Consider the following 62,087-nt stretch of genomic DNA (forward strand, 5'->3'; position numbering starts at 1 on the left):
CGTTCACTAATTCAAGACCTACTTGTCTTTTTGGCCTGTCCGCCAATTCAAGGCCTATCTATTTTTAGTAAGTATTTATTCATGTTTTAATCACAAAAGGACACAATTAATAAAAATACATTTTTTCTTAAAACCCGTGTTTCCTATCCTATGCCTTGAATTAGTGGACGGAGAGAGTAATAAATAACGATTTTTTTTAAAAAAAGTAATGAATAAGACATATATACTGATGAACAAGTCAGTATATACCGATGAACAATGCAGTATATACCGATGAACAATGCAGTATATACTGATGAATAACGAAATTTAAAATATTTCGCTCCTTCCAGAATTCGAACCCTGAGACAAAAAATTATCCCTCTAGATACAATATTAGCCATAGAATTGATGAAACAAACGCACGAGATCGTGTCTTAGGTCTCACTAAAAATAGGGGATCTCATTGGAGCGCTCCCCTATATATATAAAAAAAATAAATCGAAACATAAGGAATAAATCGAAATCAACATGAATCAATTATATGCTCAATTAGGTCTCACGGATATTTAATCAGTACTTCATTATTCTCGTCGAATTAAAGATTTAGCTACTCATAATTAAATTAGAAAATTAAAAGCAATTGCATTTTCAAAGTAGATAAAATCATATTTGGAAAGCACTCGACCTGAATGCTGACTCATAGCCAACGTGTAGGGCTTCGGAAGAGAAAAGATTTTCGTTTATTCCATAATAACTAGCTACTTCATCGATACTAATTCTTCTTTAATTTCGATCCGATCAAACACGCGCGCGCGGATGGTCTCCTGTGATCCATCGGATTTAGAAAAGGCGCAGCCGAGTCCTCCTGTCGCCGGCGGCGAGATGCATCCGGTGAACAGGTTCATACAGGATATGGAGCTGGGGAAGTTTTTACTGGGCTCGGCTATCGCGATACTGGCGATCGTGGTCGCCGGAATCGACAGGCTGGTTCGATTGGAGATCGGCTTGGCTCTAACTCTGGTGTGCCTCGGCTTCATCGCTATCATCTACGGAATGACGCTCAGAAACGTGCTCCCTAGATTCGCCCAAATTGTTGAGCCGCTGGGAATCGCTCTGGTCGCCGTTGCCTTCTTCGCAGTGGCGTGTTTCTTCATGCCGGTGGAGTTTCTATGGGTACCGGCCCTCTGCATCGTCTTACTATTTCTACTGCCCCTCATCGTCCGACTCTGCCCTCCCGCTTAACTTCTTTATCATTTTATATATGGGACTTCCTCATTTCCACCTACAGGTACTATAATTCGCCATCTATGTTTTTTCACAACTTGAATTATTTTGGGATATCAACATTTTCAAACTGATAAGACTTTGCTCGTTGTTTCGAATATTAATTTTGCACGGTCTTCAAGATTTTTATATGTGATATTAATATCAAGTATGAACTAGTATAACTTAATTAGTACTATCTTCTTGTGTTCATAGATTAGTTTTGTATGATAAAAAAAATAATTAGTAGACCAAGTTTTGTAGACTTATTATTTGATGTTGCATGCTCCCCGATCAATAAATTGAGGATTCAATTCACTTAAAATGGGCACGTTCATGTGAGCCTAAAAAAACTTAATTATATCTATTCTTTTTACGTATATTCCGTATCACTCATTTTTTACCGTTATGTATGAACGCATCATAAACAACACCACTATATGTGACGATTTTTTGGGTAAACTCCGTTATCTATGTGCATTTTTCTTGTAGTGTATATAGTACTTCTTCATCATAAACTTTATTTTAATATATATATAATTCAAGAAAGATATCAAATAAATTTCTCTCTTCAGTAAATCACAAGATACAAAGGTTAATTAATTCAGTATATATTCTATTAGTTCAGTTTACAAATTGTCTTCAACGAGAAATTTATGAATGATTCAATAGCAATCTTGTAGAGGCTCAACAAGAGGGATAATATTAATAATGATTCAGAGAGGGTTTTGACTCATGAGACCTATCAAAGTGAGTTATATATAGCATATAAACCCATTCAGTTTGTAAACTGTTTTTTATCGTAATTTCTTCAGGAGATAAATTTGGGATTTGGCTCCATTCCATAGATGATGATCGAATTTGCCACTCCCCACCATTGAACCATTCTTCAAGGGTTATATCCACAGGGTACTTCTCTGTAACTATGTATAGGATACAATGTATATATGCTTGTATCTAGAGTCATGATCCAGTGTATCCCAAGTTATATACATACAATGCTAGTGCAGGCCGGTACATGTTGTATAATATTATGTATTTATGTTTATAATTAATGGAAAACTTAAGTTTCTATTTAAAGCAATCCGGTGTTGTTATTTTATATATATATATATATATATATATATATATATATATATATATAGGAGGGCTAAAATAAGTACACTCCTTAAGATATAAAATAAGAACCATTTTAAGCCTTTAGATCATCAAGATCTACTGTTGATTCATCATCCTATTGGATGAATTCATGGTCCTGAGTTCGAACCTCAAATACAATTTAGAAATAAACTTTCAATTTTATTATAATCACAAAATTGTCATTCAATTTTAAAATTGATTTCAAATTGAAATATATACTTATATATATTGTTTTACAGCCCCAAAGTATCGACAGACTAGTTTGATGCAAGAATAAGGAAAACGTACGGAGCAATATGAGATGAGATCCAGTGTCTCACAATTTTATGTGTGCCACTGTGTTCCATACTTATATCTATTATTTTAAAAATATTTTTTATAAAAATAAAATTTATTATAATACTATGAATTATATTTAATTTTTATTTTAAAAAATTAAAATTTTTAAAAAGTATATACCATGACTTTGAATTTATCAACCTATTATTAGCTAATAAAAGTGAAATTAAATGATAAAAAATAAATATATACCCTAGATTGATGGAATAAACCCTAGTTAATAATCACAAAATTAACTAAGTTGAAATTGAAGAAAAAATATATAAGAAAATAAACAAAATTGAAAGTGAGACACAAAGTGGGACATAAAGTGTGGTGCATTGAATCTCATTCCGGAGTAAATAGTATATGATTAGGATTACTAGTGAGACATTTATTTCTCACAAACATTAGTATATGCATTTTTATTTCTCACCAACAGTTATCAGTTGTAAACATATGAACATAATATTCAAAATTACGTTTAGAAATTAAACTTAAACTTTTTTATGATGTCGATTAGCATTATGAAAGATTTAATTAGTACTATTAAGTACTTCATTCATTTTCGTTAGATATGCCTACCATCGAATATTTATTTTACTTCATTTTCTGATAATTTCTTATCTAATTAATTCATTTAAACATGTGTATGTAAATAAAGAAGCAAAACAATCGTGCTTGACAATTAATTATTACAAGACGTGGTAATATATAAAATCACCCCAAATCTGTAAACACACACAAACGGCATTGGAAGAAATGAACAAAGCTCCGAGATTCGTCGAGGATTAAGAAGGCAGCAAGGCTGAGTATGACAAAATTCCGGCGGCAGCGAAAAGACAGGCGACGGCTGATCTCCGGCAGAATTGCGCAAGCATGGGGCTGTTGTCGCGCAGAGACATGGTGAGGACGGCGGCGGTGAAGCCAAAGTTGAGAGCTATGAGAAACGAGTGAAAGAGAGAGGGGTTGTTGATGAAGATGAGGACCGGTACGGGGTTGCCGTCTATGTACTCGTAGCGCGACCGTACGAGCGCGACGGCGGTTACGATTCCGACCACGAAGATTAGCTCCTCCACGTAAGATACCTGCAGAAACCACTTTTTTAGCATTTTCTCATTTCTGCCAAATGTTCTTCGATTGCTTCTTATCTATATATCTATCTATCTTCTTCATTAAATAATTACCTAGTCGTCTCTTTTGTTTTTAAACAATTAGCTAGTCGTTTTCAAAGCAATTTCCACGAAGTTTCTGATCTGACTTGTGTGTATATATATATTTTCGTGTTTCCCCAACCCATAATTAAATAAATACCCTACATTTTTGTCTTCTACTTCTAATTCTTTTCTTCTTTCTAAATTTTATACTCCTAGCTAGCTATTTTTTCTGTTAAATTTGTATATTGTAATTCTTTTATCTACAATTAGTATTCGAATCGGTTTATGTGTCGGAAATATTTAATTTCTTATTGCTACTTAACGCTGTTAATGTACAAGGAAAGAAGCTTAACCTTTTTAATTAAATTTTTGTAGAGAATGGAAATTAATGTTCCAGAGCGTATCAAAACGTCGACGTTTGCAGAAGTCGTGTGTAGAGCCGTTTCAGGCTCGAGAAAGGATGAAGAAACAACGCCATGGGAGATTATGTTTAAACTGATATTTCTGGCGGCGGTGTGCGCTCTTCTCCGGTGAGAAATTTGTGCCCTAGATTCGCACATATCATAGAGAATTGAAGCTGCTCTTAATTTTGTCTGTCAATGCGCTCATATGGCTCTTCTGCCGGCGGAGTTGTTTTGGGTGCCTGCGCTTTGCTTTGCTTCTTCTCTCCTCACTTTCATCATTGCGCCTTGGCTGCCTTGACTTGAAGCCTTTCTTTCATTCCTCCAAATTCATACGTTTTTTTTCCTCCATGAATTTAGATTAGTTACCACTTACCACATATTGATTTCCATTTTGTATTTGTTGATGTAGTCCCTTATTTTTATATAAGGTCAAATATATAATACAATTTCCTTTTCTTTGCAGTTACAGCATATTCGATGCTTCAAATACTATTCACTGATGAGATATCCAATCATGAGAATCTATGAGCATTGTATACATGAGTGCTTTATCATCTGGGAGCAAAGATCAAAATAATCATAAATTGAATGTCAGAAAGTAACAAAAAATGAAGAAGAAGCACATAATTAAGTAACATAAGTAATATCGAGAAATGTCTTGATTTTGACAATGTACTCCACGGCATAGATAAGAGTGAATGTTGTAGATGCAAAAATTATAATGATAATGGCAGCTGGTTTGTGTTTGATCGATGGCGAGTCAAGACGGCAGCAAGGCGGAGTAAAAGAGCAGTCCGGCGGCGACAGCAGCACAAGCGAGGGCGGATGTCCGGAAAAGTCGAGCCAGCATGGGGGTGTTCGGTGTTGTCTCGTAGAGACATGGCGACGAGATTTGATGTGTATTGGATATATGACAATTTCAAAGTTGACTGGAGATAAAACAAATAAAATTCATGTGACTAAATCTTCGTCTATCTCCTAAAAAACGAATTTTTGTCATTTAAGTTTTATAGGCCTTCTATTTCCTAGCAGACCTATACATTCAGCTCTTTGATTTTAATTTTCTCAACAATTCATGAGCTTCAAATTATGTTATATATTAATTAATTTAATTGCTCAGCTGTAAGGTATGCATAATATTGATAATAAAAAATTTGCTCAGCTGTGTAAGGTAAGGTCCAAATATGAAAGTATATAATACTGCTAATAATGCGTTCACTTTGATGAATAAGTTTATTATTAGAAAAGGAATGATGACAAAAATTATACCTTTAAATGTCTCATTTCTTTTCTAACATTTGACACAATTTAAAAGAAAAGTTCACCATTTTTCAATAAGGAAAGAAAAATGGTAAACTTCTATTTTGTGTCAAATGTAGGAAAAAAAAGAAGACATTTAAAGGCATAATTAAATTTTTGTTATCCTTTTTTTTTCAATGATAAATTTATCCATCAAAGTAAACGTAACCTAATTAAAATGAACAGACAAGTAAGAAGAGGTTTCTTCAAATAGAATGCTCTATAAACAAAGAGATGAAGTTTGAGGCGAACAAGAGCAAATAATGAAAAGCAGTAAACAAATAAACAAACATATATATATCAAGCGCTATTCATGATAAGCTATCATCATTGTTGGATGCTCTCCGATGCCGAATCATCAGTTACTATCCCATGCTGCGGAAGCTGCATGGCATGCCAAAAATTCACAACATCAGTCATGTATAATGTATTAATTAAGGTACGTAGTTCAATTCTTCTATTTACAAATCAACTAAATTTCCTAAAAATTTTATCAAACATGTAATCACATGCAAATTACTTTGATACAGATTTATTCCAGGAGACTGCTATAAAGAAGAGCTCAAGATTAGGGCTTTAAACGAGCTTCTGTCTTGTAGATCGAGCTCAACCCGTCATTCATTTATCGAGCTCAAGCTTGGTTCGTATGATACTCGCAAATGTCGAATTTGAACTTGAGCTCGACCTCAACTCGTCAGATATTCGTATAAAATAATGTTCGACCTCTTAAAAACGTATGAAATGCTTGAAAAATTAGTTGAAATATATATATATATATATATATATACCTGCTCTGGCAAGATCCCAGTCGCTGTCAAAGCCAAGGGCCCAGAAAAAGTAACCCCCAAGCCCCTGCTCCTTAGCAAATTTGATCTTGTATTCAACCGTAGTAACGTCGTCGTATCCTATCCAATCCGTTCCGGCGTACGAGTACGCCGACACGGTGGTGTTGTCGAAAACCACCGTGGCGTTACTCTCCCGGTTGAATTCCACTATAGCTGAATAATTCATCACTCCTAGAGTCGCCTGCTGCCAGATTCCGGCAGCGGGGAGCTCCGATCCCGTGCAGGTTCGGATCCTTGAGCTGCCACGCCCTCCCATACGCCGGCATCCCCATCACTATCTTCCCGACCGGAACGCCGTCTCCCTTCCACGTCGGATATCCCGTAGCTCGTGCTGACGTTGCTGCTTGCTGTCAGTAGAGCAAGGCGTGAGCTCCGGTGAGGTTCGGCTGCCACGCGCCGTCGTAGTCGTAGCACATCGGGCTCACGAAGTCCACGTGCTGTCTGATCGCCTCGCCGGGATAGCTCCGCTGGACGTTCCCGGGGATGAAGAAGTTGGAGGCGAAGTATACGGCGGCGGAGAGGAGCAGCGGCGGTTTGGATGAGGCTAGTGATTCCTGGTTGAGGGCGGCGCGCCACTCCTCATAGAGAGAGGCGAGGTTGGCCATCTCCTGTGGATCGGCGGGGAACTCCCAGTCGAGGTCGAGCCCGTCGAAGCCGTAAGCTCTTGCTGTGCGGATGGACGACTGGATGAATGCGGCCCGGTTGTCGGAGTCGCTCGACATGTTGGACAAGATTCGAGGATCCGTCGCTGCTCCGCCGATGGAGAGGAGGGCCTTGGCGGGGAGGACGGCGGAGGTGAAGGCCGGCATGAGCTCCTCGTCGAGCGGCGTGATCAGGAGCTGGAAACTGGTGGCGTCGACTTGAACGAAGGCGTAGAATAAGTGGGTGAAGTAGGAAGTAGGTATGGCTGATGGTGCAAGTGTTGAAGATGAAAGCCAGTACGCCCCTTTTACGCCGGCACGCGGCGCTGCCATTTGCGACGAGGCTGTGATGTGTTGAGCAGCGAAAGAGATGATGAGAAGTGACAACATTTTCTCGACAGCCATTGTTTGGTGGCTGTTGAAGGATCGTGGAGCAGGCGAAGCCTAAATATGTTAACGAGGAACCTAACATTCATCGAAGATTCTGTCATAGTTCAGATCGATGTTTCTTGGCTTTATTAGAGTATTGATTTCTCTTCGTTTTGCCGGCTTCGTTATTTTCTGTCCTTTTTCTTGGAACCCTAAGGTTCAAATATGCTCTTAATTTGCTTCATACATGCAAAGTCTGGAATTACATCATTCATTCATTCATAAAAATGCAGAAAACAGTACTGGTAAAAGCCAAATGGCCATTCTAAACTCATCATTATAAGTAAAATATGATCCCCCTATCTTTCACTAAAAATGGCCATTGATTTAAAAAAAGAAAATACAAAACCAGGAAGCCAAGCACAAAAGATACACAAGTAAAGTTTGGGAAAGAATGGCGTATTATAGATGTGTCCAAGAAAAATTATACAGCCGGCATGTCAAGTATACTCTTCCATAGTTGTTCGTTCCGCATTTAGGAATCTGGAAAACCTGCAATCTACGACATGTAAGATATTCCTCCTCACTATATTCATTTTTATCCTAGCATCAACGCAAACCTTTTGGATTACCTTGACCCAAACTCATGCACTAACCACATTTTCTTGTCGTTTCGTCCAATCAACAAAATTATCCAGAATTAATGGCCAAGCTTCATCCGTGTCGTAATTGTTAAGGTCTGGAAAGCTTATCTGCCCAAGTAAATATGATATTTACCTAACATTATTAGATGATGCACAAAAAGAAAAAAGAAGAGAAAAACAATGTTTAGAAACGGCAAAGCAAGATCATATCATAGGATGCCTTGGCAAAGAAACACTGATATTTAACCAATTCGTGTTATCTCCAGGCAAAATGAATATTTCAACCCTCCAAGCAACAGATTTAAAATATGAACTAAGAAGTACCTCTTGGCAAAATCGAAAGAAATTTGTCCATTGATCCATGTTTATTACCTTGTAGTCGCTTTGACTCTGAAGTTGAAACAAAGCTTACCATATCATTAAAAATGTACAGATTCATTAAATATGGAATTCATAAAAGTCAGAGAAACTTTAAAAGGTCATCATCAAAAGTGAGCATTTCAGACTAAGAGAATTATGTTACAAAGGCTTATGGGGGCTTTTCGTATAGTAATCATTACTCACCTTAAGAAATTTAATGAATGAATCTACCTGGTCCTGATATTGGACCCCTAAAACGAGTTGTAATAATACACAGGCGGTCTCAATGTCTAGACACTTCTTGTTATCCTCTGAAAGTAGACAGGCCAGAGAAGCATTAGAAAGAGAATACACATATATCCACACAGAGAATGCAGCTGTACATCATTGCTTACCCGTTAAGCAGTAACGGAAGGCATATCTATAGAAATCATCAAAATTCTCTGACTTCAAGGCCTTCTCATCAACAAACTTGAATCAGTTAGTGCTATGTTCTCAAAATGGCCAAAACATCAATAAGGGAATATTTGCAACAGGAGCTACCTCTTTCTCAAGTTCTGGCAATGACTTCTTCAATTTAGTTATTGTATCAGCCTTAAGAGTTTTCAACCCTCTTCGCCACTCATCCTGATGAATCAAGGAGAGCATGGAAATTTTATTGAAGGAAACAATGCGATGTATGCAAAAATGTCAACAGATAAACGGCACTATTGTGTCACAAAATGAGCATACAACATTAAATCTGGATATCTAAAATCAAAGATAAAACCTTTAAATATCCAAAGATTACGAGCAAAGTTAGCTGGTGTGTAGAATTGAAAATTGAAGCACCATGAAGCAATCAAATTGTGATTAATGTTCTGATGTCTCATGGTAAGATATATTTGTTACATACTTCTTCTCAGCAAAATGTACAACGCTAAAATTTGTCATTGTAACTCTCAAGCTTAAACATCGGGCCTATATAAAAAGAGAAAGATGTTCAGTAGCACAATTTTTTGCCACATAATCACCATATTTTTTCCCGAAAAATTCACAGGCTTGATATAGGGAATATGACTGAGAAAACACCAATTAGTGAACCATGTATATTGGGATCCAACTCAAGCCAGGAAGTCAAATCAACAAAGAAGGCCAAACTAATGGCCAAAGGATAGGGAAATGGGGATAAACCACACGTCGACTAGCCCCCAGACTGGCTATTTGATGAAGAAACTATAAATTAATCACAATGGATAAACCATGGAAAGGGAAAAAGAAATAAACCTCAAACAAAATAGTTTTGTGAATGTTAAAAAAGAAAGAACTGATAAAACTCAAAAGCAATAGAGCTCACCTGGGTAAAATATCCCTGCTTCTGAGCATTCATTTTCCTTATAACAAGTGAAATATATCCAGGTTCAGTGAATAAAACATGTTACATGCTTGAGAAAATAAATTAATCTAGTGAGAATATTTCTTCAACAAATAACTTACCAAGCTAGCACCAATATCCTAACATCAGTACAGTCCACCTTTAAATCAGAGCATAATGCTTCAACCCCTTCTGGACTGTGCAACAAATTGTTATAAGGTTTTATTATTTTTTGAGTGGCATCAGTAATTCAAAGAGGTATGTAGCATCCAGCTTTATTTGAAAGTAATATGTTAAACACTAAATAAAGAGATTAGCAGTGTAAAAGCTTCATTAGTCAAGGATAACAATCATGACTGTAACTACAAATAGTAAGGGCCCTCAATCTTTCCAGCTACGGTTTCTCTCTTTTGCTGATGATGCTACTATTTGAAGAGTACTAATACAAAAATCAATTTCAATTACAGAGGTGACACAAGTCTCATAATTTCTCACCACTATTTGTGGAAGTTGAAATTCGTATAGAAGGTTCAAGGATCCCTCTACCGATGCCCCAACGCCGAAATCTCAACATCCCAGAAACAGGACACAGATTACTTTCAAGCTTGGTCGGAAGGAAAAACAAGGAAAACTAAAATATGACAATCATTAACAATTTACATAAAATAATTCACTAAAAAGTTATTCAGTAATAATTTTCAATCTCAACATCCCAGAACCCGGACACAGATTCTTTTGATTATGATTTGATCTTATTATTGAGTAACAAAACAATATTATGAACACTTTGTCTTTAATTTGATGTTTTTGAGACTTCTAAACAATTAAATTTAATGTTTGGTTTGTTATCTATGTTGAATAATTATTTTATAATTTTTATGAACATTTTTTCTTTAATCCGAGACAAACTGCCTCAAATACGCCTTAAGACTTTTACAACATTGGTCTGCAGAAACAAAAGGCAACAACCATCTTATGCAAGAACAAGAATGCTCACTCAATCACACATGACGACTGATTAGCATATTTTGTGTAAAGTTCATCAATACGTTCCTCCACTTTCTTTGCAGCTTTGCTGGATGCTGAAAAGAAAAAAGAAATCTATCAGAAAACTAGAAAACTCATAGATACTTAGAATATGCCCTATATAAATTACTTCCAATAAAGATAGGTCTCACTACTGAGATAAACCAAAACTACTATGAGTCAATGCAATATCGTAAGGTCCCACGATATACTTCACTAATTCAAAGTTCTTTAGAGCATGGCAACTACATAGATTCATTAATACTATCAATTCTTAAAAAGTCTATACAGTAAACGGTATGCATCATGCACACAAGAGACAAAAACTGATTCGTTCTTTAAAAAGGATTCATATCCACTGAAAGTTAAAAAATGGACCCATCACAAAACCAAACAACATAATCCACTTAACTAACTTAAATTTCCAAACCATCAAACTCCCAACGCCAAAGGAATTTACACCTAACCTATTTCAAAACAAAACGGAAATAAACGCCTGCGGTCAATTGAATCCGTTGACTGGTCTCAAAATCAATATACCTATGGAGTTACTAAAAGGACCAATCAATTCATCTCGAAATTTCATACTCTCACAAATCAAATAAATTATCCAATCAATTCATTGCTCATCATCCCTTATACAAGAACACAACAATAGCCCCAGTCAAGAATCCAAACACATAATGACTATAGCGCATAACGAACAAAATTTAATCTAATGCCACAGAAAACTATATGCAAATACAGGCAAGAAAGGAAAAATCATTGATTAGAAATCATCACATAATAAATTAATAAATAAAAATGTGCAGCCGACAATATACCGGAACGAACAGAGTCGACGCGGGCAGTTTTGACAGGCGCAGAGGTTTGATTATCCGATTTTCTCTTGGAGGCGCGAGTCATGATAATTTGGTAATTTAATTTAATTCGGTTAAAAAGGATAAAATGAGCTTGGTTTTAGGGGAGGTTTCTTTGGGTGTAGATGGGGATTTTATAGTTTTTCCCAGGAGCGGAAGGGAGGTGAATGTACGAGCCTCGGGTTTTCGAGGGGTCGGAGGGGAAAGAAGCTTCGTTTGTGCTCATTGCTACTGCCAGACCAACTTTCCTAATGCCAGACCAACTTATTTCTATTTGCCCACCTCTACCCTAATTCAATGATTTATCTTTACATAGTGTTATTTAATTAATCTTTTTCAGGAATCTTTTAATTTTATACTCTCCCCTCCCAAAAAAAATTATCACTCACATTTTATACATATCAAATTTTCTGTGGATTAAGATAGTACATGCGATATTTATGTTTATATCAATATATCATACATAGGTAACATAGTACATAAGTACATCCTTTGGTTCCTATACAATATTTATCCTTTTAGTTATTTATCCTTACTTCTTTATATAACACAATGATTAACAAAATAACAATATTTATCCTTTTAGTTATTTGTTTACTTAAATAACAATAATCTCAATTCTTGTTAAAAGAAAAAGTCCAGCCATGTAAACATTGTAGAGTTGCAAACGATACATATTAGGGTACTTTTAATACCAGTGGGCCATAGAAAGAACTGGGCCGCGATTTGAAACAGCCCAATCATTAAACGCTAGAAACAGACTTCATCTTTTACCTAGGGTTTCATTTAACTTCCTACAGCAGCTCTTCTTCTCTGAAAGTGAAGCTGAGCTCCGTTCGTCAAAATGGTAACAGTTCTCTCTTAATCTCTTTCTCCGGCGCCTGTGGCCGTTGGTTTATGTTTTAGATTTTATATTTTTATTATTTTTGGTTTCTGAAAAGATTGATTTTCTCACAAAAATTGTTGACAGCCGTCTCACAAGACGTTTATGATTAAGAAGAAGCTGGCGAAGAAACAGAGGCAGAACCGACCGATTCCTTACTGGATCCGGATGCGCACCGACAATACCATCAGGTATCATCATCGACAACACTCCTATTTCTACTACTGTTGATAGCTGCTGTTTTATAACGACGTCGTTTTCTGATTGCAGGTACAATGCCAAGCGCAGGCACTGGCGCCGGACTAAGCTAGGGTTTTAAGATCTATCTGGATTTCAACGTCTCAGCTTCGAATTGCAGTTTTTTGCTCCTTTTCAGTTCAGTTGTAAACTTTGAAGAGTAATTGAATTATGGGTATGTTTCTTTGAGAATCTAGTTGTTTAGGATTTTACATTTTGCTGGATATTGATTACTGCCAAGTTCTTGTTAATCTGCTTTTGTTCAAGTCAAAAAAATTTCAACACAAAATTATGCTGCCTTTTAAAAATTTGATTTGGATGAATGACTTGCTAGTGTAGACAATTAAATTTGTCGTCGAATTAAATCATGCCACTTGTAAATTCATGAATTAAATATTCAATTATATTTTCTATTTTATTAAATGGGATTTTATTCCTAAATTAAATAGATATATAATTAATATTTAACATAAATGAATTAATGGGCTTATGGACACCTAAGGCCCTAAAGCCCATACATGGAAGCCCAAAGCCCATAAAGCCCATGAAGCCCATCTCTAAAATCTATAAATAGAGGTGTTGGGAGCTCATAAATGACAACGTGAAGGAACGGAAGATTGAAGCGCATAAGAATTCTCTCTAGTATCACAAGTAGAAGAGGCGAAGAATTGGAGAGTTCAAGTATTCTTCCAAGTATTCAAGTATCTTGAAGAATTCTATCTAACGTTCAAGTCTCCTTCAAATCTTCAATCGTTTGAGTATTCAAATCTTCAAGTATCCTTCGAATCTTCAAGTATTTGAGCATTCAAATCTTCAAGTATCCTTCAAAATCTTCAAGTATTCAAGTATCTTCAAATCTTCGAGTATTTCTTCAAATGTTCAAGCATTCCTGCGAATCTTTGAAGTGATCTTCAAGTATCCAAAGAAATCAAGTTCAAAAGCTTCAAGGCGTTCTTACAAAATTCTAAGGACGTTCTTCTCAAATCAAATCAAGTTCAACGTTCAATCCAAAATCACGACTTAAGTCCTTTGGATTGGCGTCATCAAATCAAGTATTTCAATAACCTTCGAGCTTGTTCAAGAATCAAATGGAAGAGAAGAATCAGAGGATTAACTAGAGATTGCAACCCGCATAAACTCTATCTTCAAATTCTATCAAATTATCTTTGTAACGCGTTTTGTATTTTATCAAATTGAAATACAAAAATTTGTGTTTACAAATTTTGGCACGCCCGGTGGGACATCTCTACCTCTCATCTCTACTCTTCACCAAAAATCTTGAACAATGTCCATTCAACCAAATGCAACTGCTCCAGCTTCATCTAAAGGTTCTTCGGAAAGCATCGGTGTGATCACGCGAAGCAAAGCAAAATTGATGCAAGAGGTGTCCAAGACGACCTCCCGTCTTCCATCTATCCATGAAGAAGATGACAACTTTGAGAGAAGCTTCACATTCCCCACTGAAAATTATCAACTCCATGCAAGTGTCATGATGACAAACACTTCCACCATGGAGGAACAACTCTTGAACTTGACAAAGATGGTTGAATCTCTAACCAAGCACATCCAAGAGCAAGATGCCCAGATTGCAAAGCTTAAAGGAGAAAAAGGAGATTCAAGCCACGCCAACAACGATAGGGAAGGCGAAGAAAGCGAAGAAGATGGAGAGAATAACGATGAAGAAATCTCCAAAGACAAATCAAAGAGTGATGGAAAAAGGCCTTCAGGAAAAGACATTCTCTTCTCATCTGGTGGCCTCATTCCCATTGACCAACTCAAAGAGTTCATCGAAGCAACAATGAAGAATAACTCCGATGGAAGCTCCAAGTCATCGTTAACTTACTCCAAGCCATATACTCGGCGAATTGACAGTATGAGGATGCCTCTTGGCTATCAACCACCAAAATTTCAACAGTTTGATGGCAAAGGAAATCCAAGACAACATGTGGCTCATTTCATTGAAACATGCAACAACGCTGGTACTTATGGAGATCATTTGGTCAAACAGTTTGTTCGCTCATTGAAAGGTAATGCCTTTGATTGGTACACCGACTTAGAATCAAACTCAATTGATAGTTGGGAACAACTGGAGCATGAGTTCCTCAACCGCTTCTATAGCACTAGAAGAACTGTCAGCATGGTGGAGCTCACAAGTTCGCGTCAATTCAAAGAAGAGCCAGTCATTGACTACATCAACCGATGGAGAAACCTTTGTCTCAACTGCAAGGACCGATTGTCTGAATCATCTGCCATCGAAATGTGTATTCAAGGGATGCATTGGGGCTTGCAATACATCTTGCGAGGAATCCAGCCAAGAACATTCGAGGAACTAGCCACAAGAGCTCATGATATGGAGTTGAGCATGATGGCAAGCGGGATCGAAGAACCACCCATCCGAGAACCTCGCAAATTCAAGCCAGAATTCAAGAAATGAAGCAAACCATCCGATGAAACACCAAAGAGAGAATCCATGGCGATTAAGGCAACTTCGGTGAAATTCTTAAAGAGAGAAGCTGGACAAGAAGGCAACCAGAACACTTCACGAGACAATCAGAACTCTTCCCGAGACGTGGGGCAAAGAAGATCTACCTTGAAAGAAATGCAACAAAAACAATACCCTTTCTTAGACTCTGATGTTTCAGGAATTTTTGATGACCTGCTCAAAGAAAAGCTTATCGAGTTGCCAGAAATGAAGCGACCAAATGAAGCAGGGAGGACAGACGATCCAAGTTACTGCAAATACCATCGTCTGGTTGGGCACCCCATACATGATTGCTTCATCTTCAAAGACAGGGTCATGCGGTTAGCTCGAGAAGGGAAAATATCTCTTGAAGAAGATGATACTGCTGTAAATATGGTCTCCACCGACTTGAATGACATAATAGAAGGTATTGGAGCTCTGTATGATACATCCAATCAAGTAGATGAAGAACCTGAGCTAAATATGGATGAAGACGATGATGCATTGGCAATCACATTCTCCAATGAAGACTTGCAGCTTGGATCTGAACCTCATAACAGGCCATTGTTCGTGAGTTGTTATACACAGGAGCAGAAGGTCAATCGAATTCTCATCGATGGAGGCTCGGCGGTCAATATTTTGCCACTAAGGACTTTGAAGCAATTGGGAATCCAAGCAGAAGAGCTGTCAAACAGTCGATTGATGATTCAAGGTTTCAACCATGAAGGGCAAAGAGCTCTTGGAACTATAAGGCTGCGATTGCAGATGCAGGACATGGAGTCCACAGCGTTGCTTCATGTGATTGATGCAAGAACATCCTACAACATGCTTCTGGGTCGACCATGGCTTCATGAAAATGGTGTTATTCCTTCTACATTGCACCAATGCTTCAAATACTATCAAAATGGCACCATAAGAAAAGTGGTTGGTGATCACAAACCTTTCACAGAAACAGAGTCACATTTCGCCGATGCTCAATTCTATTTGGGAAGAACTAAAGCAACAATGGTGGAAAGGGATGTACCACAGGAGGAGTCAGGATCCCAACAAGAGAAAGAATCTCGCCCAGAGATGGAAGGTTTCACCATCCCTTTGACTAAGATTGATGCCAAAAAGCTCATTCCCCAGCCACTCAAAGATTTTGTCCGACCAAAGCAAAGTGGCGCCACAGAACATGGAGATCTCTTAGACAAAGAACTCTCAAAGCACTTTGGTCCGAAGGCATATAAACTCCTCGTGAATGCTGGATACAATCCTCAAGAAAGCTCTATGTCAAGGTCTCATTTGGAAAAGACTGGTAACGTAGGCCAAAACTCCAAAGCAGGTTTGGGATATACAGTGCAAAGCCCCATTCGAATTGCCATCAAGAGAGCCACTGCTAACTATGCTAGCACCAAGCAAATCCTGGAATCTTCAAGCAATCGGAAAACCCAAAGGGTTTCTATTTTCAATAGTATGGGTAGAAGAGAAGCTCAACAAGTATCTGTCTTTAAAAGACTTGGCAAAGGCAAAACATGGAAACGAAGCAAGACAAAAGGGAGTGATGAACTGCACATAACAGAGAAATGGAGAAGTTTGATCCCTCCTCGAATGAAAAGATACACCACTTTGATTATGTCATGTGGGAAAAAAATGAAAGCTCAAATGAAGACCACCATCTTCACACGAGATGCCATAGATCAAGAAGATAGAGAAAGTGTGGCTTCCTCTTACTACACTACTAATAGTGCTAGTAATCCAGTTCCTCTTCCTCATACTACTCAAAGTCAAGTGCGTCGTGAAATTGCAAGTCTCGATAGAAGTGGCGTTATCACAACAAGCGTTGCAGAGAATATAGCCTTCATACGCCAGAGAAATGAAAGCATAAAGAAGTGTTTTGATTGCAAAGATCATCGCCGAAAAGATGAAGACATTGTCACAGCAAACCATATCACCTCCTGCGAGAAAATGGTCGTTGGAGAAGAGAATTCGCACTTGAGCCCCAAAGAACTGGAAACTCTGGATGAAGAGAGACTAGAAGTCCAGCAAAAATTGGAATACTATCAAGCTCTTCCTTCAAGATCCTTCAACAAAGCAGTGCGAGCGCCCTCTTTTCAAATTGGAGACATGGCCCTCGCTGCAAGGAGGCCAATTGTTATCACTCTCAACGGAAAGTTCTTGAAGTACTACTATCCTTGAAGGGTGGTAGAAGTTGAAGCATGTATATATGTGTATAGTTATTTTAAAAAAAAAAAAAAAGCCAAAAAATAGAAAAACAGAAAAAAAAAATAGAAAAGCAGAAAAGCAAAAAAAAAAAAAAAAAATGAAAAGCAGAAAAGCCGAAAAGATGAGTCAGATGAGAAACCAGAAATGAAGAAAAACAACAAAATGAAGCGTATGAAGACAGCTCCTTGACGCATGAGCCTAAACTGCATGTTACTCCTGGCCCGCATGAGTATAAACTGTGCACGGCACCCAATTTCAAACACTTGTTGATCCTATGAACTACGTTTTGACTTGATCCCTTTCAAAAAGGGTACGTAGGCAGCTTAGATAATTTCTAAGTTCAGTCATGAATTGTGTTTGGCTCTTTTCAATTTATATCATCAAAGTTATGATTTAAGTTGATTATGTGAAGCCGAATATGTCTCAATTGGGAAGAAAATCAAGCCATCAAAAGAAGCACAAGCATTTGGAGAAGATGTCAAAATATCCATCACAAACCAAATAAGAATCATCAAGAGAGAAATGATAGAAACTGCGGTTTGCACCAATACTAAGCAAATGGGTCTTGATCCTCCAAAGTTCTCTGAGCAGAGATCAAAAGTGACTCTGAAGTCTTCAAAATTCCGCAGCATTTCCTCATCAACATGTGCAACTTTATGCTTGTCAAACTCTCTTTTGAATTATGGGATTGCACCTCAGACGGTATGAAAGGAGGCACTATCTTGCTTGAAGGACGACGACATCTCCGTCTCTCACATCTCTATCATAGCAAGCTCTTCCTTGATCAAAGCAATTCAGACCATGGCTTCATTCTCCTTGGCTCAAGCATCAAGAAGAGAAAACCCAATCTTCTTGGCCGCTGTGCAAAATTCTCCCAACTTCGTGAGATGCCAAACATAACAGAACAACCTCACTCAAACCAGACTCGAACAATCCCAGGTCTGAGCGCACCCAAGACCTGTCAAAGAATTGGGTCATCTGGCATTGAGGTCGGCTATGCATCGACAACTTCACTTCTCTCCAAGCTAAAGTTGAATCCGCTCGTGAAGTTGAAACACATGTTCGCCAAACATAATAGAACACCATTGAGTCATCTAGCCTGCTCGAATGCGCGCAAAGAGAAAATGTAACCAGCAATCTTCAAAGGTTGGACTCATAATGGCCCAGATCCGAGCGCACCCGAAATCTGATTAAAAGCCAATTGAGCCACCTGAAGTGCAAAGTAAACATCACTCAAATAAGATCTTAGATGGGCTGCTGCCAATTTTTTTTTTTTGGATGAACTCTCTGAGGATAGTCTTTAGTCGGGCTGATGGAGATGTCAAGACTGAAAGAAATAATGACAATAGACTCCGAACTTTGCAAATACTCAAAGCATCTCGTTTGGGGCAAAATCTTCCATGAAGTTGATTAATTCGCCAATCTTGTACATAATACTCCGAACTTTGCAAATACTCAAAACATCTCGTTTGGGGCAAAATCCACCATGAACTTGGTTGATAAGACTACGCCAATCTTGAAGGTCGCTATCACCAAGCTTTCTCTATTGCCAACTGCAAGAAAAAAATTCATATTTGAAATTTACTTGCAAAAAAAAAAAAAATAAAAAAAAAAATAAAAAAAAAATTGTGTTTACAATATTAAAAAAAAAAAGAAAAAAAAATGACTTGAACTATGAAAAAAGGGTTGGGGACCAATAAGGGTTTGGACCCCTCTCTACAAAAAAAAAGGCCCAGCAACGAAGCCCAAAACTCCACCAAAAAGAAGGCCCAACACCAATTCAATTAAGGGCTGATTCTCTCTTCTCCTCATATGAAATCCGCAGCTAACACTCCACAGCCGCGCCTCCTCTCATTTCCATTTCCAACTTCACCATGCTCAAACCCAAAGCCCTCGGCGACCACCAGAACGCACACAAGAAGGAGCGGCAGCAGCTCAAGCGCGCCCAGCTGCAGGCCAGCTGCAACGCCGCCGCCTTGTCTGCCCATCATCGGCAACATGCACCAGCTCGGCAGGCGAACAGCTGTCGACGGTGGCGCTGCTGAAACAGATTTCGAGAGAGAAGGGGTCCGCGGCGGTCGATGGCAGCGCCGCAGCAGTGGAACTTAGCAGTCGAAGGCGGCCGCGCTATGAACGTCGGAGAGGCCACCTTCACCACCATGTCCAAACTCATGTTCGCCACACTCTTCTCGATCGAGCTCACCGAATACGGCGCCTCGGATGCCGGAGCTAATCGGAAATTCAGGGAGCATGTTAACGCCATCACCACCAACATGGGCGTTCCCAACGTCGCAGATTTCTTCCCCATAAACTGCTGCTGCCCATTTCCGTCTCTCTGAAATTGCAGCCGTTGTGTCGCCTTTGATGGAAATCCAGCGAGTTCAACCTCCAACACTACCGTACCTCCATCTCCCGCCATTAGTAGCAGCGGTCTCCACTCTCACTGCCGCTTCTCTCCACGCTATACACAATTTAAAAGCTCGAAAACAATATAAGAGAAACTACAAAGGAGTTTTACCTTGATGAAGCACGGTCGTGTGTTGCTAACAACTTCCCTACTACTGTTATTTCCAGCAAACCACCGGCGAAAAAAGAAGAAGAAAAGAAGCAGGATGGACCAGACCGAGGTTCTTCATTTGTTTGAGTCACCTGATACTTTGAAATCAAATGTTTCCGAGGCAATGGATGTCCTGAGGAATGTTCAGCAGTCTGGCAGCCCCGCCGACCAACTTGCTTCGCCGGTGACCAAATTTCTCGCTCAACTCCCGGTGACCGTACGACCAGATGGCCGCCGCCGCCGAGCCCCAACTCCCCAGTCCTTGCGCAGGTTCCAACGTGACTGTTCTTCCAGGGAACTCCGGAGTTCCTCTATGATCCGCGCTCCCTTGGTGGAAGACACGGCGGCTGACTCGAACGAAGGGAAGGAGACTGGGCTGCTGCGTACAAGATAGTCAACAAGGAAGATCAACTAACTGCATTAGAGTATCTTGAAGACCGCAAGAAAGCCGACAGCGGCGCTGAGCTTCGGAGGTACGGTAGTGAACGTGAAGCCGTCACCGGTGGCGGAGAAGCCCACTGCCCCGGAGAAGGACGTACCCCGCAGCCCGAGCCCGAGCCGGAAAAGGTAGCGACGCCGGTGAAGAAAGTGGCAAGCAAAGGAAGAAAGGAAACAAGAAAGAAAGAAATGAGCTGAAGGAGAGGCTACTGCTGTCAATACCAGGATCGCAGCACCTCTATTTATAAGCAAACTTCTCACCAAATCTCTAAACTTAGCTGTTCTTCCAGCGCCGAAGAGTGGAGTTCCAGCTGTTTTCCAGCCTGCAATAACTCTCAAGCAAGAAAAAAAAAAAAAAAAAACATTGTTGCAGACTACATTTAATGCCATAATACTTCTCTATGCATAAAACTCCCCTTTTCAATCATGGGGCAAAAAAAAGCTTGCTGCGAGAAAGATAAAATGACAATGGAGTTAGTTGGAATTGGAGTTGTGTTGCTGGAAAGGGTCGCAAGATATAAAATATTGGGCCCAGCCTTCAAAAAAAAAAAAAAAAAAAAAAAAATGCTTTAATTAAAGAAGCAAATGGTAAAGCCCAAAACTCAAAATTCGTAGCAAGTTTGCAAAATTTTGAACTCCTAAATATGAGTATAAACTATTTACAAATTCAAATTCAAAATGAAGAACTCCTAAATACGAGTATAAACTATTTACAAAATTCAAAGAAATTCAAGAACTCCTAAATACGAGTATAAACTATTTACAAAATTCAAAGAAATTCAAGAACTCCTAAATACGAGTATAAACTATTTATAAATTCAAAGAAATTGAAGAACTCCTAAATACGAGTATAAACTATTTATAAATTCAAAAGAAATTCAAGAACTCCTAAATACGAGTATAAACTATTTATAAATTCAAAGAAATTGAAGAACTCCTAAATACGAGTATAAACTATTTATAAATCCAAAGAAATTGAAGAACTCCTAAATACGAGTATAAACTATTTATAAATTCAAAAGAAATTCAAGAACTCCTAAATACGAGTATAAACTATTTATAAATCCAAAGAAATTCAAGAACTCCTAAATACGAGTATAAACTATTTACAAATTCAAATCCAAGTCAAGAACTCCTAAATACGAGTATAAACTATTTATAAATTCAAAGAAATTCAAGCACTCCTAAATACGAGTATAAACTATTTAAAATTCCAAAATCAAATGAAGAACTCCTAAATATGAGTATAAACTATTTACAAAATTCAAATCAAGAACTCCTCGATAAGAGTTTAAACTATCAAAATAAATTTCGAGACTCGTCTATTACCAAAGGCATTTCGTCCATAAACAAGTCTCGATGGGGCAATTTGTAGACAATTAAATTTGTCGTCGAATTAAATCATGCCACGTGTAAATTCATGAATTAAATATTCAATTATATTTTCTATTTTATTAAATGGGATTTTATTCCTAAATTAAATAGATATATAATTAATATTTAACATAAATGAATTAATGGGCTTATGGACACCTAAGGCCCTAAAGCCCATACATGGAAGCCCAAAGCCCATAAAGCCCATGAAGCCCATCTCTAAAATCTATAAATAGAGGTGTTGGGAGCTCATAAATGACAACGTGAAGGAACGGAAGATTGAAGCGCATAAGAATTCTCTCTAGTATCACAAGTAGAAGAGGCGAAGAATTGGAGAGTTCAAGTATTCTTCCAAGTATTCAAGTATCTTGAAGAATTCTATCTAACGTTCAAGTCTCCTTCAAATCTTCAATCGTTTGAGTATTCAAATCTTCAAGTATCCTTCGAATCTTCAAGTATTTGAGCATTCAAATCTTCAAGTATCCTTCAAAATCTTCAAGTATTCAAGTATCTTCAAATCTTCGAGTATTTCTTCAAATGTTCAAGCATTCCTGCGAATCTTTGAAGTGATCTTCAAGTATCCAAAGAAATCAAGTTCAAAAGCTTCAAGGCGTTCTTACAAAATTCTAAGGACGTTCTTCTCAAATCAAATCAAGTTCAACGTTCAATCCAAAATCACGACTTAAGTCCTTTGGATTGGCGTCATCAAATCAAGTATTTCAATAACCTTCGAGCTTGTTCAAGAATCAAATGGAAGAGAAGAATCAGAGGATTAACTAGAGATTGCAACCCGCATAAACTCTATCTTCAAATCTATCAAATTATCTTTGTAACCCATTTTGTATTTTATCAAATTGAAATACAAAAATTTGTGTTTACAGCTAGATTTACTAATTAATCAGGAATCTTGCTTAAAGTGTTGTGATGTTATGCTTCTTGATTTGAATAACCGAAAAATTGTTTATACTCCATCGCGTGCGAATTACTGTCAAATCACCGATAAATTGTTTATAATCCATCGCGTGCGAATTACTGTTCTGCAAATGTTTCTTTCATGAGGCGATTCAATTTGTTTTAAACGAATGAATTATTATAAAGAAAATAGTCTTGATTTCTTATACATAATGGACATATAGCAGACTCCATTCCTATTTGAAATTTCGATTGGAGATCCAAGAATGAGAATCTGTAAAAATCCAATTTAATTAATAATCTGCATCGATTAATTACTATACAGATTTTATCTTTTTACCAATTTTTATTTTTATTTTGAAACTATTACCAGTAAAAGTTGTTTGATGAAAAAACACCTTTGAAATCTTAGATTCAACACTTGACCATCCTCAGCTCCTAGAGAAACTAGTCAGCCAATTAACTTTGACATGAAATGTTTATATCCGTATCAAAGTTTTAAACTTTTGAATAGCGTTATTGATGGCAAATTCATCATATTTATACCTTGATTTGGACCAAAGCATTATAAATTTATAATTAAAATGAACTAGAAGCAATATGAATATATTGAACTAATTAGGTATGTCAATTGGGCTAATTCACCTCGGGGTTAGTCAAGTTTAATACAGAATAGAAAGGTCAAAAACATTATAGTATGATGTGCTGATCACATCACTAATACGTACTCCTTCCGTCCCACGAATCTTGACACGTTTCCATTTTGGGTAATAATTATTACTTTCTCTCTCTTACTTTATCACTTTTATTACTTTCTCTCTCCTACTTTATTACTTTTAATACCTTCTCTTTCATACTTTATCACTTTTATATTTTATTAACTACACACTTAAAACACTAATCTACAACTAATCTACAACTCCTTAATTCACGTGCCGAATCTAAACGTGTCAAGATTCGTGGGACGGAGGGAGTAATTTTCACCCATATTTGCAAAAGCACGTAATTTTCACCCATGTTTGCAAAAGCTCAAAAGGGATGCATTCCACGTACATCACTAATTCTCACCCTCAATGGACAAACTTGAATTGGCATTACATAAATCTTCAACTGTTACGGAGAGTTTTAACCTGCAATCAAGAAAAAACATCCTCATTCATAAATCTTCAAATGTAAGAAGGCTGCTTTTTTCAAAAAAAAAAAAAAAAAAACCTTGTTTGATCCCTCTTCTTCTTCTTCCAATTCACTCCGGCTTTCGATCTTTTTCCAGCCACACCATGATGGTGGTCGACGAGGCGAACAAGGCTTCCTCGAAAATCTTGACAAGTGAAACATTGGGGAAGGCCCTGAATGGAGACCTTCTTCCCAGAATTCTTGCAAACATCCAAGCAGTAAAAATGGCGATCATGATGCAGAAAAACTTGGCCTCTACTCTTCAAATACGCTACTGGCCTCACTTCTCTCATAACAGCAGCAACACTAACAGCTTTTGCTTCTTCCCCAAAAGAAAACAGCTTAACCCACTCCGCACCTTCCATCACCCATCCTTCCAAGCACTCGTAACCATCCATCAACAGCCCCTCGCTAGTGTAGTAGCAGCTGAGGATCAAGCATCCATCCATGGCGTCCACGTACATGTCGAGCGGCTCCCCGAGCCGGGTGGTGAGCGGCGGCAGCACGAGGCGATACTCCTCAATCCCCAAATCGAGCGCCATGATCACATTCTCGGATAACCAGTGCAATGCGCCGTCGAGATAAACCCCCTCGCTCCGCAGCAGAATCGAATCGCAGGGGAAGTCTTTGATGGGCTTCCACGATCCGGTCTTGAGACTGTAAATCAGAGTGGTGTACACGATTTTTCCATCACGGTACCAGTAATAGATTTTGACGACTTTATAGTCGTCGGAGGATAAGTCGTAGCCAATGCCGACGCCGGCGAAGGGTATGTCGATGTGGAAATCGGGCTCGGGCAGGGTGTGGAATTCCCGAGTTAAGGGGTTCCATACGACCCATTTTTTGGTGAAGTTGTAGTGAGAAATGAGGAGGAGGCCGTTGCAGGAGGTGGTGGGGAGGTGGCGGAGGAGAGGGACGCCGGTGCGAACTAGCGTCTTGATGCGGGTGAGATGGGCGTAGGTTAGCGGAGGGTGGAGAGACAAGGAGTAGAGGCGGCAGAATACGGAGTCTCGGAGGAGGAGAGTGGGGGTGTGGGAGTGGTGTTGGTAGAGAGTGTGGGATTTGATGAAGGAGGAGGAGTCGATGGTGCGGCGCCAGTCCTTGCAGACAGCTCGGAAGCGGAGGAGGGAGTCCGCCGGAAGGCGGAGGAGAATGTCGCGGAAGAGGTCGGAGGGGACGTCGGACATTGTAAGGCGGTGAAGGTGATCATGAGACAGAGAGAGAAGGGATAGGATATGAGTATATTTCTCGCGCAGTGTGATGGAAGTCCAAGAGGCCTACTCCCCTGCCTACACATTTCATCTTATATTTTTGTTCGGTAATTAATTTTAGAGGCAACACCCTACTCTAGCCAAAACCTTTTAGTTATAGGAAATTCTAGCCATACAAATAAAAATATGGAAATAATAGCATTTTTGACTGAAATATCCTTTTAGTGTGTAACAGTATAAAATACTCTATTACACACATTTTATAAGCGAAAAAGTGTGTAACAGTGTAAAATACACTGTTACACACTTTTTCGCAATCACACACTTTTACGTAATTACACATTTTTGAGAAAAAGTGTGTAACATTGTAAAATACATTATTACACGATTTTTGAAAAAGTGTGTAAGAGTGTATTTTACACTGTTACACACTTTTTTGCAATTACACACTTTTACGTTATTACACACTTTTCCGAAAAAGTGTGTAACAGTATTAAGGGTATAATTGTACATTTACATTAAAAAAGGCTAGTTTTTCCATATTTTTATTTGGGTGGACATTTTTTCCTTTTCTTATCCAAGAAGTGCTAATTGAGCCCATTAACTCTTAATTTTATCATTGTATTAGAAATTAAAAATTAATACAATAAATCATACACTTCTTCTCTCCCATAAGAAAGTATACATTTTCCATTTTGGTCTGTCGCATAAGAAAATATCACTTCAGCGTGTAAATATATGAACTTTCAATATTTTTTTTCTCACAAACTTTATTTTTTAAATTTAAATACACAAATTTTGTGTTCGTATGAATTCTCTTATGTAACTTATTTTTTTCCATATTGATCCTGACGTGTCCGTCAATGCTGGTCGGCGATCTTAATTAAATATTTTTGGAGTTAGTTACATGTAAATACATCAACTTTCATCATTTTTTAATTTTCTCGGGAACTTCATGATTTTCTACGAAATTCATTTCTCCCATATTTATCAGCCAATGATAAGGATTAAAAAAATTATACTATCAATAATTCATTTCCACGGCAACGGCGCCAAAAACTTGTTCGCTATTATTTTCGCTACGCCGCAAGTGCACGGTATAGTTGCAATAAGTGGAAGTAAGGTCGTATCCCACAATGATTGGTGAATTCAAACTTCTAAATACTATTAATAAGTTATTTTCAATCTATTTAGACAACCAAAGTTCAAGAGATGTTGATAACTAAAACAAAGCTAAATAAAACAAGTAAAAAAAATAAAAATAAAAATAATTCTAGTTAATAAATTGGGGAATAAAAGGAAAGTTATCCTTGGGAGTTGGGACTAGATTTCGATGGATCGTAATGAATTTCAATCTAAGCAATACTAATCTTGATATGACCTACTTATCTAGGGCGATCTCCCCACTAGCTTTAGCCCTCCCGGACGACTAAAACAGTAGATTATAATTGCCGTCCCCGGTCAATTTCTAACTTATAACTCCCAAGAGCACAAAAGATCAACAAGCTCTCACCCAACTCTCAACCTCCCGGTTTATAGAGATGATATATATCAAACTCCTAATCTATTGTAATTATCCTCTCCCGATTCAAATCACAAATTAGAAATGCACAAAAGGTGGCCAACCAATTATACAAGAGATAAATCTAGGGCTTGAAAAGATAACAATAAGCACAATCAAGATAAATATTAAACAAAGAATTCAATCCATTACAAATCCATCTAATCTAATCTCTAATATAAGGGATTTTAGCCAAACATATTCATAATAAAAACAAATCCCAAGTCATAAGAAAACATGAACAAAGATCTAAAGAGATAGAGATTCATAGACAAATCTTATAATCTTTATTGTCAATCATGTATTCTTGATGAGCTCCTTTCCAAGTCTTCCCCTTCTTTCTTTTATTTTGGTGTTGTTCTAACGTGTGGAAGAGAGAAAATGGTAGAAGAAATTGATGGGTTGGAGGAGAAAAATAGAGGCTAGGGTTTTTGAGAGGTGAAGAATGGTGGATGATATTAGAAAGGAAGGGGGGAAAATGGGTATTTGTGGGCTGAAATCGCGTCTGGGCCTCACCAAAAAGCATCAATTCCGTGTTTCTCCCGCGGTCACGACCGTAACTGCGGCATAGGACCGTTGGGGAGCTTTTGGAGAGGCCCGCGGCCGCAGTCGGGACTGCGGGTGCAGCGGATGCAATCTGTATCAAAACGCCCAGGAAGTCGCGGTCATGCCCGCGGCCGCGGGTGGTGACCACGGGGCCTTGGGCTCCTTGCGCAATCCGCTCGTTTTGCTCTGTTCTCCCTCGTCCGGACTCGGATTTAGTTGCCGTTTGCGCTCACGGATTCCTCTCGAGACGTACTTCAATCTCATATCTTCAAAATCCTCCAATTGATCCTTAATTTTCCCTAAAATCACTTCAAAACTACACCAAGACATCAAATCTTCATAAAACTAAACATTATGGTACAAACACGCATTGACAAGCAAAATACGAAAGGAAATGACAACAAATCATGTATAATTGAGGTACAAAAACCATGTTTGTCATTAAAACTTTTCTAATTGTGGAGGAGTATAGAAGATTTGATTACTTTATAGAAATTTTGGAGGGAAAGCCAGAGCTTCTGAGTAGGCAAATATCGAGGAAAGAGGTCAAAACTGAGTTTGAATCCGATTAAGGAGAAAGCAGTCAAGCCGAAGATTCACTATTAGATCATTCTCTATGTTTGTGTTGAAGATAGCATTTTTTTCTTCTTTTTTTTCTTTCTTTTTTGCATAAGTGGGATTGTGGGAAGACGAGAGAGATGGGTAGTTTGATTTTGTTTCTTTTACTTCTTCCGTTCATGAAAAAGAGTCATACTCATCCCTTTTTTTGTCTATAAAAAAGAGTCTCGTTTAACTTTTTGAACTATCACATCATACATTTTATCCTATATTTAACTATAAATTGTACTTTTATTCGATTTTTTAACTAATAATATAATTTCATTCTACTTTTTTATACTAACACTACCCCTACAAATTATACATTTATTCTACTTACAACAATTTTATTAAAATTTGTGTTCGCCCTCAAATGAGACTCTATTTCGTGAACGGATGGAGTATTCATTAAGCGTGAGCATTTTTAATTTTGATTTCTTAATCCTACGTAAAAAAGAATTTCGATGCCACCCACTCAACCTCTCATCTTCACTATTCTTTCTTACAACATCTACATTGGGTCGGCTCATCGCCTGACTCGAGTCATTTTCGGTGATGAGCAGATCGATGCAGTCTCGTCGGGCTCGAGCCTCGGCTTATCCACATGAGCCCGACTCATCCTCCCTTAAAGTGAAACGAGTGCAATACACGCGCTATTAGACACACTATTTCTCTCTTTTCTGATTCTTTTTTTCCCCTTCTTTTCTTCTATTTAAACACCACCCTTTTTTCCATTTCTTCTCACTTCTTTCATCAAACTCACTTCAGTTCTTCTTCATTTTTTTTCTCTATCACAAAATGACTTTATTGTTCTCTGATTCTTCGTCTTCTTTGTTGGACGGGGAGACTAAAAGATAACAAAAATCATCGTGAATTCTCAGAGTACGTGCAGAGAGATGCAATTCTCAGAGATAGGAAGATGCATGCAAAATTTCAAGCAGATTTGATCGAGCACGTTAGGACACATTTCGAACTTCTAGGATCGAAATAGTTATTTAGGTCTTTCTTTTAATTTATGTTTTATTATTTTAAATTTTATGTAATTTAAATTAATGCAATTTTAATTCAAGTAATTATGTGATTAAATTGGTTTCATTTAAAAAAGAAATAAAAAAAGGTAAAAATTAAAATCAATGGATATGAGCCACTAGGATGAGTCAGACCAATGCAAGCCTTAGCTCATAAGTGGTCTTTAAACATAGATGGTCCAGTAACTGACTCAACTAATGTGAATGCTCTTAATCGCTTTTTATTGGATTCACCACTGTTCAACCCCCCTTCCCCCGCCCCCAAAACAAATAATTAAACATAAATTTGTGCTTTCACAAATAGTCCAAGTAATTATGATATTTTTAACTCGTAGCATTAATAAGAAAATCTCTCAACATAACTTATTCCTATATTAACATACATAAAAGGATTCACATTGATCGAATTAGTTACCTATCAATCCATACTTCGGAACCACTTATTAGTCTAGACTTATATTTAGGGCTGGGAATCGGGTCGGGATCGGGTACCCTACCCGAAAAAATCGGGTACCCGATCCCGAATAAAACCAAAACCCTATACCCGACCCCGAACCCGAAAAAAAATCGGGTACCCTAATACCCGACTCGGGTACCCGACTCAGGTATTCGGGTACCCTAAATTACCCGGTCAAAATTGTATCTTTCAAGTCAAACTGTGAAAATCGGGTATTTCGGGTATTAGGGTACCCGATTTGGCTTAATCGCCCTAATACCCGAAATACCCTATTTTCTTTTAAAAAAAATCGAATTTTTTTGAAAATTTACCGAAATTAAAATTGAATTTCAATTGAAAATTTTACAGATTTTTAAATTAAATTAAATTAAATAATTTAAAATTATTAATTAAAAAAATCGGGTATTTCGGGTATACCCGATACCCGATTTTTTAGCACCCTAAATACTCGACCCCGACCCCTAATTTTTTGGGTATAGGGTACCCGATACCCGATTTTTTCTGGTCGGGTAATCGGGTACCCTATACCCGAACCCTATCTTCCCACCCCTACCTATATTAATCTGGCTCATCCTACATACTCATATGAGTTAGTTTTGATTTTGTTTTTTTATTTGATTTAATTGCCCCAATTTAAATGACAAATTTAAATAACATAATTGTTAAAATTAAAATTTTATTAATTTAAAATACGAAAAATTAAAATTGCATAAAATTAAAATTACCTAAGCTAACAAACATAATTTAAAATTACATAAACTTAAAACTGGATTAATTTTAACATCTTTGCCTCGCTAGAATTGTCGCCACCCGTTGTCGACGAAATTCCAGTTGCTCGGTGTCATGTTCGATGAAATTACAAAAAAAAAAAAAAGAGAAGAAGGCAATTATGCCGTCAAGAAAGAAAAAAATTAAAGGCTAAATAGCCGTTGGGAAAGAAAAAAAAAAATCAGCGTATAGCCATCGAAATTCAAAATAAATAACATTTTCTTTTATTCAGTAACACGCGCCTGCCTTCAAAAAGCGATGAGCTAAGCTCATCTCATCGGGCCACAACTCGAGCTCCACCAGCATGCATCGGTCGATTATAGCTTGGGCTGACTTGAGTCACCTCTATGAGCCGACCGACATGAATGCTCTACACTATATAGAGATTATCTTCTGCCTTGCTGACATAATTATCTGAACATGGAAAACAAGGGGAGGCTGAACTGACAATAGGGAATTCGAAATGTGCCAACTATTCACTAAAAAGAAGTTAAGTATGTCTCTCCACCTGTATCTCTCACATGAAACTTCAATCTCAATCTGCAATCAGAATACAGAGCATAATTTTATCATCCAAAACAAATGATTTCAAGCTAATACATCTGAAAATAATATTGTTTTTCTTACGCCTCCCAAGCAATAATACAAGAAAATGAAGATATTTGGCAATTAGGAAATGTCTGTAGTAAATCACAAGTTAAAGATGAAACTACTTTTGCTGCCTTAGCAAAAATAAGACAGCAAAATTGGAATCATATTACTATTGACATTCATGTAAAGTAAGGCAGAAAATATAGCAATGTACTAGTGGAAACAAGAGACAAGAACATAATAGAAAAATGTCACTCTTTGCATCGATGATTCTTGCACAATTTAAAGTGAGCAACATCAAATCCTCTGTCCTCATAGCAAAAGCCAGAATAAGAAAGGACGAATGATTTATAGACAAAGAACAATGCTTATCAGCAACAAACATAACTTCATCAAAGAAGTCGAAACAAACCAAATTTCGGAATCACTCAAAGGTAAAGAACAATCGGTATATATATATTTACCAAAATATATGTTTTTTTTTTTTTGAAAGGAAGTACCACAATATATGTTGGAATCATTGCATGAAGCCACTGAAGTTACTAAAAGAAGTTGTGCAAATTCTAATCCAAAATCCAAGAAAATTAGTTAACACAGAAAACCATTCACACCATTTTACTAAGACACCTCAAAAATGAAGAAATAGAAAATTCAGAATGTGATAGAGACAAGAGCTGTACAAAGGAAGTTTTAATTCTCCTTCAATAATTAAAGAAGACTACACTAAGGGGGGTGTATTAGTTCCAGACTTTCATAGATTTCTGTAGACTTTTAAAGTCTGGGTGTATTCGTTCAAGACTTTTAAAAGTCCATTAAAATCTGGGTATATTCGTTCAAGACTTTTAAAAGTCTATACAAATCTGAGTGTATTCGTTCAAGACTTTTAAAAGTCTATACAAATCTGTGTGTATTCGTTAATCCATGGACTTTAAAGTTGGAATGACTTTCACTGATTTCGTACAAAAAATAGGCATGAACAAATCCGAACACAGACCACAAGAATTCACAAATCACGCAAAATCCCCGCGCTCGCTGGACGCTAGCGCCCGCGGCAAAGAAGCCAGCGGCCGCTGGCACCCAGCGATCGCTGGACTTCACGTAATTATCTGGCAAAGTTATTTGATATAACCATGGGCACAGCACAGAACCCAGAGAATGAGCGATATCCATTTGCTAATAGATGATAAAACATACATGTTGCAATGATTCATCTGACAACTTTACGAAAGTGGAAACTAATACAGATGGTGTGACAAATTAACGAGATCTGTATGAGATACATTTGGGTGAGTGCTGCCAGTCAGCTCCACTTTTTTACTGTAACTAATGAACTTAATTAACTGGTACAGCATAAGAAATGATTAACAATAAATAAGCCCTTTAATGCGCAGTCATTTGCAATGAAAATGTCTCCAGCGCTCGCTGGACCCTAGCGGTCGCTGGGCTCAGCGCTCGCGGGCGCCTAGTGGGCGCTGGCTTTGTAGATACGCTCGCGGGCGCCTAGTGGGCCCAGCGCTCGCGGGCGCCTAGTGGGCGCCATCAAGTCCGAAAATGTCACGCCAATTCTTGGTAATTCATAGCAAATCCGTCCAAGAATTCATTCAAAATTCATTCAAAATCATGAAGACTCCGTCCGAATTCTATAGATTTCTAAAATCCACGGACTTTTAAAATCTACAGAATTTTGGAACTAATACACCCCCCTAAATCTGACCATAACTATACTCCAAAAAAATTACATAACATAAAAAAGCTCTCTTTTTTCATAGAAAAAAGTTTGCCCTGGTGATCACTGCATCCTTATATCAATCATCATCACAAATTAGAATAGTAGGATCAACTCAATCAACTTATAAACATTATATATTAAAATAGTAGAATCAATCAACTTCATGAAGAATACAAGAATTAGTTTTACCTTCCAGTGCCACAATCTCCATCTCTCTTCCTCTTCATTCCTACACTCTTTTTCTCAACCACAACACTGTCAGTATTATCAAGTCGAAGAAGGCTCCCCGCCGGAGAAAACTGAGAAAAGGAAACAGAACGGTGGCCTTCAATGGAAACTTCCTTCACAGTATCTTTCTCAAGATCAAGCCAAAACAACCCACCGCGGCAATGCTCCAAAAACACCTGCTTTCTGCTCCTCAAATAGGCTACAGGCCTGAGACCCCCTCCCCCTGTAAAACCAGAAACAATGTCAATGGAGCAAAGCTTTATCCACGAATCCCCCACTCTGTAATCTATCATCAACCACACATCCAATCCCTGCCCCTGCTCGTGATAGTAACTCAAAAACAAGTATCCATTCAACGCATCCAAGAGCTCGGAAGTATATCTCGCCGGAGACGGAGACATGAGATGAGGCCGCGGCAGCAGGCTGAATTGTTCAGTTCCAAGATCGAGAGCAGCTATCCCATCCCGTGATTGCCAGTGCAGTGCTCCATTCAGAAAAACCCCGTTCCCAGCAGAGGCGATTACGTAGGGAAAATCCCCAATTCTCCTCCAATTACGCAATTTCATGCTGTATACTAGGGTTCTGTCGTAGGTAATCACTCCGCCTTGATGCAGTTTATCGATCCTCACCACTTTGTAGTCTTCAGCAGCAGGGTCGTAGCCGAATCCGACGCTCGCGGAGCGGCCACTCACACTCTGCAGATCCGCATCGGGCTGCGGCAATTCGTGTAGGGTTTGAGTTAGCGGGTTCCAAATCGCCCAATTCCTCCAATTGCGACGGTGCGAGATGAGGATCAGACCGTGGCACGAGGCCGCCGGAGGCTGGAGTAAGCGGGGCAGGCCGTGGTGGATTAATTGCTTGAAGGGGTGTAGGTCGATTTGTTGGAGGGAATCAATGGGGTTTAGGCGGTCGAGAGAAAGAAAAGTGATTCCACCGCCTTTGGACTCTCTGATGAGGATGGTGGGGTGAGAGCAATGTTGTAGGTTTGTGGAGTGGAAGTGAAGGAAGGAGGGATCGTCGATGGTGAGTTTCCACGCTTTGCAGACGGCCCTTGAGGTGAGGACAGATTCTGCCGGTACCCGGATCAGTATTTCGCGGAGAACATCGTTTGGAACATCGGACATATTCGGAGGCTCACAGGCGCCGCCGCCTACTGCTTCAAAATATATTACTGCTTATATTTGTATTTAAGTCATATGCTATATTTTTCTATGAGACTCCCTTTACTTTGATGGATAAATTTATCCATATAAAATAATGAATAATAAAAATTTATGTCTTAAAATATCTCATTTCTTTTCCAACATTTAACACAAAAGAAATGTTTACCATTTTTCCTTCCTTATTTTCACTTCAATGATGGATAATATTATCCACTCAAAATAATATTATACATCCTTGAAGTGATAATATTATCCATTCAAAATGAATAGATAAATTATTCATTCTTGAAGTGAAAATACGGAATGAAAAGTGGTAAACATTTCTTTTGTGTCAAATGTTGAAAAAGAAATAAGACATTTTAAAACATAAATTTTTGTTATTCATTCTTTTTCATAGATAAATTTATCCATCAAAATAAACCCAAGTCAGCTAGTGCATTCTTTCTAAAAATAATAATAAAAAAATTGTTAGTAGGTGTTATGCTCACATTTGGATCAACATTATCTCTTTGTTTTACGCTTTATTTATAGTTGTTTTGCAGATATTACTAAGTAAGGAATCCCAACTGAATTTCATAAATATAGGGACGAATCTAGAACTGCAAGTCATTGAAGAAGATAGCACTAAAGTTTGTTAGAAGTAGTTCCTATTTTCAAGAACAACCGTATGATCACAAAGTGATTCCTAGCTGTTTCCAAAAAACAACTACTCTCTCTGTTCCATTTGTATTGACCCCTTGGGGCCAATACAAATGGGATGAAGGGAGTATATCTCAACTTCTACTATGGATATGGGCTGAAACATGGAGGATATGGACGTGCATATCAAGGTTCCTAATCTATATAAGTAGGAGTTAGGTCAGATCAAAAAGTGTACATCAAGTTTGAGAGATTCTGCTGAAGTCTCGTATATGTTGAGTGTGCTCTCATAACATTCAGTGTAATATTTGTGTTTCTCCCCAGTTTATTAGTGGTTAGCCACGAGTTTTGTGAGGAAGATTTTCATTGTTTTTAGTGTGTTGTTTTCTTAGTTTGTAAGCTTATCCAAAGTCGATTTTTATAGTCTTTGAATTAGGTATTTGTTTTTGTAAAAGTTCATCAAGAGTTCTTAGTGAATTATTTCGCCATATTAGCATCCACAAGTTATAATCACAACTCGATCTTGAAAAAAATCATTCAATGTGTCACGTTTTCCATTGAATTTTCGCTGTTGTTTTTACTCTGTATTGTTGTGCGTGTTGTTCCAATACGCTGTACAATATCGTGTTCCAGCCAAAGCAACACTTACAAAAATAAAATAAATAAATAAACTCACTCCAAATTATAATTATTTTAAATGGCCTAAAAAGTTAGTAGTGTTCTATTTTATCAAAAATGTCATAAATTATTCTTTTAGACCAACCGCAAAAATGTCATGAATGATTGAAAATATCATTTTAAGTTATAAACTATATACGTATTATATTGATTAAACAATTAAGATGTTTCCAATATTTATTTTAGAAAATGACTCTCTCCACAGGCACACACACATTTGTTAGGTCGTTTTATCTTGTAAAAATTAATTATAATTTTATATTGACATTTGATCAATCACATCACATCACATGATATTCTAGAACCTGAAAATTCCCAAAATCATTTTAATTAATTAACATAGTTCAATTCATTACTTGAATAGATATAATTGATGCTATTTTTGTTACTACTTACTCCAGTTTAATCTCCACGGTTAATTATCTCTAGTTCTTTCGGGTTTTTTTTTGGCTGCTCTACATGTTAGGATTAGAAAGAGAAGTTTGATCAACTTTTGATGGTAATATATTCTATTCAAAATTATAACCAAGAAATGTAAGTGGAAAGGAAAAGGCCGAAGAGAAATTAATTGCGACATATTTGACAACTATTTACATATATATATTAATGGTGTGGCGACACATCTTTTTTCTTTATAAGCTTATCCATTCATATTTGATGAAGTTGTAGTGAATGGCAATCCATATTTGAAGGTGAAAACTTGTAAATCCAGAAAATTCTCAACCTCGACAATAATCTGTGAGGGAAAAAAAAAAGAAAAACTAAATATGGAAGGGAAAAATTGTTGGATGTGGTATAATTCAAAATCTATAAAAGAAACATTGGTCTGGACAGAAAACGGCGTCTTCATTGAGCTCATTTCTTGGCAGTGCATGGGGGCACCCAGTTATTGCTTAGCAATCACAAAGCAATAAGGAAAGAGATAACTAGAGACTTAATCTCATTATCTCTTTCCACTTGAAAAAAAAAAAAAAAAAGCCTATCATGGCTCCCGACATTTCCTTAGAAGATATAAGAAATGAAACAGCCGATCTTGTAAGTGTTTATTTGCATTTGCATGCATGCAAATTGCAATTGGTTTGAAGAAGGATAGAATATATGTATATAATGTTGATGATTGATGGTTGTTGAATAACAGGAGAAGATCCCCGTTGAGGAAGTGTTCACAGCGTTGAAATGTACAAAGGAGGGATTGAGCTCAGCCGAAGGAGAAAAACGGCTCCATATATTCGGGCCGAATAAGTTGGAGGAGAAGAAGGATAGCAAGTTTCTTAAATTCTTAGGCTTCATGTGGAATCCTCTTTCTTGGGTCATGGAGATTGCTGCTATCATGGCTATTGCTTTGGCCAATGGAGGCGTAAGATTCATCATAATTACTTGAAGCCTTAATAATTAATATGTTATAATTAATTAAAAATGGAATAATGGGTGCATATATGCAGGGGAAGCCTCCGGATTGGCAGGACTTCGTTGGCATTATGGTGTTGCTGGTGATCAACTCCACCATTAGTTTCATCGAGGAAAACAATGCAGGAAATGCTGCTTCTGCTCTCATGGCTGGGCTTGCTCCCAAATGCAAGGTTCTGAGAGATGGTAAGTGGTGCGAGCACGACGCGTCCATCCTTGTCCCGGGCGACTTGATCAGTGTGAAGCTCGGCGACATTGTTCCGGCCGATGCTCGTCTCTTGGACGGCGATCCTCTCAAGATCGACCAATCCGCCCTCACCGGCGAGTCCCTCCCCGTCACCAGGCACCCCGGCGACGAGGTCTTCTCCGGCTCCACCTGCAAGCAGGGCGAGATCGAGGCCGTCGTCATCGCCACCGGGGTCCACACCTTCTTCGGCAAGGCGGCTCATCTCGTTGATAGCACCAACAACGTGGGACACTTCCAGCAGGTGCTGACTGCCATCGGCAACTTCTGCATCTGCTCCATCGCGGTGGGGATGGTGATCGAGATCATCGTAATGTACCCGATCCAGCAGAGGAGGTACAGGGACGGGATCGACAACCTGCTGGTGCTGCTGATCGGGGGGATCCCGATCGCCATGCCGACGGTGCTGTCGGTGACGATGGCCATCGGGTCCCACAGGCTGTCGGAGCAAGGGGCCATCACGAAGAGGATGACGGCCATTGAGGAGATGGCCGGGATGGATGTGCTCTGCAGCGACAAGACGGGAACGCTGACGCTCAACAAGCTCACCGTTGATAAGGCTCTGATCGAGGTGTTCCCCGACAACATGGATGCGGAGGCGCTGATGCTGCACGCCGCCCGGGCTTCGAGGGTCGAGAACCAGGACGCCATTGATGCTTCCATTGTAAACATGCTTGCGGATCCTAAGGAGGCGAGAGCGGGGATCACGGAGGTGCATTTCCTGCCCTTCAATCCCGTCGAAAAGCGCACTGCCATCACCTATTATGACTCCAATGGAGACTGGCACAGATCCAGCAAGGGAGCTCCCGAGCAAGTAATTAATCATCTTTAATTTCCAGTTAAATGCATGCATGAGTATGTATGACCTAGTTAAGTAACCATGTCCCTTTTCAATTTTGTTAGATCATTGAGCTCTGTGGCCTCAAAGGGGAAGCCTTGAAGAAGGCACACCGGATCATCGACAACTTCGCAAACCGCGGCCTTCGAGCTCTTGGCGTTGCATGGCAGGTGAGCGATGCATATATATATATGGTTAGATTCTATTGAGAAATTAAATATTTTCCGAAATTGAGAATCGTTGAACAGAATAATAATTTTGATGAACAAGCAGGATTAGAATTCTAGAGTGTTCAACATATTAAATAAATACATCTGTTCAACATTTTTCAATTTCGCAAAACATCTAATTTTTCAATAGAACATTTCTCTCTATATATATATAAGAGAAATTAAAAGAAAAGTAGGATAAGTGACAGTATGTGTATGATGTTTCAGACAATCTCGGAGAAATCGAAAGAGAGCGCCGGCGAGGCATGGGAATTTGTGGGACTGCTGCCTTTGTTTGATCCTCCGAGGCACGACAGTGCAGAGACGATCAAGCGAGCTTTGGAGCTGGGCGTGAACGTGAAGATGATCACCGGTGATCAGCTGGCCATCGGTAAAGAAACCGGGCGGAGGCTAGGCATGGGCACCAACATGTATCCATCTTCCTCACTTCTTGGACAGAGCAAAGATGAGTCCATTGCTTCTATCCCAGTTGAGGAACTCATCGAGAAAGCCGACGGCTTCGCCGGAGTTTTCCCAGGCAACAATCTTCAAACATATATATATATATATATATTATCGAAAACCAATTAAGTAGAGCTTCTTAACTTGTTGATGATGCGCAGAGCACAAATACGAGATTGTGAAGAAACTGCAAGAGAGAAAGCACATCTGCGGCATGACCGGAGACGGCGTGAACGATGCTCCGGCGCTGAAGAAGGCCGACATCGGCATTGCCGTTGCGGATGCGACGGACGCGGCGAGGAGCGCGTCGGACATAGTCCTGACGGAGCCGGGGCTGAGCGTGATCGTGAGCGCGGTGCTGACGAGCCGCGCCATCTTCCAGAGGATGAAGAACTACACCATATACGCAGTGTCGATCACGATCCGCATCGTGATGGGTTTCATGCTGATTGCCCTGATCTGGAAGTTCGACTTCTCGCCGTTCATGGTTCTCATCATCGCCATCCTCAACGACGGGACCATCATGACCATCGCCAAGGACAAAGTGAAGCCATCTCCCATGCCGGACTCCTGGAAGCTCAACGAGATCTTCGCCACCGGCATTGTTCTTGGGACTTACATGGCTCTCGTCACCGTCATCTTCTTCTACCTCGCATCTGATACTGACTATCTCTCTGTAAGTCAAAGATACATAGCCGTGATTTGCTAAGCTAAGGAATTGATATTTTTGTTGGTTTGGTTTCAGGTGGATTTTCAAAGTGAAATCTCTGAGGAAAAGTCCAGATGAGCTTACAGCTGCACTGTATCTTCAAGTGAGCATCATCAGTCAAGCACTCATCTTCGTCACGAGGTCACGTAGCTGGTCTTTTGTGGAACGCCCAGGTCTCCTCCTAGTTTTTGCTTTCCTCGCAGCACAGCTGGTGAGTTTGTATTTCTTGCTGCAACAAAATTTGTCATTGCTCTCACTCAATCAAACTGCTATGACTCCATCATCCTGTGATTTTCTTATTGCAGGTGGCGACGGTGATTGCTGTTTATGCCGACTGGGAATTCGCCAGAATCAAAGGCATTGGATGGGGGTGGGCTGGAGTGATCTGGATCTACAGCATTGTCACTTATTTCCCACTCGACATCCTCAAATTCCTCATTCGCCTTGCCTTGTCTGGTAAAGCTTGGGATTCCATGATCCAGAATAAGGTAATTAATGAAATTGTGTCTACTTTTTCTCTCGATTTCCCTGCAACGATTCTTGATCGTGTTCATGTCATGTCGAAATAGACCGCTTTCACTACCAAGAAGGACTACGGGAGGGGGGAGAGAGAGGCGCAATGGGCCGTGGCTCAACGTAGCCTCCATGGCTTGTCCACTGCACCGGAGTTCTACGACAAAGATAACTCCGAGCTATCTGTTATCGCGGAGCAGGCAAGAAGAAGAGCTGAAGTTGCAAGGTGCTTTCCTTCAAGTTTTCTTTTTTGTTCAAAACACCTGATTTCTTCATTTTATTGAATCCTAAATTCTCTTTCTTGTTTTCAGGCTGAGGGAAATCCACACACTTAAGGGACATGTTGAATCAATGGTGAAGCTCAAGGGATTGGATATCGAAACTATCCAGCAACACTACACTGTGTGAAGAGTGAGCATGAACTGATTCAGATCTGAGGCGTGGGAGAATCGATGGATCGGATTGTTGACAATTGAAGAAGCACGATATACATATAGACAGACACACTTCTCCACTGATATTCATCTGTTTCTTTCGTTTGATGAGATGATAAATAATTGGATATGTTTGGATGAATGTCTGAAATATATGAAAAATCATTTATAATACATGTTTCACTGCTTCTCTCTCTACCTTTTACCTTTTCACTATGTGCTTTCTTTATTTGTTTTAGCTTATTATGCACGAATCCTGCACATTCTTTGCACGGATACGTACATTCTGTGCACACTTCTGCTACAACTATAAATGAGAACATATACAACATCGCATCATTCCGTAATTGTATTAAATTATCGAATTATATAGAAAATTTCTATTTGAAAAAAGAAGAATAAAGATGCTATAATATATACACCTTAATTCTCGACAGCTATCGCATGTGCCCTTCATGTTTAAGGTACCACAGAGCCCCTTCTGCTGCGTTCTCAGCAGCGTCTTTCTTTTTTAACCGCGGTTCTCCAATAAACTTGAACTCCTCGTTCTGCTTTCCCGCGATTTGCATCTGGACCTTGTACACAAACCTGAAACATAGTGCATGAGTTCTACTTTTCTAAAACTTGTATTTATTTATTTTTTCTCAAACAAAAATATGAGAAGAAAATAATAATAAGAAAGCTGAAAGATCAAAGTCATGAAGGAATATAACTGAGTAAGCAGATAACTTACTGTTTTGAATGGTGCGGTCCTGTTTCTTTCAAACAATCAAACACAGGCGGCTTCCAGTGTTTCGCGGTACATATGTTGTTGAGACAAGACCTCGCGTTTGCAGAGGAAGTAGCACCTGAAATATTACTATATGAGTACAGGTATGAAAAACATGCTATAAAAAAAAACTATCAAAAGTCGCTTAAAACAGTACCTGTTTTGTGCAGATCAGCAGAATCTGAGGCATTATATACAGGGATACCTGGAGAATCCCTGCCACAGCCATTTTCTTGAACGCTGGGTTCCAGAAGAAGGTCCAGTGGAAGAGGCTTTCCGTATTGCTGCACTTCCACCAACTTAGGTATTGAAGGAACTTCATTGTATCCAATCAACATTGCTTCCAGCCTTCTACTTTCTCTAAGCACATCTTTTAGAGATTTAGACTTGGAGCTGTAACCAAGCGCCTGAACAACCAGTGTCTATTAAAATAAGAAAAAGAGAAGGAAAATGCTCACATGCATTACTAGTTCCTCAACATGGAAAACATGTTTCCTCTACAATCACCAAAAACAGTTTCCAAAACCAATTCTGATCATCTATCATAAACCGCACTTCATTTCTCATTTCATCGCACTTGTGCATGTTTTGTGCATAACTATATCATTATTGTGCATTCTACTGGAAAGCAAAATTCCATATTAGAAGGCTGCTTCATGTAACTAGAAGCAGAAAGACACTATAAACAAATTAATGACAGTGGATTAAGTAAGAATTTTACCTTCAAATGTTCATCTAATTGTCTTGAAGCAATTTTCTTCGCAGTTTTTCCACTTACATTGGATGCACAAGCAGTTTCAGAAACTTCAGCACTGTCAACTTTAGCTTCAACCACGAATTCACCATCTTTCTTCACTTTAGAGAACTGCAAATCCCAGTTATAGGATTGGCAAAGTTCTTTAAGTTCCCTAAGGGGGTTAAACTGCATCTTGGAAGTGTTAACAACAGGATCAAGGAGGGACAGCACAATCTTCCACAAATAGTTCAAATCAAACCCTGTGTCAAGAAATAGGGCACCCATACAGGACTCCACCAAGTCACCAAGAACCTGAATGGTTTTGGCAAACTGCAAGTTAGTATGCATTGCTGCTACAACATGAGAAGTTTTAACAACAATTAATTACACAATCAAACCCTTTTAAACCATTAACAGTAACATGGAATAATTGTACAGAAAGAAATGGAATAATAAGTACGGTAGCACCGTAGCAGTTTGGAATCTATTTGATTAGTTTGATGAAACCTGGCCCCCAAAGGAAATGGAATCAAAGATTGTGGCATCTATGGATTCTCATTATATGGTTGTCAAATACTTTGAAGTTTGAATGTAATTATAAGCAGTAAAACATCTTATATTTTTTTTCAAAGAGCTTTAAAGGTCACCCAAGCATCCTCTTAGTTGAAGATATCAGAACGATATGTTCTTATCAGAGTACAAATATAGATTACTTTACATATAAGATGCAGAAAGATTACCTTTGGGAAAGTTCTCTCTTCTATATGCTCTGTCTCAGATGCTGAATTCCCAATTTCATTAACAAATTTAGTCATTGATTCACGGAGAGCACTAGAGTCACATATAACAAATTTGTGCATGGACCAGCGGCCTGCTACGTCAGCAAAGGAAAGGTTGCTCACTGACATAGATCTCAAATCAGTTAACTGGCCTGGTTTCAATTCTGGATATGTTGAATACAGGTATGAAGTGACCACATAATCCAATACAGCATCGCCAAGATATTCAAGTCTCTGATACCAAAAAGGTAAATATGTCTTGGAAAGAGAAGTTGGATATTAAGTAAATTTAACATTGGTGTAAAAATGAATCCATACCTGATAGCAACCTCCAAAATTGTTGAAAGACGGATGGACAAAAGCCTGAATGAGCAGACCTTTGTGGGTAAACTCATGTCCCAAAAATTTTTCTACTGCACTAACGTCCAGCATATTGGCAAGAGGCAGAAACGCCCTACTCATGGAGCAGATTGTATCCAATTGTGAATGTGAAAAATCTACTTGTATCCCCATCCAATTAAGAAATGCAATTGCTGCCTTGAAGCCACTGTCAACTATAAAAGCTCCAGTGAGTGACTCAACAACATCTGCAATCGTCTTCTTATGCAACCAGTGATGGGATTTGCTGCACCTAACTTCGAACTTTGCCCCATTTTTCTTGACAATAAATTGAGGGTGTATACTTTCCTCAGTCTCCTCATTGCAAGTTAGTGGACAAGGACGACCAAATGCAAAGAATTTGCAAGGCTCAAGTGTTTGATCACGTATATATACCTGGGACACATATTTTTGCACAAAATAAAACATTTCAGCATCAGAATAACACAGAAACATCATTCCTCAGATAATTTTCAATCATCATCAAATGTGCAGCCTGGATCCATGAAATATTTCCAAGTTAAGCAATTATAAGAAGAAAATGAAATCATGAATAACTTAGTTTTGTTTTTGTTTGATCCAGCTTTTGATCTAAAACTGGAGCAGTTTAAACTCAATGAGGAATAAGCTAAATGCTTGAATCCAATAGGAAACATGAATAAGTGTTTTGATACATACCTTGAGAAGTAGTGTCAAATTATTAACTTACTAGGAAATGTGCATCAAATGGTAATATTGCATTCATTTATTTCATAAAAAATGTAGTAGTATTAACAGGAATTCTTATGTAAACATAGAAACTCTAATGGAATTAAAATGTTTAGGAAAGAGAATCCAATGCTAATATCTGGCAAAACCAAATACACAACTTCTAGTGACAGTTGTGCACAGCTATTTAAATGTCATGTCGCAGATAGTTACTTTTATTCATAATGGGGTTGCCAAGATTTAGTCATAGTGAGGGTTTCTTTTTTGCAGCTAGTCATGCTGTTTAAAAGGCCAAGCCTATGAGGATTCAGACAAGGGATCAGATTTATTACTTGCTTCATTTTTTCACTTCATTCACAACAATGTTCAGAAATTGCTAGGTGCTAGTCAGGCAGCCAAAGGATGCTAGCACTTAGCCTGAGAAGGCAGCACATTTTATATGTATAGATAAATATATTTTTATGGAAATTTAACAAAATTGTAGGCATAGCCTAGTGGTATTTTCCGCATCTTCAACCTAGAAGTGCAACGATCGAGTATTGTTGGTCGCAAAACATAATTGCATTTTCTTTTTCTTTTTATCCTTTTCACCCACGTCGATTATGACTATTAAGGAAGTCAGTTCATCCCAAAATCGATGAGTTGACCCGAATCGAGAAAAAAAAAGAGTTAGAATTTGAAAAAACATATAACCGAAAATGACTTCAAGCTTTTCAGGCTGGACCGGTTCAACTACTAGCTTTTCAAGCTAGGAGGCTTCAATGTTTTGGTCATAACTTTCTTTCAAAACTTCAATTCACAACTGGAAAGTTAATGCAATTATCTTTTCAACCATATATTACTCATCCACATATTCTAAGTATTGCAAGAGTCGTGCACGTTTAAAATTACAGGCACAAGTAGATGAGCCATATTTAAGGATGTTATGTTTCCACTTTCTACATACATTCATGAATACAGATTATGCCTATAAATGGTTAGTTATGTAGAGAAACTCATATTTGACTATTTGATTATTTGATATTGAAGACTTGAAGTTTGATAATAATAGTAGTTTAACACTTTGTTCCTACTTCAAAGTTGAATATGGCAATTTTTTGGTTCATTTCCTCCTTTCTCGTCAACTATACTTTATAAAGTATACAAATTTTAAATTACATTCATTTTTGTTACCTATATATGACGTGGAAACAGGTTAATTATGATTAGTTGTCTGTATGGGGATAATATGGCAAATTCCTTTCTGAGTCCTGGACCAAAACTAAGCAGATTGGGATGATTGATGAGTATGTGTGCACCTTTATGGCTCATGTGGTGCATGTTGTTGAGCTTTCTGATTTTCACTAATGCAATAGATGCAAGAAATCGTTGTTGGAAAGGATGATAACGAATAGATCTTACAGATCATGGTTGACTTAGAATGGTCTTCCATATAACAACTCAAGGCTGTTTCAAGGGCTTAGCAATAAGAATCTCTTGACTTGGAGGATTACCAATGAAGGAAAATAAAATCAATTAATTGATAAGATTATTTATAGTTACTATTCAATTAGCTTATTCTAGGGGGATATTACATTCTTGTTGTCCACGAGTAAAAAAAGCTGGTTGACGTAGGAATAATGGAGGAAATTCGTGAATAATTTAGCTTACAAAGGGCTGGCCTTCTAATATGATAGTATTACCCGGTATCTCTTTGTATCTTTCTAAGTCCTATTCAATAAACAACCTTATATTTCCCCTACTTCTATTATGAAAGACAGCCTAGAATGCCCTGTTCCCTAGGCACACTTATTGAATTTTCAACACATGATGTAAAGGTCAAACAATATCACATACGTTAGTTACCAGAACATACACATAAGTGGAAAGTATTTGAATTAAATCAATGCATTGTTCCTCCGCTTAGTTGTGAGGCTCATTGTAAATGAAGTATATAATCTTTATAGATGGAAGGTATCCAAACAATTGTTTGTGGTGTTTCCTATCGAAAATAAATGGAAACATCAATGTAAAAGGACATTGACTTCAGGTATGAAGTGACATTTGTGGAAATGGTTGTCGCAGAATAAGTCAAAAAATTTGCAACTCGGACAAAAAAGAACGAAAAAAAGATATACAGCAATTACCTGTAAATTTTTCAGCTTTGCCAGCTTGAGTAAATTATGATTGTTAGTTAGTTTTGACCGCTTTCTTGTTAGCTGTCCCTCATCTAGAGCATCATGCTTAAGAAAAAGATATCTACCCACTGCAAACTTGAGAAATGCATCACCAAGTATTTCAAGCCTTTCGAGAGAAAAGTTCTCACTACATCCTTCAGTCGTAATTGCTTCAAGAATCTGCATCCAATTTTAAATAAATGGTTAACAACTCCTTAACTATCAAAAAACAGGATAAACTGCAACGTTAGACCTTGATGGTGGACAAAGGAGATCTGAAGTTACTGAACTTTGAAAATCCATACATACTAATTCTAAGATAGCACTTACTCTATTAGTAGTTACTTCTGCCCCCTCAGGGAATGAAGCACTTAACTTGTCCTTCAGTTCAACGGCCACAAGGAAGCTTTCAAGTCGGTGCATGATTGATGGTAACAGGGACAATGAGCTTCCGATATCTTTAGAAAAACCAACAATTTTCAATTCACAAAGCTCCGGAGGTAAGTCGACAAAGTATTCCTCTTTTTCTCGCCATTCTCCTGAAGTACAAATATTGATAAGTGATCTAATTGTCTAATTTATAATGAGAAGATAAAAAACTAATCCAAACATCAGCAAGCCCCAACAGAAGAAGTATTCAATTACACAGAAAAAGGAAATAAATATGATATTTGATAAATAATATAGCACATAATGCTAAGCAACAGATTTGGATATATTAACCAAATGGTTAGCACATACGTATATACGAAGGTTCTGGGCAAATACACGCAGCACATGAACAAAAGAGATGTACAAGGACCCTATCTCTCTATGCAGGCTAATAAAGTGAAGAATGCTGAGCAAGAAGGAAATTGTTGATGTGGCTTCCTGGAATGCATTAAATACTGTACTAGCTTATGAGATTACAAGTTCCCTATCTCGTTATTCAGTTTCTACCCCATGAATCGTGTAAGTAAAAAATATACCTGATTGATTTTTCTTCCTCAGCAAATTTTTCAAGAGAAAAAGTGGTTTCGCTTGCAAAAGAGGTTGATGTGGATACTTTAGATCAATATCATACCTATAAACAAAATTAACTATTACAAAGAGCTGAAAATGAAATCACAACCCCATAATGCTCTCGTATCATGACTAAGTCATGTAATAGGTATAAATTAACTCAGACATATTGTATCCCAAAACTCAGTCTTGGAACTTGCAGGTGCAACCGTGCAAGTAAGTTACAAGAGATCAAGCCATATTGAGGAATAAGCCGTTAGCATAGCCTTAAACACTAACAGTATAAGGCATGGAAACTCAATGCATGCAGGCAGGTAAAGACTTCGACCAACTAACTAGAAAATAATACCAAAGTTACATTGCCAAAGGCCATTTGAGTTCCTGATTCAAGTAACTAAGAAACTGAAGATCACGGCTTGCTGCCTAAGTTGATAAAAGGAAAGGAAGTTATTGGCTTTATGTGGAAAAGATTGGAAATGACAATTAGTTATCTAATAGAAACAGTAGTTGGAGAACTTACAACTCGGAGTAGTGCTCCACATGACTTGATGAATCATTATATGAGTCATGCGCATTTCTCTCTGTCAAGATATCTGAAACAAAGAAAAATGTGTCTTTGCATGGCAGATATACCAAACTATTCAATGTAGAATTGAAACTTGTGCAGCCATTGGCAAGATGCAAGTAACCCGTTACTTGACAGATATCATCTTCCACATCACTGCTCGTGTGTTTGAAAATCAGTGAAGACAAACATCTACTTATTAGTGTCCAGTCTACAGAAAATCTGTCATGGTCGTGCTCCACAACAGGAAGCAATAGGTAGAAGGTCGACAAGTTAGACTTGCAGACACTATTATCTTCTAGAGACACATATTCTGCTCTGAATTCATGCCGGTCAACAAGAACCTTGAGAAATAGCTTCTGGAATGTCTCTGCTAATGCAATCTGTTGAGTTCATATATCAGATTCTGAATACAGATAATTGCTGAACTATTTTGGATATAAAATAAAAGACTTCACCTCAGCTTTATCAAATGTAGAAGCTCCAGAAGGAATAAGTTGTGTCTTCACCATTCTACCATTTGCCAAACAAAGATCAAGGCTCAAATTACCAGCCTCTTCTGGCAGTGACTCTTTCACAAAAAGACCAAACTTTCTGTATGTCCTATCTGCCGGAATAGGATTAAATTTCATGTAATAGCAACTAAAAGTACAGAAATCATCCACTTCTGTCCATGGTACTCTGAGTGCAGCAGGAACAAGCATCTGATGGAGTTCAAATCGTGATTCAACATCTGCAATAAGTTTGAAATTTTGCTATAATGTGCTTATTGTAACGATTGTGAATGTATAAATAGTGATGTCCACTGACCCTCCTCATTGTCAGAATCAGATAAGTCCAGATCTTCATAATTAACATCTTGCTCTGGCAATAAATAATCAGTCAGTGCTCCAACTTCATGCAATGCTTGGCATGCTTTAAGACAAGCATCTCTCTTGGCTGCCTCCTTTGAAGGTTGGGGTGTGCTGCCAATCTGGCGAAATGGAGCATTGGCTGGGAGAACTAAGCTGCAAATATTTCCATCAGGATGATCATGGTAGAAGAACCGTGGCTTTGGATTGAAATACCTAACAAAGATAAAATACCATCAAGTATAAGTTTATAGTGAGGACTCCACAGAACAATAGAACAGGTAGATGCATTTTTTATTCCATAACTATGGGGGTAGTATCTAGTCACAAGTCATGAATTTTTACTTTCAACAACATCAAATATCGAGCAATTTCAGTGCTTTTTTTACCTAATTTTTCACCTATTTCCGGCTAGTAAACTTAAAATTTGGAGCTTTCCAACATTTTTACGGGAGTCGCAAAAAATCTTCAATTTTTCAGGACAAATTTGTTAATAACTTAAAAATTTGCATGATTAAAGTCGTATAGTCATTGAAATCCCAGCCATGGTGTGCTAAAATCCCAAATTTTCTGTTTTACATAGAATATTTAAAGTAGGACAAATACAGCTGAAATTGTATGATTTTTTAAGATTTTAGGACTAAATTGCTACCCCCTACCTATGTGACTAACATTGCACTTTTCCCCAACACAACAGGAACATATTAACAGCACATTAGGAACCATACTCGTCACGTGGAAGTGATGAGCAATAGCGATGCAGCAAGGGAACACTCATTACAGAACTGATAGTTGCACCAGTGACGTCCACTTTATAGGTTCTCTCCTTGAAATTGGTTATTTGCAGACGAGATTGTCGGCAGGAAATTTCTAAGTTCATCAGAGCTTCCTCTTTTACAAACTGCTGAATCAATTTGACTTCCTTGAGGTTGCTCCTGTACTCACATAAGTATAAGATATAAAATGTTGTTCAGTTGAAAAACCAAAAACAAATTCACATAGAGCAAGCTTTTAGTGAAAGCACCTGTCCACTAAAAATGCATACTCAGACTGGGGCATGCGGGCACGGCCTCTTGATTGTATAAAACTAGCCAGTGTCTCTGGAAGATCAAACCGTATTACAAGAGAACAGGTGTGAATATCAAGTCCCTCTTCACCCACTTTGGTAGCAACCAATAGGTTTAGCTGCCACAATAATCAATCAGGGAAACATAAATAAAATAATTATAGTAAAAGTGCTTATAAATAATTCTTCCAGGAAAACAATTAGATCAGTATTCTGAAAAGAATATTACAAGCTTGTATAACAAAATATTTACTTAGACAATTTTCTTGTGAGCAAATCAATGAAAAAAAACATATCACCCTGTAAAAACAGTTACCTGACCAGAATGGAACTTCTCAAGAATGATATCCATATGTTTTTGTGACATGTGTCCGGAGCGAACTCCTACGAGGAAATCACATTTCCAAGAAGATAAAACCTTTATATTTTGAAGGATCCTGGAGAGGGATCTTGCAGTGGCAATTCTAGCTGACAAATATTATGCAGTTCATACTTGGCTGTAACCTGTAAGCAAACTAATCATATCATGCTAATTTGAAATGATGATAAACTGCCATAAGTAATCTTCATACAAAAGATTACCAGTAAAGATCAGAAGGGACATAATATATTGGTGATTAATCACACTCAATAAAATTCAAGCTCAAAGGAGAACTTTGATTTAAAGAAAGGTAGGTTATTCCACTAGAACTTGCAAAGTCAAGCAAGAATTCATGAGGTTTAAGAGATTTCTTAGCTGTTCAAATTGATAAATAAAGTTAGGGTGTGTTTGCTTTGAGGTTTAAGGGATAAGCTACATTTACCACCTTATACCTCGTTTGCTTTGATGTATGAAAAAATCCGGGCAGCTCCTTATCCCTTGGGAAAGGGATAATTTTATACCTAAGAAAGGGTGGTATAATTTTATACCACTATAAGGAGTGGATAAATATATTATCCTTCAAACCAAACAAGATATAAAAAATGTGGTCCCCACTTTAAGTGATAAATTTATACCTCATTATATTATCCCTCCAATTAGAGGGATAAAAAGCAAACACACCCTTATATTATAACTAAGCATAAAGAATCTTCTAAGATATAAACAGATTAAAAAAAGAAAAAGAGGATTTACACTTGAATATCAAGAGAGACAGAGAGAAAGAAAACCAATGAATATAAATTTGTGGTTGATAACATTTAACACTAATATGACTCAAAGTGGTCGTTGTGTATGCCATTTCAAAGATGATAAAATAGGCATCAACCTAGATATTTAAAAAGATTATAGATGGAAAATTTGCGACTGCATAAGTCGTACAAAGATAGCTTGCTGATCTGTATGCAAGTACCCTAAAGATAAATGATAGAAGTAAAGAGAACACGGACACAAATACCAAACCAAGAGTAATTATATAGATAATCAAAGGATAAACTACAACAGAAGAGGAACTCTCTCTGTCCAAACAGCAAACAACGCCGCTGAGTTTTCAAAGGATAAACTACAACAGAAGAGGAACTCTCTCTGTCCAAATGGCAAACACTGACTAAACGTTTTAGTCCCTGTCCTTTAAAGTAGGTATATTCCTTCTACCAAGCTACAAGGGAAAACAGATTAATTCATGAACCCGTTCCACCCACCCAAGCAGGAAGAGAGAGATGAGAAATTTAGTCTTCACAATTTTCAACAAACAAGCAAAATACAAACCTAAATCTGGAGAGTATTTCAATAAGCCGTAATATCTTTTCTGAGAAAAAAGGCTCCTCTAAAACCTCAATACAAGTAATATCAGCTTCTAAGCCACCTGCATGAATAACAGAGAATTTGAAATAAACAATTGAGAGTTCATAAACTTAACCAAACTCCTTATAAATGGAAATAATCCTCCTTATAGTTCTAGGTCATAACGCATGCCGATGTTTCTTTAACATCAAAGGACAGAAAGCATAGACTTAAATCCAGCAGAACAGGCTTAAAACAAATGTTATAAATGGACTGGAGCTTCTAGAGACCATATTTATTAAGAACCTCTAGTGCAATCAGATGCAAGGATAGAGGAAACTTCATGCAAATAATTTTTCCTTATGTCGTAATCATCACTGCAGCTGATTTGCGGCTCCACCAGTTCAGCAGTCTCATTATTGTCACCAGCTATAGCAAAGTATGTTGCCTTCAGAGTGAAAAACAATGCAGTTTAGAAATTCAGTAACAAGTCATCAATGACTAAATAGCAATCTACATGCCTTGTGGGTAGCAGTTCTTCCATGGATGGGAAAAGAAAACATGATATGTTGTCAAAAGCTTTTTAGACTCATATAACTTAATATAAACTTCTTTTTTCTGGTAACTAAAAATATAAATACTGCCTCAAATAGACTTGTATCAAGTGTATAAAAGCCCAAAGGGTGGTCAAAATTGGAATGAATAATAAGAATGCATGTAGGAAAATAGCAACTCTCTAAAATTATACCAGCTAATAAACAACAAAGCAGATGCAAAATAAACAACATTATATAATTAAACTAAAAGAAGTCAAATGATTGGTAGAGGTTTGTTTGTATTACAATTCTTACCTGCAATGCTCCCCAAATGCCAAGGTTTCTCAGAAAAAATATTAAATCAGAATGCAGCTTTTGGAGCAACTTCCTGGTACTCTGATCCACCTTGGTGTCCCCAAGCGTTAACATACACTAGAATGTCACAGAGGGATCCATTTAATATTTCATGCAGCATAAGAATAATCAACTAAGTCAAACAATTTCACAATACCTTGTCTTTTATCTCCTCAAGTTTTGTAGTGTAAATCATGTAAGGGCACAAGAAGCTCTTCTCAGTAGAACCGTACTCATAAGCAATTGCTTTAGGGGATGTAACAAATTGTTCCACTTCATTCTCATCTTCAAAAGTACACACCTGTTGAAAGGCAAGTTTTCAATAATGAAACTTTTGAGATATAGGAAAGGATGGGTAGACCAGACCTATGTGGCTAGCTATTAAAGGATAGATTTACATAAGAGTAAGAGTAAGAGGAAGAGGAAGAGAAAGAGAGGGAGACACCTAGCATCTTAACCACCTACTGATACTCTGCGTAGCTTTACCCAAAGTTTTCAACATATTTATTTATCTAGAGTATAAATAGATATAAAGGTCTCAAATTCCATCCTCCAAACGTACCTTTGAGTGCATTATTGCCTCAAGACCATCGATTGAGCCTCCTGAAAGAAACAAGAAAGACCATTAGTCCATCAATAAGACGGAAAATAAATATTGCAACAACCACCAAATTATCAAGACAACAAATGCGCTACATGTTCAGACAATAATATCACAGACAAAAGAGCCAAATGTTGAAAAGAATAAAACAGCAGAAAGAAAGATTGGTTGTATATTTAAACTTGAGTTCATGGGAAAGATTGGTTGTATATTTAAACTTGAGTTCATGGGACTGCAAGCATCCACTACTCTGAAGAAACATGGAATTAAACAATGAAAAAGGCAAAGGATTCAATTTGTTTAATATATTATTTGATCCTGAAATGGTAGAGTAACAGTGTAACAATAATCCCCTATCCCAAATTGTCATCCCTCTTCCTGATATTGTCATGTCGAGAAATTAGGCTCTTTTCCTCAAATGAGATGGTGAGTTAACATTCTCAACCACTACTAATTAGGAGTTAGGACAATTAGGCACCGGGAAAAAAGAAATTCACCATTTTCACCTTACCTAAAAACTTTGTGCCAAGTTAAATAGGAGCCATTGTGGAGCGGAAGTGCATCATGATAATTCCTTACACTTTGGCCATAACAAAATAGGTTATTAGGACCGAGCAGATTGTATTTTCCATGTATGAACATACTCCATTAAGGGGGTATTTACTTTTCATGATTGAGTATTTTTATCCTCATTACTAGGATATCTTCAATCTCACCTTTTAACGGGATAGGAATCAAGCAAAATAAGCTCAAATGATAGAAATTATCAAGGGCCTTTGGATATCCCAAAGTTCATAATCCATCTTATTAAACAAGGGAAGCCTTACTATTTTCATCTATCTAGGCTAATCCTAAAAAGTAAATTCCCCAAAGAGGACTGTCTCATAAGAAAACTAGTACACATGATACATATGGTACAAGTGATTCAAATTAATAACTAGGTCAGTAAACATAAGCATCAGATCAGGCCTACGACTCTTTACACCCTTAGAATCTTGTACTAGTTATGATTCCGTTTTGCTTTTTTGACTAAGCAATTATGATTCCAAAAGTGGGTCCAAATCTACAAGTTTCCTCTAAATCAATCCAGTTTAGGAAAAAGTTGCTTCTTTTTAGCTGCTACGCAATTGAAAATAAGCTCTAAAAACACTAAAACATGAGATTACCTTTCCCCAGCTTCGGTGATGCTGTCATGCCAAAAATACGCGGGCATTTCACGAGATCCACTTTATAGAAGATCTGGACATAGTATTTCAACAGCAAACTCATAGATTATTATGAATTCAAAAATTGATACATTGAAAAGAAAAAAAAAAATGAAGCAACTTAAACGACGATTGGTTTTAACTAATTACCTTCATGATTTGAGCATATTGATGATCACAATCTAGTTGTGCATGATGGCATTCATCAAAAATGAGAAGAGCAATCTGCTCCATCTTGATGAAGCAGTGAGCTAAATAGTGCAACATTAGTTCAGGTGTCATAACAAGAACCTGTTACAAATACAATAGCATTTGTTGTTAAAGGGCGAGGAGGAGTTGAATCGACATTTCCATTCCACCATATGGATTCCCGCGCCAAAAACGGCAAAGTCACGCCCGCCATCACAGACATCGTAGAATCCAAAACCTAATTAGAATTCAGCTGGGCAAATTGGAAACACTTTAGGTGCTCACAGTATATTTACTATCCCAGTTGAACTTCAGGAGCAATTCGGAAATATTTTAGTGATGATCACAATTTTTGTGCGTGAAGTCTTAAGATTTTGATCATTTAGCCTTCATACAATAATATTTTTATTTTTATAACACAAAATTATAAAATAGAAAAATTAGCAGTGAGACAAGATGCTACACACTAAATTGTCAGACAGAGAATCTCATCTAAGATTTTTGATACGTGGTAATTTGGTATTGAAACTTATAAATACTCTCTACATCCCCGAAAATTGTGATCTTATTATCATATTTGGATTTCCCTAAAAATTGTTACATTTACTTATTTGAAAATGATCCCACAAACTTTTTCTCATATTATTTACAAAAATATATGAGATCCAATTTCCACTCAAACATAACTACCACATTTTTTTCTTAAAACATATACTACCTTCATTGGGTCACAATTTTCCTTACCAACGTCCTCAACGGAATATCCGTACTGGCCTGCCAAGTGTTACTTTGATTCTTTTCAAGGAAGGCTAAGACGGCGCCTCGCATATGGGTAGCAAGAGGGCGCTTATGCCCCGACGGTGGGGCCTTATGGGGAAGGGCCCAGCCCAATAGGGACAGCACACCCCCCACTTCAAGCGCACCTCTGTCTCGACTGAATCACTCGTTGGGTCTAGTCGGTGGAACCGGTGAACCACGCGAGCTGGTTAGATGCGTGGGGCAGAGGGCTCGTAGTACCCCCTTTTCTTGATCGATCCTTTTCTTCACTTCGGTAGTGAATCGTTTGAAAAAGGGTTAGGATATGCTGCATTTTATGTAACCGATGAAGTTACATTGTCTCGTCTTTCACCAAATGTACTGAGGAAGTTCATGGTACATTGCTACAAGTAGCCGGTGGTCATAGCTCGCATGGTTGGTATTGACCTTTGCCCGTGTATGATATGGTTGGTTCCCGGGCTAGGGGTTCCGAATGAATGTTTGTACTATAACGAAGAAGACCTTCTTTGAATCAACATGCCCTTAGGGCTTCGGAATGCATGTCAAGGCTTCTATGTCCCAGGATTCTAGCTATTATTAAATTGAATTTAGAGCAATGTAGATAAATTTTGACTAGATCAATACCCCATCTCTATGGATTCTTAAAAAGACATACTTTGGAGAGTACCATCAGGAAATGTCAAATCCTATAATTTTGCCCCTTCTACTCGTGTCTTGCATTTGCTGGAGGCAATGGAACAACACCATCAAGAAACTTCGGATAAGAAAGATCATAAGTGTCGAAGTGGCACCTTTTAGCCTCTACCTAGCTAACTCCTCGATCCTTCATTCAGTCTAGTCTTTTATGCCAGAAGAGTGCGGCAAGGAAGAGATATACTAAGCAATCAAAAGGATGCAAGCAAGGAAGCTCGAAGAGCTCTCTAATACATATTCAACCGAGCTACCTTTATACTTTAAGGGTGCGTTGTCTTTGGTTGTAAATTTATCATTGGAAAATGAAAAATATACAAAATTTCACCCTTTAAATCCTTCCATTCTTTTCTCATATTTCTTACTTGACCCTTACTCATTCTTCATTTAATTTACACTTCAAATGAGGAATAATATCTCATTCTTCATTTACACTACAAATAAGGGATAATATTATCCCTCCAAAAATGGTGTGATAATATTATTCCTCATTTGAAGTGTAAATGAAGAATGAGTAAGGGTCAAGTAAAAAATGTGGAAAAAGAAATGAAGGATTTAAAGGATAAAATTTTATTTATCCTTCGTTTTTCCATGATAAATTTACAATAAAAGAGAATGCACCCTAAGGAAGTATTGGTCTGCCAAGTGTTGAGGGACTATGAGCCAATATATGAAACTATTCATTCTCATGTAAATAAAATTAAAAATTATTTACTAAAATAAAAAATTAGAAAAATAAAAGTTGGTGTATCCGTCGTATGCGGCAAGATGACGTAGACTGTGGCTGTGCAAATGCAAAAATAAGAATTTCCGTAACTTTTATATATCAAAAAAAAAAAAAAGAAGAAGAATTTCCGTCAACTATATAGGAGAAGGCTCTAATGAAAAAATCTGGAATTTGAGTAAAATAAACAAATGTCTGCATTCATTATACGGTTTATACCCCAGCTCCAAAAGAAACTCTACATTCATTATTTATCGATGGGTTTTTAATTTTTAGGGGAGTAGTAACAGTAACAGAGCTGAATAGTTAATTAAGAAATCTAACTGACCTCATATTCCTCGATTTGTTTTTCCCAGTCTTCATGGCTCCTTGCACGAGTTGTACGCCCACAATAGATCCCGACTTTGAAATCAACTGATTTTTCTATGACTTTGGCTTGCTTTTGAGTTGAAAGCACAAGAAATCAAAGAAAAAATATATATTTGTTAAAAGATTAAGGGCAAAAAATAATTAACGATGCAAAATTGAACACAAGTAAAGGAAGCGCCAACATCATCCAGAAGAAAAGTTCATTACAAGTGTAACGGAATTAAAGGAGATATACATGAAGTTATTTATAAGAAACGAGGTAGTTAGTATACAAACTAACTTTATTGTATAAAATATGATCATCAGAGTGAATTTATCATAAAAGATTATAAATATTGTAGTGAAAAATAAGTTAAGAAAAGCAGGCCAGGAGACAAACCTGATGAATCAAAGCAGTTGTAGGAGCGAGAAAAATGCAAACACTCTTTTGGGGGCTCTTGAAAAGGTGAGCCATCTCATACATAAGTAAAACAGCAATATGAGTTTTTCCAGCACCGGTTCCCAAATACACGATGATGTTCTCTTCCAACGCTCTCTTACACAGCTCCGTTTGATACCTGCATTGCATGCGTCTAATAACTTAATCACATTGCTCCTTTAAAATTTAAATGCCTTCTTCTACGAACAAATATTGTCCAGTGTAGCAGTCGCCGTTGGATCCTCAGCAATTGGGGGAACTTTGCTGAAGCATTTAACGCTTTCTTTAGTCCTAGCTAGTTCTTTTTCCCCCTAAAATAGGCCCAAACTTTTCTAAACGAGGGGTGCTATTTCTTCAAAATTTGTCCCCATAAAAAAAGGTTAAATATCTTAAAAATTGATTGATTCTAAAATTTTGGTTTAAATTTAAAAATAATTTAGTTAATTTTATTATTTCTTCCATATTGTGATTTTGAAAAAACATAAAATTTTTACTATTACTTTTTTTTATAGTTTTTGTACTTTGAAAATAATAAAAATAAAAAAGTTATTAAAAAATTACAAAAAAAAACTACAATGTGGATAAAATAATAAAACTAACAAAATTCATTTTTATTTTAAACCAAATTTTAAATATAATTATTTTTTAAAGTATTTAATCAAATTCTATCTGGACTTATTTTGTCCAAATAGCACTATTATTTCTAAATACAAGATTTTTACCTAAAAGTTATATTAGGGTTAATTAGATATAAATTACTCAAATTTAAATAGATTATCATTTTGAATACGAAGGAGAGAATTTTTTAATTAATTAATCATGTGTGGAAATTTAAACTCCCTCCATCCCACTTCAAGTATCTGGTTTTTATTTTTGAGTTGTCACATTTCAAATGTCCTATTTTCCTTTATAGAAAAAGTTAAATCTCAAAAAATGAGAATCTTTGGAGCACACATCACCTTTTTCAACTCTGCACTACACCATTTAACAATCTAATTAACATTTTCTTAAATTACCGTGCCAAAAAGAAACATGACACTTCAAGTGGGACGGAGGGAGTAGTATATAATGTTAATAGTAATAGGAAAGAAAAGTTATTGACGCCCAAATACACCAATTTTTGGAGAGTCTAATTTTGCATATAGACTTTGAAATGAGTTAAAAAAAAATACATGAATTTTAATGATGTAGCAATTTTACCACAAATTTAATTTAGCCAAAATTAAAGCTTGTGTGGCAAGTTGGAATGTCGATGTAAATTTATCAGACGATTTAAAAAATGACTTCGTCTAGAGATGTCCTATACGATATCATTTTTTAAAACGTTCTATGAATACGCATCGACGTTTTGATTTGATAATTTGGGCAAAAATTGAATAAGTGGTAAATTTGTTACAATATTAAATTTTTTTATATTTTAAAAAAAAATTATGTGTAAAATTATACTACCTCCAAAATTAATGTATTTAAATACTCCCTCCGTCCCAAACGAAATGTCCTCTTTCTTTTCGGCACGGAGATTAAGAAATGTGTATAAAGTCGGTAAAGTGGGTTGGTGTAAATTATTTAAATATTAAGTATAGAGAGAGAGTGTGTTGCCAAAAAGGGAAACAGGACATTTTGTTTGGGACAGCCCAAAAAGGAAAACAGGACATTTCGTTTGGGACGGAGGGAATACTAATGACCAAAAAAAATAATACTAAAATGTGAATTTAATATCAAACACGTATGCAGTATGCTCAAAAGGAGTTACTCCACAAATTAGATTTTATATTGCCCTTTCTTCGGGGCGGACAAAAACTCCACAAAATAATGAAATATCAACTCGACTAACACGCCATACCAAAAACAAAATAATGTGACATATATATATATAAATGAGATAAAAATTCAGATAGTAATTATACCTACTTTATTTAATATAACTGACTCATAAATTTTATGTACTTTGTTTCTCCTTCATTTTATCTATTCTAAATTATTTTAAATACATAAATATAATCTCGCTAGTTCGTTTTTAAAATTGTAACTTGGTCCTGCATATTTAATTTAATTACAATTATATATTTGTCCACAAAATGACTTTCTTCCGAAGTCACCACCTGCGGGACCCACCCAACAACCTTGCTTTCTATATCTCGTAGAGATAAGTCACGTATTCACATTTGACGCAAATTTCTCTCACGCGCACAGACGGCGTCAAAAATCCCAATTAATCTTATTTCCTCACACACTTAAACGAAGCAACTTCACATCATAAACAAAAACAGAGCACTTCAATTATAGTCCTAACCTTTATAAGTAAGTTCCCCTTCATAAAATCGCAAAAGAAAAAGGAAAAGGAAACAGAGCATAAATAAGAAAGCGCATCAAAAATCCTAATTAATCTTGTTTCCTCGCTGACTTAAACGAAGCAATTTTTGGGTGTTTTAAGAAACAGAGAGAACTTCACACCATAAACAAAAACAGAGCATTTCAACTCCAGTCCTAAATTTTTAAGTGATCGGAACTCGAACTTTTTCCTCTTCACAAAATCGCAAAAGAAAAAAGGAAAGGGAAAACAGCATATAAATAAGAAAGCGAATGCCACTACAGATACAGCAAATACTAAACCTACATAACAAAAATTTATTTCTTCATGGAAAAAAAAATTTAAAAAAAAGAAGAAAGAAAAGAAAGCTTACTTTCTAGCAACTCTTCTCGGATCTTTCTCCTGTTGCAGGGATTTTTTCTGCTCTTCAGCGCCGCAGAGAGAGAGAGCTGAAAGTTGGTCTACAACCTCTTTTTCCGCAAAATCAATTTTCTCACCACCGATCTCCATGGTTGAATTGACGGTGGTGGTGTAGCTGTGTAAGAAAAGAAACTGACTTTTCTTTTTGCACTTTATGGAGGGGGAAGGGAATCAGAGTTATGTGACAAGAACAACGAAGAGCGGAGGAATAAATGGCGGCTTTTCGTTTGCTATATTTGCTTGTTGGAGGTGGTTCATATCTGTATATATTCTCACTACGTGCTGTCCAACCATATTTAAAACTATGAAATCCTACTGCTACATTTAAAGCATGAAATCTGATACGTGTATGATACTTAAAATATGAAATTGCATCAACATATTTAATGCATGAATTTGCCTCGACAACACTTCAGTATCTGATGTTATTATATTTATCAACAATATAACAAAATAAAGCCAACGAGGCATAGTTGAAGTGATAAAATTGAGGTCTTGAGTTTAATTCCGTCTGCACATTTGCGTGCGATTATTTTTTCATCTTTGTGTGATGTAGAGGTTCGTCTGCGTGCGAGTGATTTATTTGATTATATAATACTTTATCCGTCTTATTACAAATGTCTCATTCCTTTTTTTTTATAACAAATTTTCTCTCTCTACTTAGTATTTTTTACCAGCCCATTTTATCTACTAATTACACATTTTTTTATCTACATGGGGCATTTACCTTGCATGATTGATAAAATACATGATTGGGTATTTTTATCCTCAATAGTATGATTGCTCTAATCTCACCCTTTCAATTGGATAAGAATCAAGTAAAACTAGCTTCAATGATAAAAATAATCAAGAGCCTTGGAATGTCTCAAAGTTCCAATCCATCAAAATAAACAAGGGATTATTAGTCTTACTATTTTTATCTATTAAGGCTAATCCTTCAAAATAAACGTCCCCTAAAAATAATTGGACATTTGTAATGGAATAAAGGGAATAGATACATCTTGTCATTTTCAAAAAAAAAAAAAAACAATATAACAAAAATACACAAATTTTTATATATTTTTTGTTTTGCATATGAACTTAAAATTTTGCGTCTAAATACACGAACTTTAACTTTTGTTGATTGCGTGTTTTAATTAGGGATAAAATGCCTAATTTACAAAATTTGCCACATCAAAAAATTTATTTGCCACGTTAGAGAATCCACAACGCCTACACGATAGCCACTTACTCGTGTAAGTGTGCTATCGTGTAAGCGTTGCAGCAGCAACCTACACGAGGGCTACACGTTTTATCGTGTAGCCCATTTTCTCTATAGTGTAAGACGCGTGTGATGCACGCGTCTATTCAAAAAAAAATATCGATTTTGACCGTTGGCTGCCTCGTTTTGCGTGATTTTGACCGTTCATTTTTTTTTCTCATCTTTTTCTTCTATTTATTCTTCTTCCTCCTCATTTTTTCCCTACACCTTCACTTCTTCTTCTTCATCTTCTTCCTTTCTTCCTCTCTCTACACCCCATGGATCCACACAACCCAAATTACTATGACCTAAATTGGTGCCCCGATCTATCCGACGAATATCATCCCGATTTATCGGGGTGTAACTTGGGGGATGTTCATCAGTCCGGCGAGGAGATGCCTTCGGCAGCCCATAGTGCCGCCAAACCGAAGAAAGGCAGCCGGAGGAAAGAAGTTGCCCACAAGATCCGGCATGACAGGCAGGCGTCCAAATTTGGATAGAGGAGACAAACGACGCCATCCGTGGGACAAATCAAAAGGGGTACGATTACTGGAAGAAGATCGTCGCCCGTGTCAACCCCCTCATCGGCGCCAACCTCAAGCACCGCCAGATTCAAGGGCACTGGACCCGAGTGGCCCAAGAGGTGCGGTTGTGGGAGAGTATTTGGGTAGAGGCGCGCAGCCGGTGGCCGTCCGGCCATTCTGACGATATGCTCCGGGACAAGGCCCAAACTCTTTTCAAAAGTCAGAGCGCAAATAACGCCTCCTTCAACTACTGGAGTGCGTGGAGAATTCTCCGGAACAATCACAAGTTCAAGTCGATGTACCTCGAGGGAGACGTGCATTCCTCCAAGATGACAAAGACGACAAAGGAGGGCGCCTTCACCACCTCGGCGTCGGGCGAGGAGATCTCGTCTGCCCGGCCGATTGGGAACAAGGCGGCGAAGGCGGCGGCGAGGGCGGCGAAAGCGAAGGGGAATGGGAAGGCGGCGGCAAGCTCCGAGCAGTCATTGGAGTACAAAGAGGCATTGGATCGGTCCGATCAGAACTTGAAAAAAATCACGGCCGAATATGCCAAAAAGAACGAGCTCAAGGAGAGGGAGCTCGGCATGCAACTCCTCAGTCTGGATACATCGCATATGAGCGATGCACAGAGGATGGCCCACGAGCACATGGTCCAAGAAATGCTCAAGCGTCGTGGTCTTATCTAGACTAGGAGTTTAATTTATGTAATTTAAATTATGTTTTTAATTTTTTTTAATGTAATTTTTAGGTTTTTTATTTTAATGAAATTTTAATTATTAGTCAAATGTGTTATTTAAATTTGAGCAATTAAATTTAAGTAAAAAGCATAAAAATCAAAACTAATTCTATCATGTAAGCTATCATGTAACCCCACTGCAACATCTTTACACCATGTGGTCCCTCCATCATAAAGTAGGCTATAATGTAAGCTATCATGTAACCCCATTGCGGATGCTCTTAATGAATTATTTTGCCACATAAGATTCTAGGTCGCCGGAAATATCGTCGTGTGCAAAATCAAACAAAAGTGAAAGTTCATGTATTTAGAAGCAGAATACTTCATCCGTTCCACTATAAGTGAGACTCTTTCTATTTTGAGTGTC

The 62,087-nt window shown here is 37.6% G+C and overlaps 6 protein-coding genes across 13 annotated transcripts; 2 read left to right on the forward strand and 4 right to left on the reverse strand.

Moving 5' to 3' along the window:
- Nucleotides 1-5,764: 5,764 nt before the first annotated feature.
- LOC130988123 (uncharacterized) lies at nucleotides 5,765-12,036 on the reverse strand. 7 transcript variants are annotated; one of them, XM_057911892.1, is made up of 10 exons: nucleotides 11,627-11,938; nucleotides 10,774-10,858; nucleotides 9,899-9,973; nucleotides 9,759-9,795; nucleotides 8,966-9,049; nucleotides 8,818-8,878; nucleotides 8,627-8,733; nucleotides 8,387-8,452; nucleotides 8,051-8,170; nucleotides 7,722-7,970 (listed from the first exon to the last, which is right to left on the reverse strand). In XM_057911892.1, exons 1-9 carry the CDS (start codon nucleotides 11,706-11,708, stop codon nucleotides 8,063-8,065), a joined length of 705 nt encoding a protein of 234 aa, XP_057767875.1. In that variant the 5' UTR covers nucleotides 11,709-11,938; the 3' UTR covers nucleotides 7,722-7,970; nucleotides 8,051-8,062. The 7 variants fall into 7 exon arrangements, 5 of the variants coding, with proteins under 5 accessions (XP_057767875.1, XP_057767876.1, XP_057767877.1 ...); XM_057911893.1 differs by having other exon boundaries at nucleotides 7,722-7,977; XM_057911894.1 differs by having other exon boundaries at nucleotides 8,039-8,170.
- A 316-nt stretch (nucleotides 12,037-12,352) lies between these two features.
- LOC130988124 (60S ribosomal protein L39-3) lies at nucleotides 12,353-13,071 on the forward strand. The gene is made up of 3 exons (XM_057911896.1): nucleotides 12,353-12,509; nucleotides 12,633-12,736; nucleotides 12,816-13,071. The coding sequence occupies exons 1-3, from the start codon at nucleotides 12,507-12,509 to the stop codon at nucleotides 12,862-12,864; spliced, it is 156 nt and encodes a 51-aa protein (XP_057767879.1). The 5' UTR covers nucleotides 12,353-12,506; the 3' UTR covers nucleotides 12,865-13,071.
- A 10,635-nt stretch (nucleotides 13,072-23,706) lies between these two features.
- On the reverse strand, nucleotides 23,707-25,226 carry LOC130988125 (F-box protein CPR1-like). The gene has a single exon (XM_057911897.1). It carries the CDS (start codon nucleotides 25,087-25,089, stop codon nucleotides 23,920-23,922), a length of 1,170 nt encoding a protein of 389 aa, XP_057767880.1. The 5' UTR covers nucleotides 25,090-25,226; the 3' UTR covers nucleotides 23,707-23,919.
- A 4,819-nt stretch (nucleotides 25,227-30,045) lies between these two features.
- LOC130988126 (F-box protein CPR1-like) lies at nucleotides 30,046-33,897 on the reverse strand. 2 transcript variants are annotated; one of them, XM_057911900.1, is made up of 3 exons: nucleotides 32,580-33,897; nucleotides 30,551-30,610; nucleotides 30,046-30,484 (listed from the first exon to the last, which is right to left on the reverse strand). In XM_057911900.1, coding segments are annotated over exons 1-3 (1,224 nt in total). In that variant the 5' UTR covers nucleotides 33,743-33,897; the 3' UTR covers nucleotides 30,046-30,483. The 2 variants fall into 2 exon arrangements, with proteins under 2 accessions (XP_057767883.1, XP_057767882.1); XM_057911899.1 differs by having other exon boundaries at nucleotides 30,046-30,610.
- Nucleotides 33,898-35,985: 2,088 nt separating this feature from the next.
- LOC130988128 (ATPase 8, plasma membrane-type) lies at nucleotides 35,986-40,112 on the forward strand. Its single transcript, XM_057911902.1, has 10 exons — nucleotides 35,986-36,133; nucleotides 36,237-36,455; nucleotides 36,541-37,563; nucleotides 37,653-37,757; nucleotides 38,025-38,334; nucleotides 38,420-38,936; nucleotides 39,007-39,178; nucleotides 39,273-39,455; nucleotides 39,537-39,706; nucleotides 39,792-40,112. Exons 1-10 carry the CDS (start codon nucleotides 36,083-36,085, stop codon nucleotides 39,886-39,888), a joined length of 2,847 nt encoding a protein of 948 aa, XP_057767885.1. The 5' UTR covers nucleotides 35,986-36,082; the 3' UTR covers nucleotides 39,889-40,112.
- Nucleotides 40,045-59,573, reverse strand: LOC130988127 (dicer-like protein 4). Its single transcript, XM_057911901.1, is given in 26 exon segments — nucleotides 40,045-40,502; nucleotides 40,648-40,762; nucleotides 40,841-41,090; nucleotides 41,405-41,731; nucleotides 42,160-42,432; nucleotides 42,517-42,972; nucleotides 45,411-45,620; nucleotides 45,771-45,979; nucleotides 46,409-46,503; nucleotides 46,963-47,390; nucleotides 47,466-47,740; nucleotides 47,818-48,074; nucleotides 48,587-48,793; nucleotides 48,883-49,043; nucleotides 49,241-49,390; nucleotides 49,392-49,428; nucleotides 50,612-50,708; nucleotides 50,933-51,074; nucleotides 51,478-51,594; nucleotides 51,674-51,817; nucleotides 52,079-52,119; nucleotides 53,284-53,356; nucleotides 53,473-53,613; nucleotides 56,031-56,141; nucleotides 56,451-56,628; nucleotides 59,174-59,573. Coding segments are annotated over 26 exon segments (4,782 nt in total). The 5' UTR covers nucleotides 59,311-59,573; the 3' UTR covers nucleotides 40,045-40,351.
- Between the last annotated feature and the right edge of the window lie 2,514 nt (nucleotides 59,574-62,087).

Source organism: Salvia miltiorrhiza, chromosome 6, assembly GCF_028751815.1.
Source record: "Salvia miltiorrhiza cultivar Shanhuang (shh) chromosome 6, IMPLAD_Smil_shh, whole genome shotgun sequence".
NCBI lineage: Eukaryota > Viridiplantae > Streptophyta > Magnoliopsida > Lamiales > Lamiaceae > Salvia > Salvia miltiorrhiza.

Bases quoted from the DNA above. Each gene is read 5' to 3' on its own strand.
- LOC130988123 (XM_057911891.1), bottom strand. From the start codon at position 11,708: ATGACTCGCGCCTCCAAGAGAAAATCGGATAATCAAACCTCTGCGCCT. The intron at 10,859-11,626 runs GTATATTGTCGG...TTTTCTTTTCAG, and splicing joins CGTCGACTCTGTTCGTTCCG to CATCCAGCAAAGCTGCAAAG. The intron at 9,974-10,773 runs GTGAGCATTCTT...TTTGTTGCACAG, and splicing joins CAGTCGTCATGTGTGATTGA to TCCAGAAGGGGTTGAAGCAT.
- LOC130988125 (XM_057911897.1), bottom strand. From the start codon at position 25,089: ATGTCCGACGTCCCCTCCGACCTCTTCCGCGACATTCTCCTCCGCCTT.
- LOC130988126 (XM_057911900.1), bottom strand. From the start codon at position 33,742: ATGTCCGATGTTCCAAACGATGTTCTCCGCGAAATACTGATCCGGGTA. The intron at 30,611-32,579 runs GTAAAACTAATT...TTCTGATTGCAG, and splicing joins GGAGATTGTGGCACTGGAAG to ATTGAGATTGAAGTTTCATG.
- LOC130988124 (XM_057911896.1), top strand. The intron at 12,737-12,815 runs GTATCATCATCG...TTCTGATTGCAG, and splicing joins CGCACCGACAATACCATCAG to GTACAATGCCAAGCGCAGGC.
- LOC130988128 (XM_057911902.1), top strand. From the start codon at position 36,083: ATGGCTCCCGACATTTCCTTAGAAGATATAAGAAATGAAACAGCCGAT. The intron at 39,179-39,272 runs GTGAGTTTGTAT...TTCTTATTGCAG, and splicing joins CTTTCCTCGCAGCACAGCTG to GTGGCGACGGTGATTGCTGT. The intron at 39,456-39,536 runs GTAATTAATGAA...ATGTCGAAATAG, and splicing joins ATTCCATGATCCAGAATAAG to ACCGCTTTCACTACCAAGAA.